The sequence below is a fragment of the Lissotriton vulgaris genome, unplaced genomic scaffold, assembly GCF_964263255.1.
Source record: "Lissotriton vulgaris unplaced genomic scaffold, aLisVul1.2 SCAFFOLD_5127, whole genome shotgun sequence".
NCBI lineage: Eukaryota > Metazoa > Chordata > Amphibia > Caudata > Salamandridae > Lissotriton > Lissotriton vulgaris.
The window spans coordinates 55,489-127,577 of NW_028254760.1; the positions used below are offsets into that span (position 1 = coordinate 55,489).

Consider the following 72,089-nt stretch of genomic DNA (forward strand, 5'->3'; position numbering starts at 1 on the left):
TTTAGTGGTACAGTTTGGAAACCTGATGGCCAGTTTTGTTGAGTTTTTCAGTGCGTGCTGGGAGAGACGGTTCCCTGTGATGGTGTTTGGATTTTGGTGATGGTCGTTTTCAACTTAAGGAAGTTGTAAAACTCCAAGTGGTTTTAGTTGGTATTGTGATTATAAGTTAGAGAAAGAGAGGGGAAGGGGGAGTTGGTTCCCAGTTGTTCTGGAAAGCAGATTCCCTTGTTATGTTATGTTAATAACTTTTATTCGGCGCACAGCTGCCCCAGCGAAGGGGCGTCCTGGCGCCTGATCAGGTACCACAACATAACAGGTCAAAGCTGAAAAGAAGAGTAATCAATTAACAGAGGCGAACAGGTGGGTTTTAATGGCGCGTCTGAAAAGAGTTAGGCTATTTAGGGCACGAATGTGTACAGGAAGGGAATTCCATAGATCAACCGAAAAGAGCGTCCTCCCATCCTACTCAGTCTGAACCTAGGCTTAATCGCCAGATGGTGAGATTCAGACCTGAGGGACCGCGTGGGGACATACGGAGAAATAAGGCCAGCGAGGGCAGGGGGGGAGGAAAGCTTCAAGATCTTAAATGTCAGACAGAGAGCCTTAAATTTGATTCTCTGTCTGACCGGAAGCCAATGAAGGGAGGTCAGGACAGTGGAGACAGAACATCATCTCGGAAGGCCCACAATGGCCCGTGCAGCAGCATTCTGCACCCTCTGAAGCCTAGTAGCCTCAGCCTGATTAACTCCAAGCAGCAGAGCACTCCCGTAGTCCAGCCGAGAAAGGATAGAGGCCTGAACCACCAGTTGCCGCGTGGGAGGGTCGAAGAATTTGAGGACAGGTCTCAGTCCTCGCAGAATACCAAAGCAGGTAGCTGCTGTCTTCTTTGTATGACTGGTGAAAGAGAGGTTGGAGTCCAGCCAGACCCCCAGATTTTTAACTTCGGCCGCTGGAATGGGGGACACCCCCAATTCGGGAGGCCACCACTGGTCTCCCCACAGTTCCGCCTGCTTCCCTAAAATCAGGACCTCGGTTTTCTTAGCATTAAGCTGTAGGCAGTTGCTACGCATCCAATTAGCCACAGCTATGAGTCCTGCACGGAATCTGGGCGCATTCACCTCGGGGTCCCCACTGAGTGTCACCGCCAGCTGCGTGTCGTCGGCGTACGATGTCATGGTAAGGCCACATTGCCTGACGACAGCGGCCAGCGGTTTCACATACAGGTTGAACAGTGTGGGGCTTAAGGCAGAGCCCTGCGGAACTCCCAGACCCAGAGAGTGGAAAGAGGACTGGCCAGGTGGAATGGCTACTTTAAAAAACCGGTCCGAGAGGAAAGAGCGGAACCACTGAAGAGCCTTCCCAACAATACCTACTTCCTCCAAGCGCCGCATCAAAATGTCATGAGACACCGTGTCGAACGCGGCGCTCAGGTCTAACAATAGGAGCGCCGCAGTCTGCCCCACATCCAGCACTGACCGCAAATGCTCGGTCATAAAGAGCAAAGCAGTTTCAGTGCTGTGTTGTGAGCGAAACACATTTTGACTCTCGTCAAGAATATTATTACGAGAGAGATGGGCAGACAGGATGGAGTTCACGTGTGCCTCAGTGACCTTAGCGGTCCAAGGCAGGAGGGAGATGGGCCGGTAATTCTCCGGGAGCAAGGGGTCTAGGTTGGGTTTCTTCAAAATAGGGCTGACCACAGCTTGCTTCCAGGAGGAAGGAACCACGCCCTCACTGAGGGAGAGATTAATCAGATCCAAGATGGGCTCACGACAGAGGGGCGGGAGAAGAGTAAAAAACTCCGGCTTCATCGGGTCTAAGGGAGAGCCAGATTTAATTTTGAGGCTCAGAGTGTCAAATACCTCGTTAGACATGGCCGGCAAGGAGGACAGAGTTTCAGAAACCGAGACCTTCACAACACTAGGAGCATCCCCGGGAACAGATGGTATAAATCCTCGGTAGATTGCCTGCACCTTCTCCACGAAAAAGGATGCCAAACTTTCACAGTGCGAGTCCGTGCAGATTTCTAGCGAGGTAGCCCGTTTCCCCATCAGGTCTTTGAGTACCTTGAAGATTAATTTGGAAGGGTTAGGGCTGTTGGAAAACTCAGCTGCGTAATAAGCAGCCCGGGTTTGACAGATAGCTCTGTGGTAGATCTTAAGCTGGGCAAAGTACAGCGATTTTAACGTGGGATCAAAGGATTTCCTCCAGGCCCTCTCAGCTTGCCGGCAGGTTCTCTTAAGCTCGGCAAGAGTCTCATTGTACCAAGGGCTGCGGGTTTTGGCGTGACATTTAGACCAGTGCAGGGGTATAAGAGAGTCGAGGGCAGTAAGGACCCAGTTGCAAAACTGTTCGTATCCCTGTTCCACATTCTGCGGTTTGCCTAGGGGCTGTGCCTCCAATATCCTGACAAACTCCTCCAGCTTGAGTTTACGCCAATTGTGCTTTAGGATCTGTTTATTAGGCCTGGGCGGAGTTCGCGGAGTGGGGCTTCGCGGAGCTACGCGAAGTGGGCGAGAAACTACGCCCACCTCCGCACTCCGCGTAGCCCCACTCCGCAAAACCACTGGCCGGCAGCCCCGCAACCCGCCTCCCTCCCGCCCTCCCTAAATACTTTACAATAAAAGAACGCAATAATTTTAAAAGCACTTACCTTGCCGCCGCTGGCCGCCGCGTTCCCCGGGGCTCGTTCTCTTCCGTCTTCCGTATTTTGCAGTAATGCGCATGCGCGGGCGGCCGCGCATGCGCATTTTCTCGTGAAAATGCGCATGCGCGGCCGTCCGCGCATGCGCATTACTGCAAAATACGGAAGGCGGAAGAGAACGAGCCCCGGGGAACGCGGCGGCCAGCGGCGGCAAGGTAAGTGCTTTTAAAATTATTGCGTTCTTTTATTGTAAAGTATTTAGGGAGGGCGGGAGGGAGGCGGGTGGCGGCCAGCTACGCTCCGTCTGCGGAGCGTGCGTAGTGCCGCCTGGCTCCGCCAGCTCCGCAAAATGCGGAGTAGGCGGAACTACGCACACTCCGCAGACGGAGCGTAGCTGGCCGCCCACGGCTACTGTTTATCCACAGGTTTAAGTTGTGGGTTACCTAAGGGACATGACACTTTAACCAACATATGGTCCGTCCAACCCACCGCCATCGGGTCAGATGTTCTAGCCCGGACTAGGGTGGTGAAGAAGGGGTCAAGTATATGTCCTCCTATATGGGTGGGGGAGGTGACTAGTTGGTTAAGTTGCATCGCTTCAAGGTCCGCTAGCAAGGAGCTGATGGGTAGAGATGACGTCTGATCAAGATGTATGTTTAAGTCACCTACTATGTTAAAGTTAGCACAACTAGGAACCAGCAAGCTAACCACATCTACAAGGGCGGCCTTGAAGGCGGTGTCGTTCCCAGGTGGACGATAGATAAGCATGCCACTAAAGGTAAATTGATGACTAACCTTTACCTTAAAAGAGGCGCTTTCACACATTGGAAGATCCTGAGCCTTCCACTCAGCCGGGAAGCAAGATTTAGTCGCCATGGCTATACCACCTCCCCTAGTTGCACGGTTCAAAGTAAACACCGTATAGGTAGAAGGGAAAGCCAGGTTTATGATGGCAGTGTCAGCGTCCTGTAACCAAGTTTCGGTAAGAAAAATGATATCAGGAGAGTCCGTATCTATCATGTCCCGGAGTGACTGATAGTGCTTGACCAGAGATCTAACATTCAAGCTCCATATATTAAGTGTTCGCTCAGTACAATCTATATGAATGCCGCGGGCAGTACCTTCAGCAGGGCGCACCCCAATGGGTGAGGCCAGAGAGAAACAACCACAAGCACAGTCATAAGGTCCCGAAAGAGGAGGTAAAGGGACATGGTTGCACACCGGAAGACTGTCTCTTATAGAAAAGATATCAGCACGATCGTACCTGAGCGTCACGATGTTACACATGATGGTAAAGTGGCTGGAGGCCAGAGTCCATCGTCCGCACCCGCTACCTCGACGCGGACGAGCGCAGACGGGCAGGACTCTGGCACGACTCCGGCTAAGCGACGGCGTCCCACTGCGCGTTCCCGCTGCGCGGGAGAGGACGACTTTAAATAGGCGTCTCCCAAAACAACTCGAGCGTCGGGACACTCCAAGATGGCGCCCGCGCAAGAACACACTCACCCCAAACAAAGATGGCGCCCACAGGTATCCAGCCCCGGGACCCGGACCCACCGAATGGCGGTGAGTTTTCCACAAATTAAGTGCGAGTGAGGGGACAGAAGCCCAGCAGAGCGGTAAGTAAAATCAGGGGATAAATAAAATAAATTAACCAAGATAAGCTAAAGGTAGATTTAAAATATCAAAGCCAGCTGGCAGCGCGACCTGCGCTAGTGCAGCAGTGATCAGAACGAGTAACAGTGCAAGTCCGCCTTAAATAGGCGTCTCCCAAAACAACTCGAGCGTCGGGACGCTCCAAGATGGCGCCCGCGCAAGAACACACTCATCCCAAACAAAGATGGCGCCCACAGGTATCCAGCCCCGGGACCCGGACCCGCCGAATGGCGGTGAGTTTTCCACAAATTAAGTGCGAGTGAGGGGACAGAAGCCCAGCAGAGCGGTGAGTAAAATCAGGGGATAAATAAAATAAAGTAACCAAGGTCCAGGGCTCCCAGTGTAGTTAATGTTGTGTAGTTTATGACCATTGTAAGTGATGTCAGGGTTCCACCTGGAGTGGTAATTTCCAGTAGGAAGTGAGCAGGGCTAGTGGGTTGAAGCCGTCTCAGATAGCGCTGTTTTTTTTGTGTTAGTCAAACTTGTACTATCTTATGTGTAACTCCACTTTAAAATTTGTTTGTTCAAGTGAATATATATATTCACATTTTGTGTTGTGCCTCTAGTGACTTGTTAGTTTTAAAAACAGATCTACAGTGACAGTAATTTTGTGTTCAGATTCTTCTTATAACTTCTCCATCTCAGTAAATAAAAGTGTATGCTTTAAGGTCAAAACATCCAGTAGTGCCCAAGCTCGTGGTTTTCAAGAGAGTCTATATGGTCTTTGTGTTTGTGAGTGTGTGGGAAAGCTGCATGAGTGAGTGTGACTGACACTGGAGGCACTGAGAGTGAAAGGTGCTGCAGAGCTTTTAGAGGTAAGAATAGACAGATGTGGCGAAATGGAGGAGTGGACACTAGAAGCCATAGTATGTGAGACTTCCTTCAAGAAGACACAGAAGTCTACACATATACGAACTTCATCAATATATTGGTTTAGTGCTTGCAAAATCCCCATCTGAAATATGTATTTTAGGGAGAGGCCACTCTTGACAAACATATTCAATCCAAGTGGCATCACCTACTGAAATTTGATGCTGGTATTTCAGAGCTTTGAGTTGTTTGAAGGTAGACAACTCCTGAAGTCTCTTGCTTGAGTGGGTGACCATCGCCCACTAAAGGATGCCACAACTGACCAGTACACTGATTTTAGTGTCCTGTGCATCTGCGTGTGCGAGGTGGAGATGGATGCTGGGAGAGTTGTCTCTGACAGGTCAAGGTAGGGACTTCTTTGTGACCTTGGGTCAAGGTTTGCAATGCACACCCTTGAGAGTGCATTGTGTTGAGTGTGTCACATGGACAATGTGGTCAGTTTTGTAGAGATGCTCAAGTGGCGCAGCATGGAGAGGGAAGGGGTGAGTAGGGTTGGACCATGGGAGGGAGGAGACTGATGCATGGGAGTGGAGAGGTTATCAGACAGAGGAGGGGTCCCAGAGTGAGTGTAGAGGGAGAGAGAAGAGGGGGCAGATCTTAGGGAAGCTAAGGGTAGTGTTACAGTGAATTTTCTTAGGGGGGTGCTGGACTTTGGAGTAGTATAACTTACTATTCGAACTCCAATCCCTGCAACAGTAGGGAAAGCGTTGGACTTTAAAGTCCAGTGACGCTGTAATGACTGGCGTTGTAAATGGAATGCGTGGTTCAGACCACGTTGCAAAGGCAAAGCGTTGTTCGGTGGCTGTGGTATTTGCTGTTTCCCCTGCTCGCCCTACAGTGGAGTCTATTTTGGATAAGATTTAAGCAATGAAGGTTTGGAGCTGCTGGTTCAGACTGAAAAGGACTTTTGTTGGATTTCAAGGTGTTGCCACCACTGTCCTGCGGCTAATTAATGACAGTAGTGGGAGGGTGTTGGCCTGTGTAACAGTTTGATGGAAAGTCCCTAAGGCCCTGCCTCCATCTTAGTTCATGGAGATCACCATCTTCCCTAACCTAGACAATGAAAGCAGCCATATTCCCGGATTTGTGCAGAATGAATGTTATGTCTGCCTTTAGACGCAGATGTCTCCAAACCGTTTCTTTCTTGGAACTGTGACATCGTCAAGTTGTTTAATTAATAACATTAATACACTATCTAGTGCGACATTCGTCTGGGTCAAATGTCTACCCTTCACCGTGTCAAGGTTACCTAAGAACACATGCAGACGTCGAACAAAAATAATGAGGTCTGAATTGACGGCCTTTTGCCAGATATGTTGGTAAGGAAACGTCTGGGACGCATACTTTGATGCACACTATATATGCCACACATTCCTAAACTTACGTCAGAAATTCCATTCTCCGATAATATTTAGGATATAAGGACTGCCACTTGTCAGGAGAGGTCCTTCGTCCAAATTATCACCCGTGAATCTGCCAGAGACGGTGTCACCTGCTGCCAGCGCCCTTCAACTGCACTGAAGCTGATCGAGCCAAGCCCCGGAGGAAGACCGCCTGACTGATCCAGAGTGGATGGTTGCCCTTCGTGGGGAACACTGTCTTCAGGCCCCTGTGATAAGAACAGCCTTCGCTGTCAACAAGGTAAGCAGTGCGTCCCTTCTCACTAAGAAACTCTACATTACCCGTTGCTCTGCCTTTCATGCTTTCTTAGTGTAGCGCATAGAAGTAGACAATAGGGTGTTAGGTTCTAGATAATATTTTAAATGATATTTTAATAATGCTAGAACGGTTCATGTTATTCTCATTAGTTAGAGCATGTCTTGTTGCTGGTTTTATAATATTCTGTGTAGTTGTTTTAGATGTGCTGGAAACAGATAGTTCCTGCAGTAATAAATACTTTTAATTTGAAAGTGTTCATCTTTCCTAGTACTGCGTGTGGGATTTGGTGTATAATTAAATCAGGTTGTTGCTGTTTCCCCAATGCCCCTGGTCCCTTTATGGGTTTGTTAGTAAACCAGAAGCCATACATCTATGTCAATTACACGTCGAATAGTGTCGTGAGGGGCTACAATAACTTGTCTTTCACTTTCATCGCTGGTGCATTGAACTAAGTTCACCTGTGACACCTGTGGGGGGCAAAGATCGTAAGTGCCTGCTCTAGGGTGGTGCAACCGGTGCTGCTGCACCAGGCACCGAGCTCAGAGTGCTGCGTTATGAAACATCATATGGGGTTAAAACCACCTCCTGCAAAGTTCCAAGTGTGGGCAGCAATTTTCAGGCAATAATAAAAATATCAAGATAACTCTGGAGATTAATGTAACTGCGGGAGGGATATGAGGTTTGTCTTGTGGGAGTTTTGATTCATCAGAAAGTGCAACAGATGGTTAACCTGCCTGCTGCAGAGCACATGTAACATGTAGATCACATACATGCGTTATCTCTAGGTAGCTCAGGGGGTTACTGTTGTGTCACAGAGGTCCTGTGTTTACTTACAGTTTAGACATTACAATCATTCTAATATAGCACAGTGAGCTATGAACCAACATCACACAACTGTAAGCTAACTACAAGACATAGGTTTTGAACCTTATGTTTTCACCAGTATTTTGTAATTCTAAAGTTGCTAAAAAGGTTTTCTTGGGGGTAGAAATAAAAAAAAATGTGTATAGGGGACAGCAAACTCTGTGTTACGCTTTATTTTGTGCTTCTCCCGACCAAGCACTCTTAAAATATATTGCCTCCGAGCATGGCTGATTTGGGACTCGTATGCCCTGTAGTTCTCATTGTCTTATGTAATATTTCCTTTACCTTGATTTACACACTTGTATAATTCTTTGTATCTGTATAACATGTGTGTGATGTAAAGTGCTCTGACACCCTACAGTGGTAAGCCCAGCACTTTAAAAGAAACGGAACACATGTGGGCAGAGGTGGGTGAGCCGCTGTAACCTTGAGCCAGGCTCGAGCCAGATCTTTGGCCCTGGCTGAGCCCGAGGGCCTCTGAAACCTCGAGCCAGGCTCGAGCCAGATGTTTGGCCCTGGCTGAGCCCGAGGGCCTCTGAAACCTCGAGCCTACAACGAGCCGAGGGTTTGCAAGAGGCGAGGGGGCACGAGGCTACAGCTGTATCTCGGGGACCCGGGCTGGACTCCTGGCTTCGGCTTAGTCTCCCGAGAATTCCACAACACCTCCACGGGCCAAAAATATCAAACGTGTAACAGCGCCTGTCTGTGGTGCAGCACTCGCCCTTTTACAAGGTTTGCGCTTTGTGAAGGTGCCTAAAATAACATGTGGATTCTGCCGCCTGGCGAGTCTAATCCGTCACGAATTAAGGACAAAGCATTGACCAGTGAGGCCAGAAAGTGAGACCTGTCTTGTGGCTGAATTGCACCATGAAAGAGGAGAAATCTGGTATCCATCCCAGCTTCAGCGCGTGAGCAAATTGTGTGATCCTAGACAAACACTTTATTTCACCTTTTTTTGTTCAATTCACATATGAGCGCACCTTCAAAATACGTGAGATCATGATGGGCGCTGTAAACCCCCCCCCCCCCCCCCCCCGCCCTTGTGTTTGAGTCTGTGAGGGTAACTAGGCGCTAAGTGGTTCGATTGAATATAATATACTCCCTCTATAATAGAATCCAGACAACCCCCCCCTCCCCAGTGCGAAGAGAGAAGGGCTGTCTCTTCACACTGCTGCCCTCTTAAACTCTTACTGCAACTCCTATCACCCCCCTCGACAAAGTAAATACACTCCCACGCAGGGCTTTAAGTGGGATGAAAAAACTGGGGGGTCTCTCAAAGGGGCGTGGCCAGTGTAATTAGGGGCGTGTCTTTAAATCACATACGCAAAAAATCTGTGCTTAGCATAGTGTGCCGCCCGACTTGTAATTTGCGGTTTCCGTCATTGCATCCAGATATTTGATACAAGTAACATCATACCTACAACAAGTAAGTAATATTGGCCTTGTCAATGGTTATTACTTGCAGAAGATAAATAAGCTGCAACTATAACTTGTATATAATATTGACAAAGCTTCCAATTAAATCCTTGGTGACCCTACCACAATGTTGCTGCTCCTGAGTTTAAGAAAGAGAAGGGAAATCCAGAAAGAAAATGACTCTTAAAGAATCTCCCTTCCCCCACAACGCTCCCCTGGCATGACGTCATGCTGTAACTTCTCTACTACTGAGAAGTGAGCAGTGTGAGCAGCGCACACCCATGTGCCTGGTGCTGTCTCGAAACGGGTCTCTATCAGGCTTTGTTTTGCACCCTGGCACTTTTATTCCGGACTGCAGTGACAGCAAACAGCGGTCATTGCAGTCCAGGAAAAAAACACGGGCTGCCTCTGTCAGGGCTCAAAACAGAGCCCGATAGAGACCCGTTTCGAGGCCCCCAGAAAAAAACTGCCGGTGCTCAGACCCCTTGAGACCCGGCCCACTTAAAGCCCTGCTCCCACGTCACAGGAACAGCGAGCACATTCAGAGCGGCAGAACTGTTCACCCTGCCTGTCCTGGGCACTGCCAGGCTGACACCGGTGGGCAGAGCATGGAAGGTACCCAGGGGGCTTATTCATGAGCCCTTGCGCCACTTTTGCCCGCCCGTGCGTCACTTTTTGTGACGCACCAGCAGGGTAAAAAGTGCGCCATGTGGTGTCATATTTACAAAGTGACGCATCTAGGTAGACAAGTCACTTTTCATAAATGAGGGCCCAGAGTACAGCTCTCCATAAAACGAACCCCACCCCCTGCATCGAGAAGCGAGGTGCATTTCTACCTCCGTTTCTATACTTGATGTATCTGGCATGCCACTACACTCACCGTTTGACTGTAAAAATGCTGCTTTGATGTTGAGAGTAAAAGGACACACATTTTATCCACGGCCACAGTCACTGACAATCCCCTTGAGTGCTAATCATTACAGTACTATATATAGGTAAGACTCCCGGTTTTATGCTATTTATTTTTCAAACATTTCAGTCTGTATTTATCTGTATTTGTTTTTTAGCCATCTTATCAGTATGTATCTCTATTTATTTTGTGTTTTGTGAAACAATTCAGTTGTAAAATTGTATATTACATTTTTTTTTTAAAGTGATAAACGGAGCAATCATATTTGATGCCTGTCATTTTTTTTTTTAGAATATTAAGAACTCACATTTAACATAACAATACACCCACAGGTAAATATTAGAATTATTCTACAAATATATCTTCACATATTACTGTACTTAATGAAATGTCATTGTGACGCGGGGGACCCCGACGAGGGCCCCCCTGGTATGCCTAGTAATGTGTCTGCCTTTTCTTCCCAGAATACAGAAGCCTGGAATACCCCCGACGTAGTACGGAGACGGCCTGGAGCTGTACACCTGCGGGACTACTCCTTTAAGGGGGCGGAGTCGGACTGGCGCCACACCCTTCCTGACGACGTAAAGCCCGTTCCGGAGTCCAGCCAGGTGTGCGAGTCACCCGGAGGTGGAGTTGGAGGTTGGTGGAGCGAGTGGAGAGACAGCGGAGCAGAGTGGACGGAGGAGGAAGAAGACGAGCGGAGGACGGAGGAAGATCGGAGGTCGGAGGACGAGGAGGACGGAGAGAGTCGGACGGAGGTGGAGGCGAATCAACAAGGGGATCACCGGCACGGCGGGGACAGCGGAGAAAGATCAGGAAGGTGGAGCCGGACGGAATCGGAGACGAGGCCGTGCTACAGGACGATCCGAACAGGGAAGGAGGCGGCGGGACCTGACAGCGACCCTGAGGTGGATTACCGCGGGAAGCCAGGGGGCTCTGCGGGACGCGCATCGCCCAGCCACACTAACACGGAAGTGTGGCTCACCCAGGTACGGTCCGATAACACAGCGTGGGGAGGTAGTAGACGAGGGAAGCCCGCCTAAAAAGAAAGCACCCCTGCACACCCTTGTTGGTTTCACAAGGGTTCACGTCCCACATACTAGGTTGGAGGTTGCACGTGTGATTCCCCTCACTCCCTTCCCTGAGAGTCGTTCATCCCAGCACCTGTACTGAGACGGACATTTGTTTCTTTCCTTTTTCTCTGGGGTACCTGCGACAAGCGACCAGCGAGACGGCGGGGAAAAGGCCTACGACACCCAGGAGACCTTGGGACAGGAGAGCAACAGGAGGACGAACCAGGACTTAGGAGGCGGACCCACCCCTACCATTCTATAGAGTGCCTGTTCGCAAACGTCGTTTGTACAAAGCAATAAAACCTGCATTACCCAGAGAGCCCGTGTGTGCGAATCTTTTCGACAACCCCGCAGTACAGACACAACCCCGGTCCCCAGTCTCACAAGTGGTGGAGAATGCGGGCAGTACAACTGTGAGCAACATCGAGGACACAACGATGGACGCGATCCTGCAAGCCCTCGTGAAGGGCCAAGAACAACTGGCATGGGCAGTGGAGCAACAACTAGCCGCAGCCCAGTTGGACCGGGATACCTTCCGAAGTTCCGTGGTACAGCAACTGGAAGGAATGCGGGTCACGGGAGACCCCGGCACCGTCACCGTCCGTGAGACCAGGGCTCCTCCTACACCCGCGGGCATTTCCTTGCAAAAATATGTCCCGGGAGAGGACCCAGACGCTTTCCTAACTAATTTTGAAAGGGTGGCCCTTGCTTGTGGGTGGACTGTGGACAAGTGGCCATTTTTCCTGGCACCATTGTTGACTGGAGAGGCACAGGCAGCCTATCAGGTAGCGAACAACAATGGTACCACCCCCTATGCCCAAATCAAGACTGTGATTCTAGATCACCTCGGCTTAGATTCTGAGGCCTATAGGGTTCGGTTCCGCAAGGAGAGGGGACAAGCTGGAGACAACCCCAAAACCTTGTTCTTTAGACTAAAAACCGCAGCGGACAAGTGGCTCACACCAACCACGAGCACCAAAGACCAAATCATGGACAAAATATACCTCGAACAGTATTTGGAAGCACTTCCCTATGGGACACAGCGATGGCTACGCCAACATTCTAATTTGAACACGGCTCAGGCCATGGAGATGGCCACCACCTACGCCCGGGCACAGCCTCGACTTCACAGTGCGGAACCGGAAAAACCAAGCAAGGGACCAACAAGGCCCGAGCGACGAGTGAGGGCACAACCGGGACCCCTCCCTCCTCTACCCCGACCATCGGCTGGCGATCACCCCCAATATCGGGGCCCACAGTGTTTCGATTGTGGCCAGTGGGGACACATAGCACGGATGTGCCCCCAGAAAAGAACGCACGAAGAGCCAATGGACGTTAATTACCTTCCAAAGGCAGTGTTGTATTCGGCTGAACTAGGAGGCTCCTTCCATGTGAGTGTTACTGTTAATGGGGTGAGGGTCAGGGCCCTCCTTGACTCTGGCTGTAAGCAATCTGTCATCCAAGCGGTTTATGTGACACCCAAACAGTTAGTACCGGAGAACAGTGTGTATATTAAGTGTGTACACGGGGACGTAAAAGAGTACCCAGTGGCTACCATTCCCCTAGGTCTAGAGGGCACGGAAAATATGGTAGTGAAAGTTGGGGTAATGGATACCCTACCCGAACCTTTGATCTTGGGCACAGATAATCCGAACTTCCTGAACCTCTTCAAACGCCATGTGTGCCGAGACAGTGAACAAGGAGACACAGTAAACAACCTGTTATCCACAGGCCCATGGGAAGGAGATAGGTCCTTCCGATTTGCCCAGTCCAATGACGAGACGCTCATCAATGCTTGGGAACAGGCACATGTGGGTTTAAACAATCCTAATCCCTCCTACCCCAGTTTTGTGATAAAGGATGATCTTTTATATAGACTAGCCTCTAAGGATGAGCCGATGCAACTGCTGGTACCAGCCTGTTTTCGCGACCAAATAATGTACTATGCCCATACCCACCTACTGGCGGGACACATTGGGAGCGAGAAAACGACCCAGAACGTCCTCCGGAACTTCTACTGGCCTGGTATCTATAGCGACATAAAAAAACATTGTCAAACCTGTGACCTTTGTCAGCGGAAGAATGCCCAACGTCCAGCGGCGGTACCCTTACAACCTCTGCCAGTCATCGGGACCCCTTTCGAGAGAGTCGGGATGGACCTGATAGGCCCCTTAACCACCACGAAAAAAGGATTTAGATACGCTCTCGTTATTGTGGACTACGCCACTAGATTTCCTGAGGCGTTTCCTTTAAAAGCACCCACCTCCAGGAACATTGCCGATAAATTCCTAGAGTTATTTTCTCGAGTGGGGTTCCCTAAGGAGATCCTCACGGACCAGGGGACCCCATTCATGTCCAAGGTTATGGAGGAGGTTTGCCAAATGTTGGGTTTACACCAGATTAAGACATCCGTGTACCACCCTCAAACGGATGGGTTAGTTGAACGTTACAACAGGACACTAAAAACGGTCCTGAAGAAAATGGTGGAGGTAAACCACTCCGACTGGGACTCCTTGTTGCCCTTAGCTCTGTATGTGATAAGAGGCCAGCGTCAAAGTAGCCTTGGGTGTTCATCTTTCGAGATGCTCTATGGGAGACAACCCAGGAGCCTGCTCGATATGACAAAGGATATGTGGGAAACGGAACAAGGCGGAGAAACCAGAACTCTTCTAGAATACAGCTCGAATTTGAGGAACAAATTAGGAAAGATCAGGGAACTCGCTTTTACGCACTTGGAGGACAGCCAGAAACATCAACTGACCCATTATAATAGAGGAAAAAAATGGAGGTCCCTAAAAATCGGGGACTGGGCCCTGGTCTTACTGCCTTCACTGGCCAAAAAGTTCAGCAATGAGTGGCAGGGCCCCTACAAGGTCATCGAGACGATAGGCAAAACGACCTATCGACTCCGTCTCACCCCCAGAAAGACCCAGATTTTTCATATAAATCTGTTGAAAAAATGGCTTGGAACGCCTCCGGTGGCAGCAAATTTGGTACTGAATCCCATAAAAACCCCTTCCCCCACGATAAATGACTTGGTTATCAGTGAGGAGTTGTTTGAAGAAGAGCAGGAAGGGCTCCGGCAGGTTCTGAGGAGATACGCACCCATCTTCTCCGACCTTCCAGGTAAAACCACCTTGGCTGAGCACAGGATTGAGACGCCTCCGGGTACCGTGGTCAAGCAACGACCGTATAGGATTCCAGAGGCTAAACGGGATGCCATTGCGAAAGAGGTGGCAGAAATGCTCAGGTTAGGGGTGATACGGCCTTCCCGGAGTGAGTGGTCGTCCCCTATAGTTATGGTACCTAAACCCGATGGCAGCAGCCGTTTTTGTATGGACTTCCGGGCATTAAACGAAGTATCCGCTTGTGATTCCTACCCCATACCCCGGATCGATGAACTCATCGAGAAACTCGGGGAGGCCAAATATATCAGTACCCTGGACCTGACGAAGGGTTATTGGCAGGTGCCCCTGCGCGAGGAAGACAGGAGAAAAACAGCCTTTGCCACCTCGGAGGGGCTGTTCGAATTTACGGTGCTGCCCTTCGGTCTACACGGGGCTCCCGCCACGTTCCAGAGGCTCATGAATACGGTATTGCGGGGGCATCATCAATATTGCTCCGCGTATCTTGATGACATCATCATTTTCAGTCCCTCCTGGGAGGCTCACTTGCAACATCTGGATACCGTGTTCGGTTTGCTAGCATCTGCGGGTCTCCATGTCAACTCCAAGAAATCCCGAATCGGGTACCATAAAGTCAAATATCTGGGGTACCTTCTGGGTCATGGCCTCATTGAACCCCAGGTGGAAAAAGTGCGGGCTATCGCAGAGACCCCGTTTCCGAAAACTCTAAAGGACATGCGTGCCTTTTTGGGTTTAGTCGGGTACTACCGACGTTTTATTCCCTCCTTTTCTGAGGTTGCGACACCACTGACCGATACTCTCAAGAAGTCGAAGACCCGCCCGGACTTCCACAACCCGACGCCGGCCATGTGGACGGCCTTTCAGACTCTTAAAAAAGCCATCACCACCAGGCCGGTTCTTACGTCGCCCGATTTCAACAAGCCCTTCGTGTTGCATACTGATGCTTCGGACTTTGGTATCGGGGCGGTGTTGTCCCAGGACACAGGGGAGGGGGGCCTCCGACCCGTTCTGTACATCAGCAGGAAGCTCTTTCCTAGAGAGGTTAGGTACCCGACTATTGAGAAGGAGTGCCTGGCCATCAGGTGGGCGGTGGACAAGCTACGCTACTACCTTGAAGGGCGGTCCTTCCTGCTTTACACGGACCATGCCCCTCTCATATGGATGGCAAGGAACATTTCGAACAACCCTCGCGTCATGCGATGGTTCCTAGCCTTGCAGCCTTTTCGGTTTCAGGTCAGGCACCAGAAGGGTGCCGAGAATGTTCATGCTGACTTCCTTTCTCGGTATCCTCTCCCCGATCGGGAGATTCCTAGGGGGGGGATGTGTGACGCGGGGGACCCCGACGAGGGCCCCCCTGGTATGCCTAGTAATGTGTCTGCCTTTTCTTCCCAGAATACAGAAGCCTGGAATACCCCCGACGTAGTACGGAGACGGCCTGGAGCTGTACACCTGCGGGACTACTCCTTTAAGGGGGCGGAGTCGGACTGGCGCCACACCCTTCCTGACGACGTAAAGCCCGTTCCGGAGTCCAGCCAGGTGTGCGAGTCACCCGGAGGTGGAGTTGGAGGTTGGTGGAGCGAGTGGAGAGACAGCGGAGCAGAGTGGACGGAGGAGGAAGAAGACGAGCGGAGGACGGAGGAAGATCGGAGGTCGGAGGACGAGGAGGACGGAGAGAGTCGGACGGAGGTGGAGGCGAATCAACAAGGGGATCACCGGCACGGCGGGGACAGCGGAGAAAGATCAGGAAGGTGGAGCCGGACGGAATCGGAGACGAGGCCGTGCTACAGGACGATCCGAACAGGGAAGGAGGCGGCGGGACCTGACAGCGACCCTGAGGTGGATTACCGCGGGAAGCCAGGGGGCTCTGCGGGACGCGCATCGCCCAGCCACACTAACACGGAAGTGTGGCTCACCCAGGTACGGTCCGATAACACAGCGTGGGGAGGTAGTAGACGAGGGAAGCCCGCCTAAAAAGAAAGCACCCCTGCACACCCTTGTTGGTTTCACAAGGGTTCACGTCCCACATACTAGGTTGGAGGTTGCACGTGTGATTCCCCTCACTCCCTTCCCTGAGAGTCGTTCATCCCAGCACCTGTACTGAGACGGACATTTGTTTCTTTCCTTTTTCTCTGGGGTACCTGCGACAAGCGACCAGCGAGACGGCGGGGAAAAGGCCTACGACACCCAGGAGACCTTGGGACAGGAGAGCAACAGGAGGACGAACCAGGACGGAGGAGGCGGACCCACCCCTACCATTCTATAGAGTGCCTGTTCGCAAACGTCGTTTGTACAAAGCAATAAAACCTGCATTACCCAGAGAGCCCGTGTGTGCGAATCTTTTCGACAACCCCGCAGTACAGACACAACCCCGGTCCCCAGTCTCACAGTCATCCTATTTTTTTTTAACTACCCATGCTGCCTATCTGCTCAACAGTTGGATTCATAAAGACAGCACGGAGAGTCACTTAAAAGAAGCCCAATTTCCTGTGTTTTTCTGCTTTTAAAAACAAATGCAGACAGAAAACACCTTGTTTTCTGCCTGTATTTATCTGTAAAATCAGTAAAAATTGTAAACTGTGAGCCTTGTACAGAAGCAGTGCTGAACCTTTCTGCAGCCCTAAATCAGCTCGTCCACGTGGCTCTGTCACCCTCCACCCTGCTCTGGCAAACCGCCCCCAGCCTGCTTCTCCCCAGGGTGGGCTAACTTCTCTGGACCTGCTAGGGTGACCAACTGGCATTGGTGCAAATTCAGGATGGTGAGTGTAAACATTCAGGACGAAGGGTCGAAATTCAGGACACAAATTCAGGACAAAAGGTCAAAATTCAGGACAAAACTTCAGGACAATTGGATACGTTTTACAGACACATCAGAGGGCGTGCAATAGTATAGAAGTAAGCCCAGCCATATCTAAACATATTCAACAATTTGCAAACCTATCCATCATGTATCCTTCCATCTATCATTTCACTCATCCATCCCCTCATCCATCCATTCACTCATCCATCCATTATCCATTCATCCACCCTATCCATCTGTACACTCATCCATCCACTCTTCTACCCATTCATCCATTCACTCATCCATCCATTATCCATTCATCCACCCTATCCATCTGTACACTCATCCATCCACTCTTCTACCCACCCATCCATTCACTCATCCATCCAGCCATTTACCCGTTCACCTATCCAGCCATCCTTTCACTTACTCATCCATCCACCCAGTCACTCATCCTTCCACCCTTCCACTCTATCAGTCATCCATTCACCCTCCCTTTCTCTCTTAATCGATCCTTTCACTTAGCAATCCTTCCTTTCATCCATCCACCCACCCATCCATCTACTAATCCACTCATGAATCCATCCATTGACCCTATCACTCATCCATCCTTTCTCTCATCCATTTATCCTTTCACTCCTTCACTCATCTATTCATCCTTTTGTCCATCTACCCTCCCTTTCACTCACTCATCCATCCTTACATACACCCTTTCACTCATTCGTCCATCCATTCACCCTTGCATTTATCAATTCATCAATCCATCCATCATTTCACTTAGCCATCCACCCACTCACTCACTCATCATCCACCTTTTTACTCATCTATCCTTTCATTCATCCATCCACCCTTTTACCCATCCATCTACCCTTCCACCCATACATCCAGCCATTTACCTTTTCTCTCTTCCATCCTTCCACTCACTCATCAAACCATCCATCCTTTCTCATTATTCATCTATTCAATCTTTCATTCATCCATTCACCCTTTCACTAATTCATCCAGCCATCCACTTATTCACTCGCCCACCTTTTCATATTAATTCTGAGCTGAGCCTTTTTGACAAGAGGCCCATCAAGAACTTCACCCTCGCTGCATGAGCCATTCCAGCACTGGGCCAGGGTCAGACTAATTTGCATATAGCCAAGTTCTGAGCTGGGATGGTGCAGTGAGCTAAAAAACGGTGATGGATCAAGCCCTGAACTTTGGACTGGGTAAGAGTGGTCTGCTTAATTCAGACACTCTGTTCATCACCACCCCCTTTTCTGAATCATTTTTGTCCACCATAAGCGTGGAAGGGTATACTCAGATGTGAGTCCCTAGCTCATTGCACCATTAGGATTCAAGCAAGCCGGGCCGAAGACGGCTGAAATGCCAGAAACCGGTCCCCGGTAGCTTGTTTCCTTCCCAGTATAAGAATTGGCTTGGTAGTTTGGTCTGCCCTGTTCCCATGATGCACTGGGCCAGGGTCAGACTAATTTGCATATAGCCAAGTTCTGAGCTAGGATGGTGCAGTGAGCTAAAAAACGGTGATGATCAAGCCCTGATCTTTGGACTGGGTAAGAGTGGTCTGCTTAATTCAGACACTCTGTTCATCACCACCCCCTTTTCTGAATCATTTTTGTCCACCATAAGCGTGGAAGGGTATACTCAGATGTGAGTCCCTAGCTCATTGCACCATCAGGATTCAAGCAAGCCGGGCCGAAGACGGCTGAAATGCCAGAAACCGGTCCCCGGTAGCTTGTTTCCTTCCCAGTATAAGAATTGGCTTGGTAGTTTGGTCTGCCCTGTTCCCATGATGCACTGGGCCAGGGTCAGACTAATTTGCATATAGCCAAGTTCTGAGCTGGGATGGTGCAGTGAGCTAAAAAACGGTGATGGATCAAGCCCTGATCTTTGGACTGGGTAAGAGTGGTCTGCTTAATTCAGACACTCTGTTCATCACCACCCCCTTTTCTGAATCATTTTTGTCCACCATAAGCGTGGAAGGGTATACTCAGATGTGAGTCCCTAGCTCATTGCACCATCAGGATTCAAGCAAGCCGGGCCGAAGACGGCTGAAATGCCAGAAACCGGTCCCCGGTAGCTTGTTTCCTTCCCAGTATAAGAATTGGCTTGGTAGTTTGGTCTGCCCTGTTCCCATGATGCACTGGGCCAGGGTCAGACTAATTTGCATATAGCCAAGTTCTGAGCTGGGATGGTGCAGTGAGCTACAAAACGGTGATGGATCAAGCCCTGATCTTTGGACTGGGTAAGAGTGGTCTGCTTAATTCAGACACTCTGTTCATCACCACCCCCTTTTCTGAATCATTTTTGTCCACCATAAGCGTGGAAGGGTATACTCAGATGTGAGTCCCTAGCTCATTGCACCATCAGGATTCAAGCAAGCCGGGCCGAAGACGGCTGAAATGCCAGAAACCGGTCCCCGGTAGCTTGTTTCCTTCCCAGTATAAGAATTGGCTTGGTAGTTTGGTCTGCCCTGTTCCCATGATGCACTGGGCCAGGGTCAGACTAATTTGCATATAGCCAAGTTCTGAGCTGGGATGGTGCAGTGAGCTAAAAAACGGTGATGGATCAAGCCCTGATCTTTGGACTGGGTAAGAGTAGTCTGCTTAATTCAGACACTCTGTTCATCACCACCCCCTTTTCTGAATCATTTTTGTCCACCATAAGCGTGGAAGGGTATACTCAGATGTGAGTCCCTAGCTCATTGCACCATCAGGATTCAAGCAAGCCGGGCCGAAGACGGCTGAAATGCCAGAAACCGGTCCCCGGTAGCTTGTTTCCTTCCCAGTATAAGAATTGGCTTGGTAGTTTGGTCTGCCCTGTTCGCATGATGCTCTGGGCCAGGGTCAGACTAATTTGCATATAGCCAAGTTCTGAGCTGGGATGGTGCAGTGAGCTAAAAAACGGTGATGGATCAAGCCCTGATCTTTGGACTGGGTAATAGTGGTCTGCTTAATTCAGACACTCTGTTCATCACCACCCCCTTTTCTGAATCATTTTTGTCCACCATAAGCGTGGAAGGGTATACTCAGCTGTGAGTCCCTAGCTCATTGCACCATCAGGATTCAAGCAAGCCGGGCCGAAGACGGCTGAAATGCCAGAAACCGGTCCCCGGTAGCTTGTTTCCTTCCCAGTATAAGAATTGGCTTGGTAGTTTGGTCTGCCCTGTTCCCATGATGCACTGGGCCAGGGTCAGACTAATTTGCATATAGCCAAGTTCTGAGCTGGGATGGTGCAGTGAGCTAAAAAACGGTGATGGATCAAGCCCTGAACTTTGGACTGGGTAAGAGTGGTCTGCTTAATTCAGACACTCTGTTCATCACCACCCCCTTTTCTGAATCATTTTTGTCCACCATAAGCGTGGAAGGGTATACTCAGATGTGAGTCCCTAGCTCATTGCACCATTAGGATTCAAGCAAGCCGGGCCGAAGACGGCTGAAATGCCAGAAACCGGTCCCCGGTAGCTTGTTTCCTTCCCAGTATAAGAATTGGCTTGGTAGTTTGGTCTGCCCTGTTCCCATGATGCACTGGGCCAGGGTCAGACTAATTTGCATATAGCCAAGTTCTGAGCTAGGATGGTGCAGTGAGCTAAAAAACGGTGATGATCAAGCCCTGATCTTTGGACTGGGTAAGAGTGGTCTGCTTAATTCAGACACTCTGTTCATCACCACCCCCTTTTCTGAATCATTTTTGTCCACCATAAGCGTGGAAGGGTATACTCAGATGTGAGTCCCTAGCTCATTGCACCATCAGGATTCAAGCAAGCCGGGCCGAAGACGGCTGAAATGCCAGAAACCGGTCCCCGGTAGCTTGTTTCCTTCCCAGTATAAGAATTGGCTTGGTAGTTTGGTCTGCCCTGTTCCCATGATGCACTGGGCCAGGGTCAGACTAATTTGCATATAGCCAAGTTCTGAGCTGGGATGGTGCAGTGAGCTACAAAACGGTGATGGATCAAGCCCTGATCTTTGGACTGGGTAAGAGTGGTCTGCTTAATTCAGACACTCTGTTCATCACCACCCCCTTTTCTGAATAATTTTTGTCCACCATAAGCGTGGAAGGGTATACTCAGATGTGAGTCCCTAGCTCATTGCACCATCAGGATTCAAGCAAGCCGGGCCGAAGACGGCTGAAATGCCAGAAACCGGTCCCCGGTAGCTTGTTTCCTTCCCAGTATAAGAATTGGCTTGGTAGTTTGGTCTGCCCTGTTCCCATGATGCACTGGGCCAGGGTCAGACTAATTTGCATATAGCCAAGTTCTGAGCTGGGATGGTGCAGTGAGCTAAAAAACGGTGATGGATCAAGCCCTGATCTTTGGACTGGGTAAGAGTAGTCTGCTTAATTCAGACACTCTGTTCATCACCACCCCCTTTTCTGAATCATTTTTGTCCACCATAAGCGTGGAAGGGTATACTCAGATGTGAGTCCCTAGCTCATTGCACCATCAGGATTCAAGCAAGCCGGGCCGAAGACGGCTGAAATGCCAGAAACCGGTCCCCGGTAGCTTGTTTCCTTCCCAGTATAAGAATTGGCTTGGTAGTTTGGTCTGCCCTGTTCGCATGATGCTCTGGGCCAGGGTCAGACTAATTTGCATATAGCCAAGTTCTGAGCTGGGATGGTGCAGTGAGCTAAAAAACGGTGATGGATCAAGCCCTGATCTTTGGACTGGGTAATAGTGGTCTGCTTAATTCAGACACTCTGTTCATCACCACCCCCTTTTCTGAATCATTTTTGTCCACCATAAGCGTGGAAGGGTATACTCAGCTGTGAGTCCCTAGCTCATTGCACCATCAGGATTCAAGCAAGCCGGGCCGAAGACGGCTGAAATGCCAGAAACCGGTCCCCGGTAGCTTGTTTCCTTCCCAGTATAAGAATTGGCTTGGTAGTTTGGTCTGCCCTGTTCCCATGATGCACTGGGCCAGGGTCAGACTAATTTGCATATAGCCAAGTTCTGAGCTGGGATGGTGCAGTGAGCTAAAAAACGGTGATGGATCAAGCCCTGATCTTTGGACTGGGTAAGAGTGGTCTGCTTAATTCAGACACTCTGTTCATCACCACCCCCTTTTCTGAATCATTTTTGTCCACCATAAGCGTGGAAGGGTATACTCAGATGTGAGTCCCTAGCTCATTGCACCATCAGGATTCAAGCAAGCCGGGCCGAAGACGGCTGAAATGCCAGAAACCGGTCCCCGGTAGCTTGTTTCCTTCCCAGTATAAGAATTGGCTTGGTAGTTTGGTCTGCCCTGTTCCCATGATGCACTGGGCCAGGGTCAGACTAATTTGCATATAGCCAAGTTCTGAGCTGGGATGGTGCAGTGAGCTAAAAAACGGTGATGGATCAAGCCCTGATCTTTGGACTGGGTAAGAGTGGTCTGCTTAATTCAGACACTCTGTTCATCACCACCCCCTTTTCTGAATCATTTTTGTCCACCATAAGCGTGGAAGGGTATACCCAGATGTGAGTCCCTAGCTCATTGCACCATCAGGATTCAAGCAAGCCGGGCCGAAGACGGCTGAAATGCCAGAAACCGGTCCCCGGTAACTTGTTTCCTTCCCAGTATAAGAATTGGCTTGGTAGTTTGGTCTGCCCTGTTCCCATGATGCACTGGGCCAGGGTCAGACTAATTTGCATATAGCCAAGTTCTGAGCTGGGATGGTGCAGTGAGCTAAAAAACGGTGATGGATCAAGCCCTGATCTTTGGACTGGGTAAGAGTGGTCTGCTTAATTCAGACACTCTGTTCATCACCACCCCCTTTTCTGAATCATTCCAGGACTGGGGCAGAAGCCACCCAGGGCAGAGACAGGATCCACCACAGGAGGGGGACAGGAGCCATCACAGGCGGAGGGCAGGTGGGGGGACAGGAGCCATCACTGGGGCGGGGCAGGAGCCATCACAGGAGGGGGAACAGGATCCACCAGGGTGGGCGCAGGGGTGGGTATGCAGTATTCTAGTATCATCTTGGTCTCTTCCAGGGTGGGGTAGGGCTCCTCACTGCCTCCTGGTCAAGACGAGAAATCAGGCTCTTTCCAAAATGTTAGTTTTGCCATCCCCCACTGTGATGTACAGTACTTACAGGAGATGCTCCAAGAGAACTGATTTAACTGATTGCCCTCCATACTTTGTTAATCTGTGTGGGTGCGATTGTGCCATTTCTTTATTTTATTATATTAAGACTGCATGTTTGAAGAACCGAGGTTTGTTTACAATTTAGTGACAGTATTTAAGCTCTGTGAAGAGAACCAGTGCGGCGCCGTCGTGTAATCAGGGCCGGTTCTAGGATGTTTGGGGCCGTGGCAGAAATGGAATGTGTGAAGCCCTCCTAAATCACAGCGACATGGAGCATTCAGGGCTGTTTGCATCTGAATAGATGCCCCTGCTGCTGAAGCCACAGCCCCACCCTCTGTCACCTTCAAGCACCTTTAACAGCTCATCAAGGGCTGGAGGTGTGAGGGCTGCCATCCCGCTGTGTCTCTCCAATGCTGGGGGCATCTGAGGAGGTTTGGTGCAGCCTCGGAGTGAAGAAGGGAGAAGGGTGGAAGATGTGCCCGGTTAAAATTACGGACAAATGGCGTCCGTTAAAGAATCCTTCACGGACAACGGACAGATGGCCGAAATTACGGACTGTCCGTGAAATTTACGGACGGTTGGTCACCCTAGGACCTGCTGGTGTTTGTCCTCATCGCGCCCTACTAACCTCTCGGGCAGTCAGTCTTCCTGCTCCATGGTTCATGGCGTATTTTCTTTCTCTCTACACCTAAATGCAGACTAAATTACCTAAAGACTAACCAGAACTACACTCCAACCATTCTTAACCTGAGGAGTTAGAGGCCTCAGACAAACAGATGTCACTGTTGTCATAGAATATTATTTTTCAATCCCTGGACCCCTCTTCCTCACTCTCAGTACCTGATCACGTGGTTGGATGGGGAGCATTTCTGCACGCAGATGAAGACAGAATTACTGTTCCTTTAGCCACTGCTTCCGTGAAGCGTGTGTGTGTGTGGGAAGCTTGCACTCCTGCTTTTTTAGTACCTTACCTATAAGGGGGGAGCTTACACCACGGCTGTTCTGCTTCAGTGTGTGTGAGAGAAGCTTGCGCTTCAGCTTGTGTGGTGCCTGATCCTCAAGAGGGAAGCTTACACCACGGCTGCATCAGTTCAGTGTGTGTGAGGGAAGCTTGTGGAGCAGCATAACTTTGGCTCCGCCCTTTTAAGTTTTGATCATGTCGGAAACTTGCACTGAGGCTAGTGTGGTACCTGATCCGTTAGGGGGGGAGCTTACACCATGGCTGCACCGCTTCAGTGTGTGAGAGAGAAACTTGCACTACTGCTAGTGTGGTACCTGATCTGTAAGGGGGACGCTTACACAACGTCTGCACCACTTCTGTGTGTGTGTGTGTGTGCAATGGAAGCTTACACTGCTGCTTGTGAAGTACTTGATCTGTAAGTGGGGGAAGCCTATGTGTATGCAGGGGAGTCTTATATATATATAAAGTTGCACCCCTTCAACGTATGTGAGGGAAGAGTGCACTACTGCTAGTGAGGTACTTGATCTATAAGTGTGGGAAGCCTACACCATGGCCGCACCGCTACAGTGTGTGTGTGTGAGGGAAGCTTGCACTGCTGCTTTACGGATACCTGGTCTGTAAGGGGGAAGCTTACGCCAAGGCTGCACTGCTTCAGTGTGTGTGAGGGAAGTGTGATCTGATGCTTGTGTGGTACCTGATCTGTAAGGGGAGCTCCTAAACCACAGTTGCACTGCTTCAGTGTGTGTGAGCGAAGCTTGCACTGCTGCTTGTGTGGTCCCTGATCTGTAAGGGGGAAGATTACTCCACAGCTTCTCTGCTTCCGTGTATGTGAAGGAAGTTTTTGCTGCTGCTTCCGTGGTACCTGATCTGTAAAGGGGCTCTTAAACTACAGGTGCAGGTCTTCAGTGTGTGTGTGTGTGAGGGAAGCGTGCAGTGGTGCTTGTGAGGTACTTGATCTGTAAGAGGGAAGCTTACACCACGGCTGCACCACTTCAGTGTATGGATGAGGGAAGCTTGCACTGCTTCTTATGTGGAACCTAATATGTAAGGGGGAAGTTTAAACCATGGTTGCATTGCTTCTGTGTGTGTGTGAGGGAAGCTTGCACTGCTGTTTGAGTGTTATTTAATTTGTAAGGGGGAAGATTAGACCAAGGCTGCACCACTTCAGTGTGTGTGAGGGACGTGTGGTCTGCTGCTTGTGTGGTGCCTGATCTGTAAGGGGGAAGCTTACACCACGGCTGCACCGCTTTAGTGTGCGGGTGAGGGAAGCTTGCACTGCTGCTACTGTGGTACCTGGTCTGTAAAGGGGCTCTTAAACTACAGCTGCAATGCTTCATTGTGTGTGAGGGAAGCATGCACCGGTGCTAGTGTGGTACCTGATCTATTAGGGGGAAGCGTGTGGTTTAAGCTCAAAATATCCCGCTGTGCCCAAGCTCGTGGTTTTCAAGAGAGTAAATGTGGTCTTTGTGTTTGTGAGTGTGTGGGAGAGCTGCATGAGTGAGTGTGACTGACACTGGAGGCACTGAGAGTGAAAGGTGCTGCAGAGCTTTTAGAGGTAAGAATAGACAGATGTGGCGGAATGGAGGAGTGGACACTAGAAACCAAAATATTTGAGACTTTCATAAAGAAGACACAGAAGCCTACACATATAAGAAACTTCATCAATATATTGGCTTGCAAAATCCCCATCTGAAATATGTATTTTCTCGTAGGTAGAGGCCACTATTGACAAACATATTCAATCCAAGTGACATCACCTACTGAAATATATTTGATGCCGGTATTTCAGAGCTTTAAGTTGTTTAAAGATCGGCAACTCCTGAAGTCTCTTGCTTGAGTGGGTGGCCATCGCCGGCTGAAGGATGCCACAACTGACCAGTACACTGATTTTAGTGTCCTGTGCATCTGAGTGTGCGAGGTGGAGATGGATGCTGGGTGAGTTGTCTCTGACAGGTCAAGGTAGGGAATTCTTTGTGACCTTGAGTCAAGGTTTGTAATGCACACCCTTGAGAGTGCATTGTGTTGAGTGTGTCACATGGACAACATGGTCAGGCTTTTCCAGATGTTAACCCGTTATTTGCTGCTGTCGGACAACGGCTGTCGCGAGCACTACCTTGGTAGTGCTGCACACGTCCGTTGCCTGACGCGGCCCCGCCCGTGCAATAGAATGCCCGCAGCCTGGTGGATTTTGCGCCGCGCTAAACGAGTTAAATTGGCGCAGCAGCAGGGGAAGGGAAGGGGTGAGTAGGGGTGGACCAAAGGAGTGAGGACACTAATGCTTGGGAGTGGAGAAGTCATCCGACAAAGGATGGGTCCCAGAGTGAGTGTAGAGGGAGAGAGAAGAGGGGTAGATCTTAGGGAAGCTAAGGGTAGTGGTGGGAGGATGTGATGGAGGGTTAGAAGGCGATGGGTTCATCCCTGTGGAAATTTTGGGTAAGGGGGGTGTCCCTATGATTGGGACGGGCTATGGGGCAGGTCATGTCTCCGTCCACATTAAAGCGCACCTGATATCTAGCAATCACTTTCCTTCTAAATCCAGCATGTGGGCACAATACAGTACTACACGGAGCCCCAAGACTAAGGTCTGCTTGACGGTTGTATCACACTACGACGCATTCCTTTCCCATGTGTTCCTTAATAACGCGGGTGGAACAACAAATGTGTCTCAACCACGCATTCCATTCACAACACAAGTGTTACAATGACTTACCTTAGGGGGGTGTTGGATTTTGGAGTAGTATAACTCACTATTCTAACTCCAATCCCTGCAAAAGTAGGGAAAGCGTTGGACTTTAAAGTCCAGTGGTGGTTTACCTAATGCATGACGTTGTAATGACTGGCGTTGTAAATGGAATGCGTGGTTCAGACACATTCGTTGTTCTGCCCACGTTGCAAAGGCAACTCGTTGTTCGGCGGCTATGGTATTTGCTGTTTCCCCTGCTCGACTTATAGTGGAGTATATTTTGGTATATTTCTTCACCAAACATTCATACATACATGCACGCACACAAACACATTCATTCACAACACACTTCACTAAACATTCATACATACATGCACGCACACAAACACATTAATTCACAACACTCTACACCAAACATTCATACATACATGCATGCACTCACTTTCATTCACAACACTCTTCACCAAACACTCATACATACATGCACGCACACAAACACATTAATTCACAACACTCTACACCAAACATTCATACATACATGCACGCACGAAACTGTTTCAAACTAAAACAGACACTACCCACAGCCAGCTCTGCCTCGAAGGTTCCAGAAGGCTTGGGACTGCTGCCTTCCACAGTGGCTGACGAGGGAAGGCAGCAGTCCCATTGTCATCACAGAGTGGGATGGGGTCAGTGAGACTGCTGACCCCACCCCACTCTGTGATGAGGTGTCACTGATTGACACATAACCCTGGGCGCTTCAGGGCTTATAACTGTAGCGCCCAGCTGCGAGGCAATCAGTGACGCCACCCACTGCTAAGCTGAGGCCGTCACGCCCACAGGAGCTGCGACTTTCTCAGCCCGGCAAAGTTCCATTGAGACAGCCAGGAGCCTGCGCTAAATGTGCACATCTGGTTGCTTGAACTGAAAGTGAACAGTGTCTGTCAGACTGACCTTTGTGCAGCCTGACAGACACTGTTCATGAGGGGCAAAAGGTGGAGGGGCGTGGCCCCTCAGCCCCAATGGACCGGCCGCTCTGCCATCTTTCCTAACTGAGACAATGAAAGCAGCCATATTCCCTGATTTGTGCAGAATCATTGTTATGCCTGCCTTTAGACGCAGATGTCTCCAAACCTTATCTTTCTTGGAACTGTGACATTGTCAAGTTCTTCAATTAATAACATTAATAAAGTATCTAATGAACATTCGTCTGGGTCAAATGTCTACCCTGCACCATGTCAAGGTTACCTAAGAACACATGCAGACATCAAACAAAAATAATGAGGTCTGAATTGAGGTTCTTTTGCCAGATATGTTGGTAAGGAAACGTCTGGGACGCAGACTTTGCTGCAAATTATTAATGCACATAACTTACGTCAGAAATTCCAATCTCTGATAAGATTTAAGGACTGCCACTTGTCCGGAGAGGTCCTTTGCCAGATTATCACCCATGATTCTGCCAGAGATGGTCTCACCTGATGCCGGTGCACTTCACATTTTGCAGATGACACATCTCGACTGAAGACTGAAGCTGATAGAGCCAAGCCCCGGAGGAAGACCGCCTGACTGATCCAGAGTGGATGTTTGCCCTTCGTGGGGACCACTGTCTTCAGCCCCCTCTGATACGAACAGCCTTCGCTGTCAACAAGGTAAGCAGTGCGTCCCTTCTCCCTAAGCAACTCTAGATTACACGTTGCTCTGACTTTAATGCTTTCATACTGTAGCGCATAGAAGTAGGCATTAGGGTGTTAGGTTATAGATAATATTTTAAATGATATTTTAATAATGCTACAAATGTCATGTTATTCTCATTAGTTAGAGCGTGTCTCGTTGCTGGTTTTATAATATTCTGTGTAGTTGTTTTAGATGTGCTAGGAAACAGATACTTCCTGCAGTAATAAATACTTTTAATTTAAAAGCATTCATCTTTCCTAGTACTGCGTGTGGGATACGGGGTATAATTAAATCAGGTTGTTGCTGTTTCCACAATGCCCCTGGTCCCTTTCTGGGTTTGTTAGTAACCCAGAAGCCATACATCTATGTCAATTACACATCGAATTATGTCTTGAAGGGCTACAATAACTTGTCTTTCACTTTCATCGCTGGTGCATTGAACTAAGTTCACCTGTGACACCTGTGGGGGGCAAAGATCATAAGTGCCTGCTCTAGGGTGGTGCAAACGGTGCTGCTGCACCAGGCACCGAGCTCAGAGTGCTGCATTATGAAACATCATATGGGGTTAAAACCACCTCCTGCAAAGTTCCAAGTGTGGGCAGCAATTTTCAGGCAATAATAAAAATATCAAGATAACTCTGGAGATTAATGTAACTGCTGGAGGGATATGAGGTTTGTCTTGTGGGAGTTTTGATTCATCAGAAAGTGCAACAGATGGTTAACCTGCCTGCTGCAGAGCACATGTAACATGTAGATCACATACATGCGTTATCTCTAGGTAGCTCAGGGGGTTACTGTTGTGTCACAGAGGTCCTGTGTTTACTTACAGTTTAGACATTACAATCATTCTAATATAGCACAGTGAGCTATGAACCAACATCACAAAACTGTAAGCTAACTACAAGACATAGGTTTTGAACCTTATGTTTTCACCAGTATTTCATAATTCTAAAGTAGCTAAAAAGGGTTTCTCGGGGGTAGAAATACGCTTTATTTTGTGCTTCACCAGACCAAGCACTCTTAAAATATATTGCCTACGAGCATGGCTGACTTGGGACTCGTATGTCCTGTAGTTCTCATTGTCTTATGTAACATTTCCTTTACCTTGATTTACACACTTGTATAATTCTTTGTATCTGTATAAAATGTGTGTGATGTAAAGTGCTCTGACACCCTACAGTGGTAAGCCCAGCACTTTAAAAGAAACGGAACACATGTGGAAGAGGGGAGGGGCGGGAGGGGGGGGGTGCTGCTGCAAAGCAATACTAGGCAGCGACCTCCTGCACCACCAGCAGGGGGCGCGGGATTGTCCCTAGATTCTCCAACCTTTTCTGTAGTGAGAGCTACTTCTGCTCAAGGAAAGTCGTACATTTTATAACTGTAAATTAGTGACTACACTATGATCACCCAAACAGGATTATCAGTAATTACCACCCAAGTATTCCAGGTGCTGTATTACATAATGTGCCCCGGGGAACTTTGGTTTTATAGAAGGGGGAGCAGACGCTTGTGCGCCCCCTTTTATAATACCGATATCGCTGTTGCACTTAAAGAGCCAGTGCTATCAACAGAGCGTGTTCCCTCATTTGCATATGGGCATGTCCTATGCAAATGAGGGAATTCCTTTGACTCTGCGCCAGCGCCATATTACAGACACGGGTGCAGAGACAACGAAGCCTTCAGAAGGTGCACTGAGAGTGCGCCATTTAAAAGTGGGAGTACTGTCAAGGCGCCCCCTGAGAGAAGCCCTCGGCAGGGAGTCACGGGGCTCCCATGGACCCCCCCAGACATCCCCTTGCAGGGGGGTGCAGTCGAACAGACACTGACTGCACCCGCCTACAAGGGGATCTCTCTTCCCCTTTGAAAGTGCAGGCAGATGCTCTGCGTTTTCACATGAATGCACTGTCCCCAGGGCAGCGCATTCACCATAACGGGGGCATTGGCATTGTTTGCGCCAGGTGCACCTTTTCAAAGGTGCGGCGGGCGCAAACAATGCAAATACGTAATACGCCACCCTGGTGCGGTTACTAGCAGAAATCCCAGGAAAATGTTTATCAATATAAAATGCCTCCATCTGACTTATGAAGTAACATTCAAATCTTGACATGCCCTACCGCATAAAGTATATAAGTACAGCAGTAGGTCTCTCCAGCTCAGCTTGAATTATCATTCATCAGTTTCTGAAATTGATTTTTTTTTGTATCAAATACCACTTTACACTGTGGGCAAACAAACTCAGTTTCCCAGAAGAAAACCGGTTTTTGAAAACAAAAACTGCCTTTAAATTAAATATCAGTTTTCAGATGTTAGGAAATGCACAGTTCCAAAACATCCACTTATCATTTTCACCAAGTACTCCCATGTACCAATGCCTCATAAGGACAGACTTCTTTGAATACCCAGGTATTACAGTCTTATGCCCTGGATGCCCACCACAGCACCACGGATGCTTGTTTTATAACAATAATGCCACACTATTATACTAGGACCCCAAGTTGTGCCAAGGCTGGAACCCATAAGGCTCAGGGCAGAAACATATATCAGACATGACCATTGCTATGCCAGGAATAGGTAAATGTACGCCAGTCATGTTAGAGATAACACCCTTATGATGGGGTCTAGCAAACACATTTGGCGGTCCTGGACACCTGGCGTAGCTTTCAGGAACCAATAGTGTTTCTTATGGATGCACATAAATGCTGTTGAGTCTCTTAATTTTCTCTGGTCTGGGTCATGCCCTGTTCTCCTCAGGTCTTGAGCTGATCATGCACCCAACTGACACGTTTTCACTCTGGCTCCTGCAGTCCCACACTTTGGTGGGTCAGCACTGATTACTGCTCAGGCTACTGCTGCCATACCTATTTTATGGTCCACTGTTCACACACATGTTGTGACTGATAAAGCAGGGATACAAGATGGTCAATCTCCTTGTGGCTTAGTTATATTGAGATTGGATACCCACTGTCAAGTGGCCCTATTGGCCGATACTGTGTGTGTTTAGTATGAGTTACTGACATAGGTTTGGCTGGCTGTCACTCTAAGGGTCTTGAGATTAGCAGTGCTGCCTTCTTTAATAGGCGCCTATTCTCTGAATTTCATCCTGGGCTTGACTTCACCTCTGAGAGCTACTTTGAAGGCACTGGCGAGCTACCAGTAGCTCCCTAGCTACTCGTTGGAGACCCCTGCCCTAGAACCATCTACTATGGGCAAGGACGAAGACCCAAACGGCCTTGAACCGGCTCAGTTTAGAGGCAGCGATGCTGGGCTGGGTAAACGTCACAAGTAGCAAACGCATCTGGGCAGAGGTGGGTGAGCCCTGTAACCTTGAGCCAGGCTCGAGCCAGATGTTTGGCCCTGGCTGAGCCCGAGGGCCTCTGAAACCTCGAGCCTACAACGAGCCGAGGGTTTGCAGGAGGCGAGGTGGCCAGGAGGCTACTGCTGTATCTCGGGGACCCGGGCTGGACTCCTGGCTTCGGCTTAGTATCACGAGAATTCCACAACACCTCCACGGGCCAAAAATATCAAACGTGTAACAGCGCCTGTCTGTTGTGCAGCACTCGCCCTTTTACAAGGTTTGTGCTTTGTGAAGGTGCCGACAATAACATGTGGATTCTGCCTCCTGGCGAGTCTAATCCGTCAAGAATTAAGGACAAAGCATTGACCAGTGAGGCCAGAAAGTGAGACCCGTCTTGTGGCTGAATTGCACCATGAAAGAGGAGAAATCTGGTATCCATCCCAGCTTCAGCGCGTGAGCAAATTGTGTGATCCTAGACAAACACTTTATTTCACCAAGCCTCCTTTTTTGTTCAATTCACATATGAGCGCATCTTCAAAATACGTGAGAGCATGATGGGCGCTGTACAAACCCCCCCCCCCCTTGTGTTTGAGTTAATAGCCTCAATTAATAGAATTTCTAAAGCGCTGCTAATCACCCGTGAGAGTAACTAGGCGCTAAGTGGTTCAGTTGAATATAATATACTCCCTCTATAATAGAATCCAGGCAACCCCCGCCTCCCCAGTGCAGAGAGAGAAGGGCTGTCTCTTCACACTGCTGCCTTCTTAAACTGTTTGCTGCAACTCCTATCACCTCCCTCGACAAAGTAAATACACTCCCACGTCACAGGAACAGTGAGCACATTCAGAGCGGCAGAACTGTTCTCCCTGCCTGTCCTGGGCACTGCCAGACTGGCACCGGTGGGGCACAGCATGGAAGTTACCCAGGGTACTTATTTATGAGCCCTTGCGCCACTTTTGCCCGCCTGTGCGTCACTTTTTGTGACGCACCAGCAGGGTAAAAAGTGCGCCATGTTGCGTCATATTTACAAAGTGACGCATCTAGGTAGACGAGTCACTTTTCATAAATGAGGGCCCCAGAGTGCAGCTCTCCATAAAACGACCCCACCCCCTGCATCGAGAAGCGAGGTGCATTTCTACCTCTCCGTTTCTCCAGTGGATGCATCTGGCTCGCCCTATGCTCACTATTTGACTGTAAAAATGCTGTTCTGATAATGAGTGTAAAAAGACACACATTTTATCCACGGCCACAGTCACTGACAATCCCCTTAAGGGCTAATTATTATAGTACTATATGTAGGCAAGACTCCCGGTTTTATGCTATTTATTTTTCAAACATTTCAGTCTATATTTATCTGTATTTGTTTTTTAGCCATCTTATCAGTATGTATCTCTATTTATTTTGTGTTTTGTGAATCAATTCAGTTGTATAATTGTATATTTCAACATTTTGTTAACTGATAAACGAGCACTCACACTTTGATACCTGTTGTGTTTTTTTAGCAAATAAAGAACTCAAATATAACATAACAATACACCCACAGATAAATATTAGAATTTGTTGACATATTACTGTATTTAATAAAATATCATGCTATTTTTTTTAACTACCCATGCTGCCTATCTGCTCAGCTGTTAGATTCATAAAGACAGCACGGAGAGCCACTCAAAAGAAGCCCAATTTCCTGTGTTTTTCTGCTTCTTAAAAAAAATGCAGACAGAAAACACCTTGTTTTCTGTTTGTATCTGTAAAAATTGAAAACTGTGAGCCTTCTACAGAGGCAGTGCTGAACCTTTCTCCAGCCCTAAATCAGCTCGTCCACGTGGCTCTGTCACCCTCCACCCGGCTCTGTCACCCTCCACCCGGCTCTGTCACCCTCCACCCTGCTCTGGCAAACCGCCCCCACCCCAGCCTGCTCCTCCCCAGGGGGCGGTCGGTCCCTTGCTAACTTCTCTGGACCTGCTGGTCTTTGTCCTCATCGCACCCTGCTAACCTATGGGGCAGTCAGTCTTCCCGCTTCGTGGTTCAACGCGGTCATTTCTTTCTCTCTGCCCCTAAATTCAGACTAAATTACCTAAACACTAACTAGAACTACACACCAACCATGCTTAACCTGAGGAGTTAGAGGCCTCAGACAAACAGATGTTACTGTTGTCATAAAATGTTCTTTTTTTCACCTTCTACAATCCCTGTACCCCTCTTCCTCACTCTCAGTACCTGATCACGTGGTTGGATGGGGAGCATTTCTGCATGCAGATGAAGACAGAATTACTGTTCCTTTAGCCACTGCTTCCAAGAAGAGTGTGTGTGGGTGGGTGTCTCTGTGTGTGTGTGTGTGTATAGCTTGCACTGGTGCTTTTACAGTACCTTACCTATAAGGGGGGAGCTTACACCACGGCTGCACCACTTCAGTGTGTGTGAGAGAAGCTTGCACTGCTGCTAGTGTGGTACCTGATCTGTAAGGAGGAAGCTTACACCACGGCTGCTCTGCTTCAGTGTGTGTCTCAGGGAAGCTTGCACTGCTGCTTGTGTGGTACCTGATCTGTAAGGGGGAAGCTTACACCATGGCTGCACCGCTTCAGTGTGTGTGAGGGAAGCTTGCACTGCTGCTTGTGTGGTACCTGATCTGTAAGGGGGAAGCTTACACCATGGCTGCACCGCTTCAGTGTGTGTGAGGGAAGCTTGCGCTGCTGCTTGTGTGGTCCCTGATCTGTAAGGGGGAAGATTACACCATGGCTGCACCGCTTCAGTGTGTGTGAGGGAAGCTTGCGCTGCTGCTTGTGTGATACCTGATCTGTAAGGGGGAAGCTTACACCATGGCTGCACCGCTTCAGTGTGTGTGAGGGAAGCTTGCGCTGCTGCTTGTGTGATACCTGATCTGTAAGGGGGAAGCTTACACCATGGCTGCACCGCTTCACTGTGTGTGAGGGAAGCTTGCACTGCTGCTTCTGTGGTACCTGATCTGTAAGGGGGAAGCTTACACCATGGCTGCACCGCTTCAGTGTGTGTGAGGGAAGCTTGCGCTGCTGCTTGTGTGGTACCTGATCTGTTAGGGTGAAGCTTATACCACGGCTGCTCTGCTTCAGTGTGTGTGTGTGAGAAGCTTGCACTGTGGCTAGTGTGGTACCTGATATGTGAGGGGGAAGCTCACACCACGGCTGCACTGCTTCAATGTGTGTGTGTGTGTGACGGAAGCTTACACTGCTGCCTGTGTTGTACCTTATGTGTATGCAGGGGGCACTTATACCACAGTTGCACCCCTTCAGGGTGTGTGTGTGGGATGCTTGCACTGCTGCTTGTGTGATACTTGATGTGTAAGGGGGAAGCAGCTGCACCCCTTCAACATGTGCAGCTAGTGTGGTACTTGATCTGTAAGTGGGGTAAGCCTACGATATGGCTGCACCGCTTAAGTGTGTGTATGAGGGAAGCTTGCACTGCTGCTTGTGTGGTTCCTGATCTGTAAGGGGGAAGCAGCTGCATCCCTTCAACATGTGCTGCTAGTGAGGTACTTGATCTGTAAGTGGGGGAAGCCTACGACATGGCCGCACTGCTACAGTGTGTGTGTGTGTGTGTGTGTGAGGGAAGCTTGCACTGCTGCTTGTGTGCTACCTGATCTGTAAGGGGGACGCTTACACCACGGCTGCACCGCTTCAGTGTGTGGATGAGGGAAGCTTGCACTGCTGCTAGTGAGGTATCTGATCTGTAAAGGGGCTCTTAGACCAGGGCTGCACCGCTTCAGTGTGTGTGTGTGTGAGGGAAGCGTGCACCGGTGCTAGTGTGGTACCTGATCTATAAGGGGGAAGCGTGTGCTTTAAGCTCAAAATATCCCGCTGTGCCCAAGCTCGTGGTTTTCGAGAGAGTAAATGTGGTCTTTGTGTTTGTGAGTGTGCCTGAAAGCTGCATGAGTGAGTGGGACTGACACTGGAGGCACTGAGAGTGAAAGGTGCTGCAGAGCTTTTAGAGGTAAGAATAGACAGATGTGGCGAAATGGAGGAGTGGACACTAGAAGCCATAGTATGTGAGACTTCCTTCAAGAAGACACCGAAGTCTACACATATACGAACTTCATCAATATATTGGTTTAGTGCTTGCAAAATACCCATCTGAAATATGTATTTTCTCGTAGATAGAGGCCACTCTTGACAAACATATTCAATCCAAGTGGCATCACCTACTGAAATATATTTGATGCTGGCATTTCAGAGCTTTAAGTTCTTTGAAAGTCGGCAACTCCTGCAGTCTCTTGCTTGAGTGGGTGGCCATCGCCCAATAAAGGATGGGTGGTCATCGCCCACTAAAGGATGCTACAACTGACCAGTGTACTGATTTTAGTGTCCTGTGCATCTGCGTGTGCGAGGTGGAGATGGATGCTGGGTGAGTTGTCTCTGACAGGTCAAGGTAGGGAATTCTTTGTGACCTTGGGTCTAGGTTTGCAATGCAGACCCTTGAGAGTGCATTGTGTTGAGTGTGTCACATGGACAATGTGGTCAGTTTTGTAGAGATGCTCAAGTGGCGCAGCATGGAGAGGGAAGGGGTGAGTAGGGTTGGACCATGGGAGGGAGGAGACTGATGCATGGGAGAAGAGAGGTTATCAGACAGAGGAGGGGTCCCAGAGTGAGTGTAGAGGGAGAGAGAAGAGGGGGTAGATCTTAGGGATGAGAAGGGTAGTGGCGGGAGGATGTGATGGAGGGTTAGAAGTTGATGGGTACATCCCTGTGGAAATGTTGGGTAAGGGGGGTGTCCCTATGATTGGGACGGGCTATGATGCAGGTCATGTCTCCGTCCACATTAACTATCACAGCGGAGGGGAGAGGGTCAATAACTAAGTTCCACCACCCCAAACCCCCTAGTAAAGTATACATTCACCATGGGAGGTGGGGAACAACAAATACTCAGACGCATAGACAGGGATTAAGGAAAAAATAAAATTACTTGAAAATACTGCCCTCACTCACACACAATGTGTGTGACATGATTCATCATCGGGTCTGCTTACAATACGCCCCCGCCTAGCCACGCAGGAGGGCGGAGCATAGGGAGGGGGAAACAGAAAAACACTACTACTCAAAACAAAAACAAAAACAAACAACATATAAGTGACATACAGTGATCACAAATAAGTGTTGTCCGTCCGGACTGGGTGGATGATAGACTTAAAGTGCAGTTAGATGGCGCTCATCAAAACTGGCTCATGGGTACCCATAAGTACTTTATTCAAGGGTCCCAAGGTCAGGGTTATAATTAGTGTGAAAGATGTGTAAGTGTTTCGGCAGACAGTCAAAATCCAAAAAACACAAATCCTTATACTGCGGTGGTCAACATGTTTCGACCATTATTCATTGCCCTAAAATTTATGGGTCACGCCGGTCTTCGTCAGGACAGTCTAACTGTCCCAGTCCTTATATCCCTCTTACCTTAATCTGGCAATAGATAGAGGACACCACGTGGAGGATATTTCCACACTCGTGGATTGTTTTTACGAGTCTATTGTTTCTTAAGGCTCGAAATGGCGTCGGCGGGTGGAGCTCCAAAGAACACAACTGTTCTGAAGGACTGCTCCAGCACCAGTCGTGCCTGCAAGCCAGAGACGCCGCGAAGGACAACACTTATTTGTGATCACTGTATGTCACTTATATGTTGTTTTGTTTTTGTTTTTGTTTTGAGTAGTAGTGTTTTTCTGTTTCCCCTCGTTATGCTCCGCCCCCTGCGTGGCTACGCGGGGCGTTTTGTAAGCAGACCCGATGATGAAGCATGTCACACACATTGTGTGTGAGTGAGGGCAGTATTTTCAAGTAATTTTATTTTTCCTTAAGCCCTGTCTATGCGTCTGAGTGCTTGTTGTTCCCCACCTCCCATGGTGTATGTCTCCGTCCACATTAAAGCACACCTGATATCTAGCTATCACTTTCCTTCTAAATACAGCATGTGGGCACAATACAGTACTACACGGAGCCCCAAGACTAGGGTCTGCTTGATGGTTGTATCACACTACTACGCATTCCTTTCCCTTGTGTTCCTTAATAACGCGGGCGGAACAACAAATATGTCTGAATCACGCATTCCATTCACAACACAAGTGTTACAGTGACTTACCTTAGGGGGTGCTGGACTTTGGAGTAGTATAACTTACTATTCGAACTCCAATCCCTGCAACAGTAGGGAAAGCGCCGGACTTTAAAGTCCAGCAGTGGTTTACCTAATGCATGACGTTGTAATGACTGGCGTTGTAAATGGAATGCGTGGTTCAGACACATTCGTTGTTCTGCCCACGTTGCAAAGTCAACGTGTTGTTCTGCGCCTGTGGCATTTGCTGTTTCCCCTGCTCGACCTACAGTGGAGTCTATTTTGGATAAGACTTAAGCTTTGAAGGTTTGGAGCTGCTGGTTCAGACTGAAAAGGACTTTTGTTGGATTTCTAGGTGTTGCCACCACTGTTCTGTGGCTAATTAATGACAGCAGTGAGAGAGTGTTGGTCTGTGTAACAGTTTGATGTAAAGTCCCTAAGGTCTGACTTTATCTTAGTTCATGGAGATGTCCATCTTCCAGTTGTGGCCGGTATGTTTTGGAGGGAGGGGGGCAGACGGGACACACTCTAACGCACATGCACACCTACATATAACACTTAAATCAATGAATTCACAGACACGCATGCACACACACAAACACATTCATTCACAACTCACTTCACTAAACATTCATACATACATGCACGCACACAAACACATTCATTCACAACACTCTTCACCAAACACTCATACATACATACACACACACAAACATTCATTCACAACACTCTTCACCAAACATTCATACATACACGCACACAAACACATTCGTCACAACACTCTTCACCAAACATTCACACATACATACACACACACAAACATTCATTCACAACACTCTTCACCAAACATTCATACATACATGCACGCACACAAACACATTCATTCACAACACTCTTCACCAAACATTCATACATACATACACACACACAAACATTCATTCACAACACTCTTCACCAAACATTCATACATACATTCACGCGCACAAACATATTCATTCACAACACTCTTCACCAAACATTCCTACATACATGCACGCACACAAACACATTAATTCACAACACACTTCGCTAAACATTCATACATACATGCACGCACACAAACACATTCATTCACAACACTCTTCACCAAACATTCATACATACATGCATGCACACAAACACATTCATTCACAACACTCTTCACCAAACATTCATACATACATACACACACACAAACATTCATTCACAGCACTCTTCACCAAACATTCATACATACCTACACACACACAAACAGTCATTCACAACACTCTTCACCAAACATTCATAGATACATGCACGCACACAAACAAATTCATTCACAACACTCTTCACCAAACATTCATACATACATGCATGCACACAAACACATTCATTCACAACACTCTTCACCAAACATTCATACATACAGACACACAAACATTCATTCACAATACTCTTCACCAAACATTCATACATACATGCACACACTCAAATACATTCATTCACAACACACTTCACTAAACATTCATACATACATGCACGCACATAAACACATTCATTCACAACACTCTTCACCAAACATTCATACATACATACACACACAAACATTCATTCACAACACTCTTCACCAAACATTCATACATACATGCACGCACACAAACACATTCATTCACAACACTCTTCACCAAACATTCATACATACATACACACACACAAACATTCATTCACAACACTCTTCACCAAACATTTATACATACATACACACACAGAAACATTCATTCACAACAATCTTCACCAAACATTCATACATACATGCACGCACACAAACACATTCATTCACAACACTCTTCACCAAACATTCATACGTACATGTACGCACACAAACACATTCATTCACAACACTCTTCACCAAACATTCATACATTCATACACACACACAAACATTCATACATACATGCACGCACACAAACACATTCATTCACAACACTCTCCACCAAACATTCATACATACATACACACACACAAACATTCATTCACAACACTCTCCACCAAACATTCATACATACACACACACATTCATTCACAACACTCCTCACCAAACATTCATACATACACACACACAAACATTCATTCACAACACTCTTCACCAAACACTCATACATACATGCACGCACTCACTTTCATTCACAACACTCTTCACCAAACACTCATACATACATGCACGCACACAAACACATTAATTCACAACACTCTACACCAAACATTCATACATACATGCACGCACGAAACTGTTTCAAACTAAAACAGACACTACCCACAGCCAGCTCTGCCTCGAAGGTTCCAGAAGGCTTGGGACTGTTGCCTTCCACAGTGGCTGACGAGGGAAGGCAGCAGTCCCATTGCCATCACAGAGTGGGATGGGGTCAGTGAGACTGCTGACCCCACCCCACTCTGTGATGAGGTGTCACTGATTGACACATAACCCTGGGCGCTTCAGGGCTTATAACTGTAGCGCCCAGCTGCGAGGCAATCAGTGACGCCACCCACTGCCAAGCTGAGGCCGTCACGGCCACAGGAGCTGCGACTTTCTCAGCCCAGCAAAGTTCTGCTAAGACAGCCAGGAGCCTGCGCTAAATGTGCACATCTGGCTCCTGACTCTCTAAACTGAAAGTGAAGTGTGTCTGTCAGACTGACCTTTGTGCAGCCTGACAGACACTGTTCATGAGGGGCAAAAGGTGGAGGGGCGTGGCCCCTCAGCCCCAATGGACCGGCCGCTCCTGCCACCTTCCCTAACTGAGACAAAGAAGGCAGCCATATTCCCTGATTTGTGCAGAATCATTGTTATGTCTGCCTTTAGACGCAGATGTCTCCAAACCTTATCTTTCTTGGAACTGTGACATCGTCAAGTTGTTCAATTAATAACAATAAACTATCTAATGAACATTCGTCTGGGTCAAATGTCTACCCTGCACCATGTCAAGGTTACCTAAGAACACATGCAGACGTCGAACAAAAATAATGAGGTCTGAATTGAGGTTCTTTTGCCAGATATGTTGGTAAGGAAACGTCTGGGACGCAGACTTTGATGCAAATTATTAATGCACATAACTTTCGTCAGAAATTCCAATCTCTGATAAGATTTAAGGACTGCCACTTGTCCGGAGAGGTCCTTTGCCAGATTATCACCCATGCTTCTGCCAGAGACGGTCTCACCTGATGCCGGTGCACTTCACATTTTGCAGATGACACATCTCGACTGAAGACTGAAGCTGATAGAGCCAAGCCCCGGAAGAAGACCGACTGACTGATCCAGAGTGGATGTTTGCCCTTCGTGGGGACCACTGTCTTCAGCCCCCTCTGATACGAACAGCCTTCGCTGTCAACAAGGTAAGCAGTGCGTCCCTTCTCCCCAAGAAACTCTAGATTACGCGTTGCTTTGCCTTTCATGCTTTCATAGTGTAGCGCATAGAAGTAGACAATAGGGTGTTTGGTTCTAGATAATATTTTAAATGATATTTTAATAATGCTAGAAATGTTCATGTTATTCTCATTAGTTAGAACGTGTCTTGTTGCTGGTTTTATAATATTCTGTGTAGTTATTTTAGATGTGCTAGGAAAAAGATAGTTCCTGCAGTAATAAATACTTTTAATTTAAAAGTGTTCATCTTTCCTAGTACTGCGTGTGGGATACGGTGTATAATTAAATCAGGTTGTTGCTGTTTCCACAATGCCCCTGGTCCCTTTATGCGATTGTTAGTAAACCAGAAGCCATACATCTATGTCAATTACACATCGAATTGTGTCTTGAAGGGCTACAATAACTTGTCTTTCACTTTCATCGCTGGTGCATTGAACTAAGTTCACCTGTGACACCCGTGGGTGGCAAAGATCATAAGTGCCTGCTCTAGGGTGGTGCAACCAGTGCTGCTGCACCAGGCACCGAGCTCAGAGTGCTGCATTATGAAACATCATATGGGGTTAAAACCACCTCCTGCAAAGTTCCAAGTGTAGGCAGCAATTTTCAGGCAATAATAAAAATATCAAGATATCTCTGGAGATTAATGTAACTGCTGGAGAGATATGAGGTTTGTCTTGTGGGAGTTTTGATTCATCAAAAAGTGCAACAGATGGTTGACCTGCCTGCTGCAGAGCACGTGTAACAAGCAGATCACATAATTGCATAATCTGCAGGTAGCTCAGGGGATTGCTGTTTGTGTCACAGAGGTCCTCTGTTTAATTACAGTTTATATGTTACAATCATTCTAATATAGCACAGTGAGCTATGAACCGACATCACAAAACTGTAAGCTAACTACAAAACATAGCTTTTGAACCTTATGTTTTCACCAGTACTTTGTAATTCTAAAATTGCTAAAAAGGGTTTGTTTGGGTAGAAATAAATTACTTTTTGTATAGTCAATGCCAAACATTTTATTTTGTGCTTCTCCAGACCAAGCAGTCTTAAAATATACTGCCTACCAGTATGGATGACACGGGACTCGTATGCCCTGTAGTTCTCATTGTCTTATGTAACATTTCCTTTACCTTGATTTACACACTTGTATAATTCTTTGTATCTGTATAACATGTGTGTGATGTAAAGTTCTCTGACACCCTGCAGTGGTAAGCCTAGCGCCTTAAAAGACACTGAATACATGTGAGAGAGGGGCATGGGGAGATGAAGGGCACCCTTGGAGGGCAGTAGTGAAGGATGGGTGCCATCAGCCCTAAATCTGTCCGCAGTTGCCAACAGGTAGCCGAGGATCACACGTCTCAGTCAACCCGGGCGGGCAGGCTTGGAGCCAGGAAGGGGTCCGCACCTCTCGATATCTGTGCAGCCTGGCATGGGGGTGCTCCCTTCACTCTGTGTGCACGCGCTGGTGGTCCCTAACACAGACTCCTCACTCTGACTCCAGTCTGTGGTGCAGCACTCGCCCTTTATTTATTTTATTTATTTACAGACTTGTACCGCGCTGGGAATCGACTCCCTGAGGAGTATCTCCGCGCCTTTGGCAGCATCTGAGAACAAAAAGGCCCTGTCTAATATTATCAATTGCCCAACCAGAACTAGTAATTAAACAGGAAAGTTTTTAGTTTTTTCCTAAAGGGAAAATGTTCCTTACAAACTCTGATATCGTAAGGGAGTTCATTCCAGAGCTTCGGGCCTGCTACTGACAAAGCCCTTCCCCCTTGTCTTGTCTTCCAGAACCTAGGGACACATAACAATTCTCGATCTCCAGATCTCAGAGATCTTGAGGGGATGTAAGGAATGAATTTTTGGTTAGGTAATCAGGACCTTTCCCAGTGAGGCACTTATGGATGATGCAGCACGTTTTAAACATCACCCTCTGTTTCACTGTGAGCCAGTGAAGCTTATTTAGTAGTGGTTTTGAGGGAGTACGGGCCGGGGCATTGAGGACGAGGCGTGCAGCCGTGTTCTGCACAACTTGTAGTCTAGCAATGACCCCCTTATTGGCGGCTAACAGCAAACCATTACAGTAATCCAGTCTGCTCAGCACAAGCGACTGAACTAGTGTTTTCCTGGTGGTATCAGGTAACAAGGTTTGCGCTTTGTGAAGGTGCCGACAATAACATGTGGATTCTGCCGCCTGGCGAGTCTAATCAGTCAAGAATTAAGGACAAAGCATTGACCAGTGAGGCCATTAAGGGAGACCCGTCTTGTGGCTGAATTGCACCATGAAAGAGGAGAAATCTGGTATCCATCCCAGCTTCAGCGCGTGAGCAAATTGTGTGATCCCAGACAAACACTTTATCTCACCAAGCCTCCTTTTTGGTCAATTCACATATGAGCGCACCTTCAAAATACGTGAGAGCATGATGTGCGCTGTAAACCCCCCCCCCCCCGCCCTTGTGTTTGAGCCTGTGAGGGTGACTAGGCGCTAAGTGGTTCAGTTGAATATAATATAACTCCCTCTCTAATAGAATCCAGGCAACCCCCGCCTCCCCAGTGCAGAGAGAGAAGGGCTGTCTCTTCACACTGCTGCCTTCTTAAACTGTTTGCTGCACCTTCTATCACCTCTCTCGACAAAGTAAATACACTCCCACGTCACAGGAACAGTGAGCACATTCAGAGCGGCAGAACTGTTCTCCCTGCCTGTCCTGGGGACTGCCAGGCTGGCACCGGTGGGTACAGCATGGAAAGTACCCAGGGGGCTTATTCATGAGCCCTTGTGCCACTTTAGCCCGCCCGTGCGTCACTTTTAGTGCCGCACCAGCAGGGTAAAAAGTGCGCCATGTTGCGTCATATTTACAATGTGACGCATCTAGGTAAATGCGTCACTTTTCATAAATGAGGCCCCAGAGTACAGCTCTCCATAAAACGAACCCCACCCCCTGCATCGAGAATTGAGATGCATTTCTACCTCTCCGTTTCTAAACTTTATGTATCTGGCACGCCCTATGCTCACTATTTGATTGTAAAAATGCTGTTCAGATAATGAGTGTAAAAAGACACACATTTTATCCACGGCCACAGTCACTGACAATCCCCTTAAGGGCTAATTATTATAGTACTATATATAGGCAAGACTCCCGGTTTTATGCTAATTATTTTTCAAACATTTCAGTCTGTATTTATCTGTATTTGTTTTTTAGCCATCTTTTCAGTATGTATCTCTATTTATTTTGTGTTTTGTGAATCAATTCAGTTGTAAAATTGTATATATCAACATTTATTTAACTGATAAACGAGCACTTATACTTTGATACCTGTTGTGTTTTTTTTAGCACATAAAGAACTAAAATATAACATAACAATACACCCACAGATAAATATTAGAATTTGTTGACATATTACTGTATTTAATAAAATATCATGCTATTTCTTTAAACTACCCATGCTGCCTATCTGCTCAGCTGTTAGATTCATAAAGACAGCACGGAGAGCCACTCAAAAGAAGCCCAATTTCCTGTGTTTTTCTGCTTCTTAAAACAAATGCAGACAGAAAACACCTTGTTTTCTGTCTGTATGTATCTGTAAAAATCAGTAAAAATTGAAAACTGTGAGCCTTGTACAGAGGCAGTGCTGAACCTTTCTCCAGCCCTAAATCAGCTCGTCCACGTGGCTCTGTCACCCTCCACCCGGCTCTGTCACCCTCCACCCGGCTCTGTCACCCTCCACCCTGCTCTGGCAAACCGCCCCCACCCCAGCCTGCTCCTCCCCAGGGGGCGGTCGGTCCCTTGCTAACTGCTCTGGACCTGCTGGTCTTTGTCCTCATCGCACCCTGCTAACCTATGGGGCAGTCAGTCTTCCCGCTTCGTGGTTCAACGCGGTCATTTCTTTCTCTCTGCCCCTAAATTCAGACTAAATTACCTAAACACTAACCAGAACTACACACCAACCATGCTTAACCTGAGGAGTTCGAGGCCTCAGACAAGCAGATGTTACTGTTGTCATAGAATATTCTTTTTCAATCCCTGCACCCCTCTTCCTCACTCTCAGTACCTGATCACGTGGTTGGATGGGGAACATTTCTGCACGCAGATGAAGACAGAATTACTGTTCCTTTAGCCACTTCTTACGTGAATCGTGTGTGTGTGTGTGTGGGTGTGTGTGGGAAGCTTGCACTCCTGCTTTTGTAGTACCTTACCTATAAGGGGGGAGCTTACACCACGGCTGCACCGCTTCAGTGTGTGTGAGAGAAGCTTGCTCTGCTGATTGCGTGGTTCCTGATCTGTAAGGGGGAAGCAGCTGCATCCTTTCAACATGTGCTGCTAGTGAGGTACTTCATATGTAAGTGGGGGAAGCCTACGACATGGCCGCACCGCTACAGTGTGTGTGTGTGTGTGAGAGAAGCTTGCGCTGCTGCTAGTGTGGTACCTGATCTGTTAGGGTGAAGCTTATACCACGGCTACTCTGCTTCAGTGTGTGGGTGAGGGAAGCTTGCACTGTGGCTATCGTGGTACCTGATCTGTAAGGGGGAAGCTTACACCATGGCTGCACCGCTTCAGTGTGGGTGAGGGAAGCTTGCACTGCTGCTTGTGTGGTACCTGATCTGTAAGGGGGAAGCTTACACCATGGGTGCATTGCTTCAGTGTGTGTGAAGGAAGCTTGCACTGCTGCTAGTGTGGTACCTGATCTGTTAGGGTGAAGCTTATACCATGGCTGCACCGCTTCAGTATGAGGGTGAGGGAAGCTTGCACTGCTGCTTGTGTGGTACCTGATCTGTAAGGGGGAAGCTTACACCACGGCTGCTCTGCTTCAGTGTGTGTCTCAGGGAAGCTTGCACTGCTGCTTGTGTGGTACCTGATCTGTAAGGGGGAAGCTTACACCATGGCTGCACCGCTTCAGTGTGTGTGAGGGAAGCTTGCACTGCTGCTAGTGTGGTACCTGATCTGTTAGGGTGAAGCTTATACCATGGCTGCACCGCTTCAGTATGAGGGTGAGGGAAGCTTGCACTGCTGCTTGTGTGGTACCTGATCTGTAAGGGGGAAGCTTACACCATGGCTGCACCGCTTCAGTGTGTGTGAGGGAAGCTTGCACTGCTGCTTGTGTGGTACCTGATCTGTAAGGGGGAAGCTTACACCATGGCTGCACCGCTTCAGTGTGTGTGAGGGAAGCTTGCACTGCTGCTAGTGTGGTACCTGATCTGTTAGGGTGAAGCTTATACCATGGCTGCACCGCTTCAGTATGAGGGTGAGGGAAGCTTGCACTGCTGCTTGTGTGGTACCTGATCTGTAAGGGGGAAGCTTACACCATGGCTGCACCGCTTCAGTGTGTGTCTCAGGGAAGCTTGCACTGCTGCTTGTGTGGTACCTGATCTGTTAGGGTGAAGCTTATACCATGGCTGCACCGCTTCAGTATGAGGGTGAGGGAAGCTTGCACTGCTGCTTGTGTGGTACCTGATCTGTAAGGGGGAAGCTTACACCATGGCTGCACCGCTTCAGTGTGTGTGAGGGAAGCTTGCACTGCTGCTAGTGTGGTACCTGATCTGTTAGGGTGAAGCTTATACCATGGCTGCACCGCTTCAGTATGAGGGTGAGGGAAGCTTGCACTGCTGCTTGTGTGGTACCTGATCTGTAAGGGGGAAGCTTACACCATGGCTGCACCACTGCGCCGCTTCAGTGTGTGTGAGGGAAGCTTGCGGTGCTGCTTGTGTGGTACCTGATCTGTAAGGGGGAAGCTTACACCATGGCTGCACCGCTTCAGTGTGTGTGAGGGAAGCTTGCACTGCTGCTTGTGTGGTACCTGATCTGTAAGGGGGAAGCTTACACCACGGCTGCTCTGCTTCAGTGTGTGTCTCAGGGAAGCTTGCACTGCTGCTAGTAAGGTACTTGATCTGTAAGTGGGTGAAGCTTACACAACATCTGCAACACTTCAGTGTGTGGGTGAGGGAAGTTTGCACTGCTGCTAGTGTGGTGAGGGACTCTTGCCCTGCTGCTAGTGTGATACCTGATCTGTAAGGGGGAAACTTACACCACAGTTGCACCCCTTCAGGGTGTGTGTGGGGGATGCTTGCACTGCTGCTTGTGTGATACTTGATCTGTAAGGGGGGGGGAAGCCTACGACATGGCCGCACTGCTACAGTGTGTGTGTGTGAGAGAAGCTTGCACTGCTGCTTCAGTGTGTGGGTGTGGGAAGCTTGTAGCTTGTGTGGAACCTGATCTGTAAGGGGGACGCTAACACCACGGCTGCACCGCTTCAGTGTGTGGGTGATGGATGTCACTTATATGTTGTTTGTTTTTGTTTTTGTTTTGAGTAGTAGTGTTTTTCTGTTTCCCCTCGTTATGCTCCGCCCCCTGCGTGGCTACGTGGGGGCGTATTGTAAGCAGACCCGATGATGAACATGTCACACACATTGTGTGTGAGTGAGGGCAGTATTTTCAAGTAATTTTATTTTTCCTTAAGCCCTGTCTATGCGTCTGAGTGTTTGTTGTTCCCCACATCCCATGGTGTATGTCTCCGTCCACGTTAAAGCGCACCTGATATCTAGCAATCACTTTCCTTCTACATCCAGCATGTGGGCACAATACAGTACTACACGGAGCCCCAAGACTACGGTCTGCTTGACGGTTGTATCACACTACTACGCATTGCTTTCCCTTGTGTTCCTTAATAACGTGGGGGGAACTACGAATATGTCTGACCCACGTATTCCATTCACAACACAAGTGTTACAGTGACTTTCCTTAGGGGGTGCTGGACTTTGGAGTAATATAACTTACTATTCAAACTCCAATCCCTGCAACAGTAGGGAATGCGTTGGACTTTAAAGTCCAGCAGTGGTTTACCTAATGCATGACGTTGTAATGACTGGCGTTGTAAATGGAATGCGTGGTTCAGACACATTCGTTGTTCTGCCCACGTTGCAAAGTAAACGCGCTGTTCTGCGCCTGTGGTATTTGCTGTTTCCCCTGCTCAACCTACAGTGGAGTCTATTTTGGATAAGACTTAAGCAATGAAGGTTTGGAGCTGCTGGTTCAGACTGAAAAGGACTTTTGTTGGATTTCAAGGTGTTGCCACCACTGTTCTGTGGCTAATTACTGACAGTAGTGGGAGGGTGTTGGTCTGTGTAACAGTTTAATGTAAAGTCCCTAAGGTCTGACTTTATCTTAGTTCATGGAGATGGCCATCTTCCAGTTGTGGCCGGTATGTTTTGGAGGGAGGGGGGCAGACGGGACACACTCTCACGCACATGCACACCTACATATAACACTTAAACCAATGAATTCACAGACATGAATGCACACATACAAACACATTCATTCACAACACTCTTCACCAAACATTCATACATACATGCAACCACACACACATTCATTCACAACACCCATCACCAAACATTCATAGATACATGCACGCACACAAACACACTCATTCACAACACTCTTCACCAAACATTCATACATACATACATACACACACACATTTATTCACAACACTCTTCACCAAACATTCATACATGCATGCACGCACACAAACACATTCATTCACAACACTCTTCACCAAACATTCATACATACATACATACACACACACATTTATTCACAACACTCTTCACCAAACATTCATACATACATGCACGCACACCAACACATTCATTCAAAACACACTTCACTAAACATTCATACATACATGCACACGGACAAACACATTCATTCACAACACTCTTCACCAAACATTCAAACATACATACACACACACAAACATTCATTCACAACACTCTTCACCAAACATTCATACATACATGCACACACACAAACACATTCATTCACAACACTCTTCACCAAACATTCATACATACATGCACCCACACAAACACATTCATTCACAACACTCTTCACCAAACATTCATACATATATACACGCACACAAACATTCATTCACAACACTCTTCACCAAACATTCATACATACATGCACACACACAAACACATTCATTCACAACACTCTTCACCAAACATTCATACATACATACACACACACAAACATTCATTCACAACACTCTTCACCAAACATTCATACATACATGCACGCACACCAACACATTCATTCAAAACACACTTCACTAAACATTCATACATACATGCACACGGACAAACACATTCATTCACAACACTCTTCACCAAACATTCATACATACATACACACACACAAACATTCATTCACAACACTCTTCACCAAACATTCATACATACATGCACACACACAAACACATTCATTCACAACACTCTTCACCAAACATTCATACATACATGCACCCACACAAACACATTCATTCACAACACTCTTCACCAAACATTCATACATATATACACACACACAAACATTCATTCACAACACTCTTCACCAAACATTCATACATACATGCACACACACAAACACATTCATTCACAACACTCTTCACCAAACATTCATACATACATACACACACACAGACATTCATTCACAACACTCTTCACCAAACATTCATACATACATGCACACACACAAACACATTCATTCACAACACTCTTCACCAAACATTCATACATACATGCACGCACACAAACACATTCATTCACAACACTCTTCACCAAACATTCATACATACATACACACACACAAACATTCATTCACAACACTCTTCACCAAACATTCATACATACATGCACACACACAAACACATTCATTCACAACACTCTTCACCAAACATTCATACATACATACACACACATAAACATTCATTCACAACACTCTTCACCAAACACTCATACATACATGCACGCACTCACTTTCATTCACAACACTCTTCACCAAACACTCATACATACATGCACGCACACAAACACATTAATTCACAACACTCTACACCAAACATTCATACATACATGCACGCACGAAACTGTTTCAAACTAAAACAGACACTACCCGCAGCAGCCAGCTCTGCCTCGAAGGTTCCAGAAGGCTTGGGACTGTTGCCTTCCACATTGGCTGACGAGGGAAGGCAGCAGTCCCATTGTCATCACAGAGTGGGATGGGGTCAGTGAGACTGCTGACCCCACCCCACTCTGTGATGAGGTGTCACTGATTGACACATAACCCTGGGCGCTTCAGGGCTTATAACTGTAGCGCCCAGCTGCGAGGCAATCAGTGACGCCACCCACTGCCAAGCTGAGGCCGTCACGGCCACAGGAGCTGCGACTTTCTCAGCCCAGCAAAGTTCTGCTAAGACAGCCAGGAGCCTGCGCTAAATGTGCACATCTGGCTCCTGACTCTCTAAACTGAAAGTGAAGTGTGTCTGTCAGACTGACCTTTGTGCAGCCTGACAGACACTGTTCATGAGGGGCAAAAGGTGGAGGGGCGTGGCCCCTCAGCCCCAATGGACCGGCCGCTCCTGCCACCTTCCCTAACTGAGACAAAGAAGGCAGCCATATTCCCTGATTTGTGCAGAATCATTGTTATGTCTGCCTTTAGACGCAGATGTCTCCAAACCTTATCTTTCTTGGAACTGTGACATCGTCAAGTTGTTCAATTAATAACAATAAACTATCTAATGAACATTCGTCTGGGTCAAATGTCTACCCTTCACCGCGTCAAGGTTACCTAAGAACACATGCAGACGTCGAACAAAAATAATGAGGTCTGAATTGAGGTTCTTTTGCCAGATATGTTGGTAAGGAAACGTCTGGGACGCAGACTTTGATGCAAATTATTAATGCACATAACTTTCGTCAGAAATTCCAATCTCTGATAAGATTTAAGGACTGCCACTTGTCCGGAGAGGTCCTTTGCCAGATTATCACCCATGCTTCTGCCAGAGACGGTCTCACCTGATGCCGGTGCACTTCACATTTTGCAGATGACACATCTCGACTGAAGACTGAAGCTGATAGAGCCAAGCCCCGGAAGAAGACCGACTGACTGATACAGGAGTGGATGTTTGCCCTTCGTGGGGACCACTGTCTTCAGCCCCCTCTGATACGAACAGCCTTCGCTGTCAACAAGGTAAGCAGTGCGTCCCTTCTCCCCAAGAAACTCTAGATTACGCGTTGCTTTGCCTTTCATGCTTTCATAGTGTAGCGCATAGAAGTAGACAATAGGGTGTTTGGTTCTAGATAATATTTTAAATGATATTTTAATAATGCTAGAAATGTTCATGTTATTCTCATTAGTTAGAACGTGTCTTGTTGCTGGTTTTATAATATTCTGTGTAGTTATTTTAGATGTGCTAGGAAAAAGATAGTTCCTGCAGTAATAAATACTTTTAATTTAAAAGTGTTCATCTTTCCTAGTACTGCGTGTGGGATACGGTGTATAATTAAATCAGGTTGTTGCTGTTTCCACAATGCCCCTGGTCCCTTTATGCGATTGTTAGTAAACCAGAAGCCATACATCTATGTCAATTACACATCGAATTGTGTCTTGAAGGGCTACAATAACTTGTCTTTCACTTTCATCGCTGGTGCATTGAACTAAGTTCACCTGTGACACCTGTGGGGGGCAAAGATCGTAAGTGTTCTAGGGTGGTGCAACCGGTTCCGCTGCACCAGGCTCGGAATGTTGCATTATGAAACATCTTATGAGGTTAAAAGCACCTCCTGCAAAGTTCCAAGTGTGGGCAGCAATTTTTAGCCAATAATAAAAATATCAAGATAACTCTGAAGATTAATGTAACTGCTGGAGAGATATGAGGTTTGTCTAGTGGGAGTTTGGTGGTTAAACTACCTGCTGCAAAAGCCCGTGTAGCATGCAGATCACATACATGCGTTATCTCTAGATAGCTCAGGGGGTTAATGTTTTTTGTCACAGAGATCTTCTTCTTACTTACAGTTCATATGTTGCAATCATTCTAATATAGCTCAGTGAGCTATGAACTGGCATCACAGACCTGTATGCAAACTGCAAGACATAGGTTTTGAACCTTAGGTTATTCCCCAGTATTTCGTAACTCTAAGGTTTCTAAAAGGGGTTTGTTTGATTAGAAATAAATTACTTTTTGTATAGCCAACGCCAAACTCTGTGTTACACTTTATTTTGTGCTTCTGCAGACCAAGCACGCTTAAAATATACTGCCTACCAGTATGAATGACATGAGGCTCATATGCCCTGTAGTACTCATTGTCTTATGTAACATTTCCTATACCTTAATTTACAAACTTGTATGATTCATTGTATCTGTATAACATGCAGGCCCGGACTGGCCGTTGCAGGCACCGGGCAATCCCCCGGTGCGCCGCAAGGGTGGGGGCCGGTTTTGGGCCCCTGGGGGCCGTTTTTGTTACAGGGCCGTTTATGCAGCATAGCTGCAAAATCGGCCCTGTAACAAAATCGGCCAAAATCCAGCCCCAGCAAAGAGCTCGGTCGCACCCCCTCCCCCGGGGGCCGGCCGAACACTTTTCCGGGGCCGGTTTTGGTTCCCAATCGGCCCTGATAACATGTGTGTAATGTAAAGTGCTCTGACACCATTCAGTTGTAAGACTAGCACCTTAAAAGACACTGAACACATGTGAGAGAGGGGTATGGGGAGATGAAGGGCGCCCTTGGAGGGCAGTAGTGAAAAATGCGTAGAGAAGCTCATTGGGGGGCACCTCAAAGATGGCCACCAGCCCTAAATCTGCCCTCAGTAGCCAACAGATAGGCGAGGATCACACATCTCAGTGCACCCAGGTGGGTAGGCTTGGAGCCAGAAGGGGTCCGCACCTCTCGATATCTGTGCATTCTGAGAAGGGGGTGCACCCTTCACTCTGTGTGCACGCCCTGGTGGTCCACAACACAGACTGTCATTCACCTCACTCTGACTCCAGTTACACCCCCCAAGGGAGCGGGTCTCACCCTTCGAGAGCCGGGAGGTAGGGTCCCGAGGGGACGAGGGGAAGATGTGCTGATGACTGCTTAAAGGTGTCAGGGACCTGGGTGCTCAGGGGTAACTATCACTTTTGGCACTCAGCAGCAGTCTGCTTGGAGTGGGGGGGGGGGTGTGCTGCTTCAAAGCAATACTAGGAAGCGACCTTCTGCACCACCAGCAGAGGGCGCGGGATTGCCCCTAGAACCATCTACTGTGGGCGAGGACTCAAACGACCTTGCACTGGCTCAGTTTATCTCAAGTTTCTTCATCTCGTTCGGAAGCTCAGAACCCCCCTCCCCCACATTTAAATAGATCTGGCTTCTTCTCCAACATTACAGTTGTAAAAACCTGGAAACGAAACAGCCAATTGGTAATGGACTCTTCCACTCTTGGTCTCCTATCTCTGAAGGAACCTTCCTTGCCTTCCTTCTCTCTAAATTCAACCTCCCTCCTCTTTGGTCTGATCAGCGAGAAAATATCCACATATTCTCCCTTCCAAATCTTTTCCTTTGTGTCCAGAGAGACATGTGTTGCCAGTTTCCCAGGTTTAGATAACAGTGTATCATGACCTCTTACTACCTTAGGCCCACTATCCGAGTCCTTGTTCAAGGTCCCCACCGCCTTACCTGGTGCGGTCACTGATGCCTCTGATGGGGCGGGGGCCGTCCGTGGCTTCCGTGGACGGAGGAGGAAGCACAACGAGGCTGGGGGTTGATTGGACCCTCAAATACCCTTTTGTCCAGAGTTGGCTCATGGGGCATTGTTCCCTACCTTCCTAAGCATACTACATCAGTATTTCAGCATTAGCAAGGGAATTGTATAAATATTAAATATATATCTATACACATTGATAAATAATATTACCATCACACCACTTTGCACATACACCCTTTATTGTGGCAAAACATTAGTGAGTGACAGGGGGATCTGACCCCGGTCCTGACGAAGGGGCATGGCGCCCCGAAACATGTTGACCCGCACAGGAAAGTAAGCCCATTAACGCGCTTACCCTTTCCGATACCACTTTTTTTTTACAATACCAGCCAGTGTTTATTAAATAGTTTTTTCTATCACTAGGCCAGGTATTTTTTAACATCACTTTTATATCACCCCTGACCCCACTGACACTCACTCCAATTCACTCACATAGCACCCACAATTAAAAGGTGCTCCAGCGTAGTCGCTTGTCGCAGCACTGCCCCGTCCGGCAACCGGGCGGGAAGACCCCGATGATGAAGCATGACACCAAGGGCCCTTTTGGTGTGTGAGGGGTATTATAACACATTTTGTGTATTCCAACAACAACAAGTTATACACTGACCTTTTCTGAGGTGGACCTTTTTGATTAACAGTACTTTTGCAAGAGGAGGACGTGCCCACCTCGGTGCCACCCAGCACCTCCTCTTCCTTCTCTCTTTTTGATTTCCTTATTCTACTTAACACCAGATCTATGGTGAAACATAAATTTTACTTGGAATGTCTTATTCAAGTCGAGGATCCAGATATTGTTTTCTTAACTGAAACATGGGCAAATGAAAATTGTGATCCGGACTGGCACTTAGCGATACCGAATTGATATGTAGTTGCCAATATTGATAGAACAGGGGCAAAGGGTGGAGGAATTGCAATAATTTATCGATCTCAATATAGAAACGTTTTCAGGCCTACTAATTTATAGACCCCCTGGCCCTAGGTCCCCTTTTTCTACCTCCCTTCAGACATATTTGAAGTCCTGTCTAGACTGAATTTTTTACCATATTGCAGAGGTCTTCAATCTGTGGGGCGCGACCCCCAGGGGGGTCGTGGAGTCCTGGGAAGGGGGTCGCAGATTGTCAGTTTGCCTTAGATGGCGTGGGGCTGATTGAGGGTGCTCACGGCGGAGGCCTAATTCACACCGAGGGGTGAAAAACAACAAAGCCTCATTACCAAGTAAAAGGTCTTTTAAAGACGTGTGAAGTACTGGGGTGCGGCTTTGTGTGTGTCCCTGAAGGTGTTTAAGCCCGGCTCACATACACGAGGAGGGGAAGGGATGGGGGGCAGGGGAGGGTGGCTGGGGGAGGAGGCTGTAGCCCTTTGAGTTCAATGGGCGTTGCGCGCCTGTAGCTGTGGGTCCTGCCTGTAAAGCACAAAGCACGAACCCTCCTACCTGGCGCCTGTGCAGGAGAAATGTGCCTTAGTCTGTCACTTCAGGTGAGATGCTGTTACAGCCTGTCCGCCCCCAGCGGGGAGGCACAGAGATGCCCTCCCATGAGAGAGGAAGAAGACGCAGAGAGATACTGACCCCCCCCCCCCTCCGCTCCCCCCCCCCCACATGAGTGGCACAGAAAAGGTGGGTGGATGAATGAATGAAAGAGTGGATGGAAGAAGGATAGATGTATGGATGGATAAAAGGTTGCATGGATCATGATGGATGGATGTGTGAAAAGGTGGGTGGATGAATGATGGGTAAATGGATGGATGAAAGGATGGATGGATGAAGGATGAATGTATGGATGTAAGGATGAAAGGGTGGTTGGATGAAGGATGGATATGTGAAAAAGTGGGTGGATGAATGATGACAGGATGGATGAAAGGGTGGATGGATGAAGGGTGGATGATGGATGGATGGAAGTATGAAACGGTAGATGGGTGAAGGATGGATGTATGGATGGATAAAAGGTTGCATGGATGAATGATGGATGGATGGATGTGTCGAAAAAGTGGGTGAATGAATGATGGGTGAATGTATGGATGAAAGGGTGGATAGATGAAGGATGGATGTATGGATGGAAGGAAGGATGGATGAAATGGTAGGTGGATGGATGTATGGATGGATAAAAGGTTGTATGGATGGATAAAAGGTTGCATGGATGAATGATGGATGGATGTGTGAAAAGGGTGTGGATGAATTATGGATGAATGATGGGTGAATCGATGGATGAAAGTGTGGATAGATGAAGGATGTATGTATGGTGGAAGGAAGGATGAAATGGTAGATGGATGAAGGATGGATGTATGGATGGATAAAAGGATGCATTGATCATGATGGATAGATGGATGTGTGAAAATGTGGGTGGATGAATGGTGAATGGATGGATGGATGAAAGAGTAGGTGGATGAAGGATGTATGTATGGATGAAAGGGTGGGTGAAGGATGGATGGATAGATATGTGAAAAGGTGGGTGTATGAATGATGAGTGGATGGATGGATGGATAAAAGGTTGCATGGATCATGATGGATGGATGTGTGAAAACGTGGGTGGATGAATGATGGGTGAATGGATGGATGAAAGGATGGATGGATGAAGAATGAATGTATGGATGTAAGGATGAAAGGGTGGTTGGATGAAGGATGGATGGATGGATATGTGAAAAGGTGGGTGAATGATGAGGATGGATGGATGAATGATGGGTGAATGGATGGATGAAAGTGTGGATAGATGAAGGATGTATGTATGGATGGAAGGATGAAATGGTAGATGGATGAATGGATGGATGTATGGATGGATAAAAGGATGCATTGATCATGATGGATAGATGGATGTGTGAAAATGTGGGTGGATGAATGGATGGATGGATGAAAGAGTAGGTGGATGAAGGATGGATGTATGGATGAAAGGGTGGGTAAAGGATGGATGGATGGATATGTGAAAAGGTGGGTGTATGAATGATGAGTGGATGGATGAAAGGGTGGATGGATGAATGGATAAAAGGTTGCATGGATCATGATGGATGGATGTGTGAAAACGTGGGTGGATGAATGATGGGTGAATGGATGGATGAAAGGATGGATGGATGAAGAATGAATGTATGGATGTAAGGATGAAAGGGTGGTTGGATGAAGGATGGATGGATGGATATGTGAAAAGGTGGGTGGTTGAATGATGAGAGGATGGATGGATGGATGAAAGGGTGGATGGATGGATGAAAGTGTGGATAGGTGAAGGATGTATGTATGGATGGAAGGATGAAATGGGAGATGGATGAATGGATGGATGTATGGATGGATAAAAGGATGCATTGATCATGATGGATAGATAGATGTGTGAAAATGTGGGTGGATGAATGGATGGATGGATGAAAGAGTAGGTGGATAAAGGATGGATGTATGGATGAAAGGGTGGGTGAAGGATGGATGGATGGATATGTGAAAAGGTGGGTGTATGAATGATGAGTGGATGGATGGATGGATGGATGGATGGATGAAAGGGTGGATGGATGAATGGATAAAAGGTTGCATGGATCATGATGGATGGATGTGTGAAAACGTGGGTGGATGAATGATGGGTGAATGGATGGATGAAAGGATGGATGGATGAAGAATGAATGTATGGATGTAAGGATGAAAGGGTGGTTGGATGAAGGATGGATGGATGGATATGTGAAAAGGTGGGTGGGTGAATGATGAGAGGATGGATGGATGGATGAAAGGGTGGATGGATGTGTGGAAAAAGTGGGTTCATGGATGATGGGTGAAAAGATGGATGAAAGGGTGGATAGATGAAGGCTGTTTGTATGGATGGAAGGAAGGATGAAGGGTGGATGTATGGATGGATAAAAGGTTGCATGGATGAATGATGGAATGGTGTGTGAAAAGGTGGTTGGATGAATGATGGATGGATGGATGGGAGGATGGGTAAACAATGGATGTAAGGATGAAAGGGTGGATGGATGGATATATGAATGGAAGGATGAAAGGGTGGATGTATGGATGGATAAAAGGTTGCATGGATGAATGATGTGTGAAAAGGTGGATGGATGAATGATGGATGGAAGGGAGGATGGGTAAACAATGGATGTAAGGATTAAAGGGTGGCTGTATGAAGGATGGATGTATGAATGGAAGGATGAAAGGGTGGATGGATGAAGGATGGATGTGTGAAAGTGTGGGTGGATGAATGATGGATGAATGTGATGAGGTCTAACAGTCGCATTTATGTTTGTCGATAGTTGTTGATGATGAGGAGTACCAGTTTCTAGAAACTTTTGATGGAAGGGGGTCCTTTAGCCTAAAAAGGTTTTACAAGAGGGTCTCGGCATCAAAAAGTTTGAAGACCTCTGCCATATTGGGAGACTTTAACTTTTATTTGGAAGACAATAATAATCCTGACACTACCTGTCTACTGGATAAACTTGCTAGTTTTGAACTAAATCAAATCATTTGTGAACCTACGCATATAGCAGGACACACACTTGATGGCATCTGTACCAATAACCCTCGGATAGAGGTTAAAAAAGTTTGTCCTTTCCACTGGTCAGATAATTCGGCGGTGCATTTTACCGTTGCATCAGTAACGGCAGCCAATGGGCAGAGAATTAGACCTCTTACTGGCAAACACCGTGAGTGGAAGTCAGTAAAAAAAAAAAAGATCTTGTGCCTGCACCTACTGATAGGCCTGTGATTGCAACTGACGCAAATCATGCTGCTTTGGAATTTGATAACTGGCTAAATAGAGCCGCTAATATAGTAGCACCTGAAAGAATTCTACGACCACGACTGAAAAAGGCGACGTCCCCATGGTATTCTACTGATCTAAAACGAGCAAAAATCAAATGCAGACAAAAGGAGCTTGCCTGGAGATTCCAATATGACGTTGCACAAAAGAAAGTCTACTGTGCGGCACTTGAAGATTATAAGAACACAATTATGCAGGCTAAAGCGGCCTATTTTACTATCAAAATCCAAGAGGCCAGGAATTCACCAAAAGAATTGTTTCAAACAGTATCTGCATTACTCTAGTGCCCACGAGATGTAACTTTCATACCTGACCAAAAGTTGACAGATACATTAGCCAGTTTCTTTCAAAGTAAGGCGCAGTCTGTGTATAATAATCTTTCAAGAGCAGCAAAGGATACAGTAGGAAATGCTTTTGCGCAGTCTGATGTTGGGTCACGCTTTGCGGTTTATCGCAATTTTTATCACTGGTAGAAGAGAAAGTGGCAGATTTGCTGTTAAACATTAAATTGGGCTCTCCCATGGACCCTTGCCCGCCGCATGTAATACATCTGGCCCCTGAGGAGATAAGCTCTTTATTATCTCCTCTTTTAAATCAAGCTTTGACTTCAGGAGTTTATCCAACATTGTGGAAAAAAGCCTGTATCCGTCCCCTCCTAAAACAAGCATTGGAAATGCAATAGGTCTCGCAGCATTAGAGTTAGTGCTTTTAGAATTGTTTATGGGTTTTTTTTGTAAATCTTTAGCATTTTTGTTTCCTGTAGCCAATGCTAAAGAATTACAAATAAAAAAAGCCATAAACAATTCTAAAAGCTCTAACTCAAATGCTCCGAGACCTATTGCACTGTGTGAGGGTGAGGGGTTGAGGGTGAGTGAGGGTGAGGGTGGGTGAGGGTGAGTGAGGGTGAGTGAGGGGTTGAGGGTGAGTGAGGGGTTGAGGGTGAGTGAGAGTGAGGGTGAGTGAGGGTGAGTGAGGGTGAGTGAGAGTGAGGGTGAGTGAGGGGTTGAGGGTGAGGGGTTGAGGGTGAGTGAGTGAGGGTGAGGGGTTGAGGGTGAGGGGTTGAGGGTGAGGGGTTGAGGGTGAGGGGTTGAGGGTGAGTGAGTGAGGGTGAGGGGTTGAGGGTGAGGGGTTGAGGGTGAGGGGTTGAGGGTGAGGGGTTGAGGGTGAGTGAGTGAGGGTGAGGGGTTGAGGGTGATGTATGTTTGCCACCAAACTCCCCAGGCCACTAACGCTCGGACGTCCCATGCAGCTTAAATGGTGCGAAGTGAGTTTACAAGCGCACGAGGCCAAGGTATTATGGGGCTTATTTAGAAGCCTCTTGCGCTGCCGGTGGGTCTCTTGTAATGTGGGGAAAGGTGACGAACCGGCGGCGCAAGAGGCTTGCACATAAGCCCCCCATGTATGTAATACATTCATCCCAGAATGCGTGTGCTCAAACACCGGCAGAGCAAAAGCAGAACTGTAGAGGGAAGAGAGGGGAGGGGGGAGGAGAAATGCGACACGGTGGGAAGGGGAGGGGGCGGAGCGGGTTAAATTAAACAAACAAGACGGACGGAGGAGAGGGGAGGGGGGAGGAGAAATGCGACACGGCGGGAAGGGGAGGGGGCGGACGCCGGAGGGTGGTCCGTGGAGAATTTGGAGATTATTGAAAGCATGGCGGCGCCCCCAGATGTTCTTGTTCTGCGTACAGTGTTGTGGACGCGCAAATATCAGTAACTGCAAAAAATAATAGTTGCTACTTGCAAAATGCTTTAACACTATGCTCAAGAAAACATACTGTAGCACTAGTCAATAAATGTAAAGGTAAATAAGAGTTGTTCCCGCCATATTTCATCAAGGGTTCTGATGCTACCTACCTGGACACCGTGTTTCATACACCTTCAGTGAATTGACATCAGATGTTTAAGCCTGAAATAGGACTGTTCCTAGAGTCCACATCAAAAGAGAGTAACAAAATGACATCATCGCGCAGAGACGTGTGTAACCCCATTGATCCAATCCGAAGCAGTAACTAGACCTCTCACTGCTGGTGGTAGACTGTGACGGGATACTATATTGTATTGACCTTCTGGTAATTCAAGAATGATTATGAGCATGCACATTATTTTGTGAACAAGGTCTAGTTTGTGATTTCTAGTTAGACAGGAAAAAGGATGCATAAAAATCATTGGTGATCGTCTAATAACCAGTAAGCAACAAAATGGTTTTTGATTTGAAATTTTACGCACTTTTTGTGGTCTAAATATTTTTAATGGATTTTGTACATAGCAAAAATGACAGAACACAAGTATCAGTATTTACATTGCCCCTTAGAAGAGGCTAACATAGCTAGCTGTATCCTGTAAATAATAGTGGGCGTAGGCTGTCCAAATAATAGAATACTGGAGGGAGCAGGGAAAATTCAATATCTCTCGTAAGCAATTTTCCCTCAAGGTAGTCTGATGTAGTTTGGTTAAGAAGCTGAAGAGAATACAACAATACGCTGAACAGTGAGTGGGGAAGTAAACAGCCGGAAATACGTGAATTGCTCACGGCAGCAGCGGCGGTGTTGTTTTTGGCATATGCTGCGCTGCGGGAACGTGTCGGGCGTTATTTCTTGTGAGAATATAATGTACATGTGTCAGAAGCGGGAGCAGAGGGAGTGGGAAGATGGAGAGACGGAAGGGTGTGGGCAGAGAGAGCAGCGGTAAGAGCAGGAATGGGGGGGGGGGGGAGTAGGGAGCAGCTGAGAGGAGGAAAGGGAAAGGGGCCAGAGAGGCGCTGCCAGTGGAGCCAGCAGAGAAATTTAGAGATCGGGGAAAGGGAATTTACACAAAACCTGACCAGAAGGTGTGGATAAGTGAAGAAAGGGAGCAAGCACTGGGAAGTAAAACAGAAAGGGGTAGAGTTGTACCGAGAGTGGAAACAAAGGAAACGGGGATGAGAGACGGGTAGGGAGAGGCGGCGGGCAGGGGAGGGGGCGGAGCGGGTTAAATTAAACAAACGAGACGGAGGGAAGAGAGGGGAGGGGGGAGGAGAAATGCGACACGGCGGGAAGGGGAGGGGGCGGAGCGGGTTAAATTAAACAAACAAGACGGACGGAGGAGAGGGGAGGGGGGAGGAGAAATGCGACACGGCGGGAAGGGGAGGGGGCGGAGTGCGGCTGAGGGAACTGATGTGCACGCGCTTTTAAGCTCAATGCGCATGCGCATTGAGCTTAAAAGTCACGGGCACTGCAAGGAATCGCCACGATTCCTTGCAAGTTGGGGAAAGAGTGGATAAGTCCCAATACTCTCGCTTGCTCGATGCGCATGCGCATCGACAGGCGAGACCTAAAAAACAAGCTGGACCCGCATGATGAGAAAAACTCTGGCCCTATCTCTTGTTTACCTCTACCTGCCAAAGTCCTGGACAAGGCTATGGACTCAGAATTAACATCTTATTTGGAGATTAAGGATATTCTTGCTAATACACAACATGGCTTTTGTGCAAAACATTCTACGGAGACAGCATTGATTATGGCAGCAGAGGAAATACGTAAGGCTATGGATGAGGGAGGAAGGGCTGTACTAGTCCTGCTTGATTTAACAGCAGCCTTTTATACTGTGAGCCATGCGATATTAATACACAAAATACAGGACGTAGGTATAAGTGGTACAGCTCTTGCCCTCCTTACCTCTCTCCTTTTGTCTAGGAAACAAGTCATTTTTTGGGATGGATATCAATCGGAGGAATTTCTGCTCCCTGGTGGAGTTCCTCAGGGTTCTGCCCTTTCCCCTACACTATTCAATATTTATGTTGCCCCCTTGGCCAAATTAATAAAAGGCCATGGCTTTTCGCTGGTGTCATACGCTGATGACACTCAGCTTATAGTGTCTGTAATTGACCCGGTGGATGTTAGGGCAGCTGAATTCTCCAAGTGCACCTCTGCCCTGATGACTTGGATGAACTCTAACTTTTTAAAGTTAAATACTAATAAAACGGAAGTCTTAGAGTTTGGTCAGAAAGCTTCTATCTGGAATCAGCTTTGGTGGCCAACCACAGCCGGTGAATGTCCCGTGCCAGTGAACAAAGTTAGGAACCTTGGCTTCATGTTTGACAAAGATCCGACTTGGGCCGCTCATATTAATCAAGTGTCATCTGCCTGTTTTTTTATGTTAAAAGGCCTGAGAAAGATCCTTCCGTTCATTCCCTTCTCCCTCAGGAAAACTGTCATAATTGCTATGATTCTTGAGGATCGACTATGGTAACGCTCTATCTAGGAGCGGGTGCTGCCCAATTTAACAAACTATCTAATCGTCTGGTTTTCAGGAAGGAAATCAAAACATGGCTTTTCTCTCAGCGTTAAACTAGTCAGCATTATGCTCAGTTACTTCACTTAGCGCCAAGACGCCTCGGCAGTAGTGCGCTCTACAAATACCCTCAGTCAGTCAGGAAAGCCTGCACTGCTGCTTGAGTGGTTCCTGATCTGTAAGGGGGAAGCGCATACCACGGCTGCACTACTTCAGTGTGTGTGTGTGAGGGAAGGTTGCGCTTCAGCTTGCGCGGTGCCTGATATGTGAGGGGAGCTCCTAAACCATGGCTGCACCGCTTCAGTGTGTGTGAGGTAATCCTGCACTGCTGCTTGTGTGGTATCTGATCTGTAAGGGGGAAGATTTCAACACGGCTGCACCGCTTCAGTGTGTGTATGTGAGGGAAGCTTGCACTGCTGCTTGTGTGGTACCTGATCTATAAAGGGAAGATTACACCACGGCTGCACTGTATCAGTGTGTGTATGTGAGGGAACCTTGCACTGCTGCTTGTGGGGTCCCTGATCTGTAAGGGAGAAGATTACACCACGGGTGCTCTGCTTCAGTGTGTGTGAGGGAAGCTTACACAGATGCTTGTGGGGTCCCTGATCTGTAAGGGGGAAGCTTACACCATGGCTGCACCGCTTCAGTGTGTGTGAGGTAATCCTGCACTGCTGCTTGTGTGGTATCTGATCTGTAAGGGGGAAGATTTCAACACGGCTGCACCGCTTCAGTGTGTGTGAGGGAAGCTTGCACTGCTGCTTGTGTGGTACCTGATCTATAAAGGGAAGATTACACCATGGCTGCACTCCTTCAGTGTGTGTGTGGGAATCTTACACTGATCCTTGTGTGGTACCTGATCTGTAAGAGGGAAGCTTACACCACGGCTGCACTGTATCAGTGTGTGTATGTGAGGGAAGCTTACACAGATGCTTGTGGGGTCCCTGATCTGTAAGGGAGAAGATTACACCACGGGTGCACTGCTTCAGTGGTACCGGATCTGTGAAGGGGCTCTCAAACCACAGCTGCAACACTTCAGTGCGTGTGCGTGAGAGGGAAGCTTGCACTGCTGCTAGTGTGGTACCTGATCTGTAAGGGGTGCTCTTAGACTATGGCTGCACCGCTTCAGTGTGTGTGTGAGGGAAGGCGTACCGGATCTGTAAGGGGGTCTCTTACACCACAGCTGCACTGCTTCCGTGTGTGTGAGAGAAGTGTGCACTGCTGCTAGGTACCTGATCTGTAAGGGGGAAGCTTACACCACAACTGCAACACTTCAGTGTGTGAGAGAAGCTTGCACTGCTGCTTGTGTGGTGCCTGATCCGCAAGAGGGAAGCTTACACCACACCTCCCTCACACACACACTTCAGTGTATGTGTGAGGGAGGTTTGTGGAGCAGCATAACTTTGGCGCCGCCCTTTTATGTTTTGATCATGTGTGTTGTGTGTTTGTGTGTGAGGGAAGCTTGCCCAGCTGCTTGTGTGGTACCTGATCTGTAAAGTGGAAGATTACACCTCAGCTGCATTGCTTGTGTATGTGTGAGAGAGGCAGTGCTTACTTTGTGCCTGAGGTTTCCAGGGCTCAGCACAGGCACTTACATTTTCACACTGGCACTTATGACAGTCCACCACATGGTGGTGCTGTTTGAGTAATTTAGAAATGAGCAGAACAACAGCTGTTCATGAATTCAATAAACATTGAAAATGACTAATACCTGCCTCCCAAGCCACTCTTATAGCTTTGGAATTGTCTAAATTGTTGCACCTGTAGCAGTGTGATTGTTAGTAGTTGTTTAGTATTGACATTGGCAGCGATGGCAGGGGTAATGGGTGTTGCAATCTGTAGAGGCTTCCTGACGAGGGCCCTGGCACTTACAAATTAAACACTGTAGAGAGGAAAGGTTGCACTGCCGGCAGTGTGGTACTTGATCTATAATGGGGAAGATTACACCACAGCTGCACCACTTCAGTGTGTGTGTATGTGTGAGGGAAGCTTGCACTGATGCTTGTGTGGTAACTGATCTGTAAGCGGCGGAAGCTCACACCAGACCACGGCTGCACGCACTGTAAATTGCTGTGTGTGTGAAGCCAGGTTCACTTTTTTTCTTGTCTTTTCTTTCAACATGAAACCCAAAAAGATCTTGTTTACAGATTCTCTTTTCAATAAAATTTTATTTGTATTTAGGAGATGAAAGGAAGCAGCAGAGATAAGCGTGGACCGCCCATGGAATCAGCCTCATGCACACACACTCCTCAAAATGGAAGCAAGCCGGTCGAAGAAATCCGTACACGTGGAGTCCTATCGGGAGAAAACATCCCTGTGAAGAGAATAGGGGGGGTGTTCATCGTCAAGCGCCTGGAAACCCATGCTAGCTCACTAACTGCAGCGGACGAGGTGCGTGAAGAAAAGTGTGGCCCACCTCTGCAATCAGCCTCCCGTACACACTCTCCTCAAAACAGAAGCAAGCCGGTCAAAGAAAGCCATACACGTGGAGTCCTATCTGGTGAAAACATCCCTGTGAAGAGAATAGGGGGGGTGTCCATCGTCAAGCGCCTGGAAACCCATCCTAGCTCACTAACTGCAGCGGACGAGGTGCGTGAAGAAAAGTGTGGCCCACCTCTGCAATCAGCCTCCCGTACACACTCTCCTCAAAACAGAAGCAAGCCGGTCAAAGAAAGCCATACACGTGGAGTCCTATCTGGTGAAAACATCCCTGTGAAGAGAATAGGGGGGGTGTCCATCGTCAAGCGCCTGGAAACCCATCCTAGCTCACTAACTGCAGCGGACGAGGTGCGTGAAGAAAAGTGTGGCCCACCTCTGCAATCAGCCTCCCGTACACACTCTCCTCAAAACAGAAGCAAGCCGGTCAAAGAAAGCCATACACGTGGAGTCCTATCTGGTGAAAACATCCCTGTGAAGAGAATAGGGGGGGGTGTCCATCGTCAAGCGCCTGGAAACCCATCCTAGCTCACTAACTGCAGCGGACGAGGTGCGTGAAGAAAAGTGTGGCCCACCTCTGCAATCAGCCTCCCGTACACACTCTCCTCAAAACAGAAGCAAGCCGGTCAAAGAAAGCCGTACACGTGGAGTCCTACCTGGTGAAAACATCCCTGTGAAGAGAATAGGGGGGGTGTCCATCGTCAAGCGCCTGGAAACCCATCCTAGCTCACTAACTGCAGCGGACGAGGTGCGTGAAGAAAAGTGTGGCCCACCTCTGCAATCAGCCTCCCGTACACACTCTCCTCAAAACAGAAGCAAGCCGGTCAAAGAAAGCCGTACACGTGGAGTCCTACCTGGTGAAAACATCCCTGTGAAGAAAGTGGGGGGGTGTTCATTGTCAAGCGCCTAGAAACCCATCCTAGCTCACTAACTGCAGCGGACGAGGTGCGTGAAGAAAAGCACCAGCCTCCCATACACACACTCCTCAAAACAGAAGCAAGCCGGTGCTGGTCGAAGAAAGCCGTACACATGTAGTCATTTGTGCAATAAACCACACTCCAGACCATGTAAGCATAAAAGTCCATTTATTAGGACAAAGTTGCACATATTAAATCAACTCAATACTGCTAAACTTAATTCAAATCAACATTTCAACAACAACCATTACTATCACAGCCTCCCAGCGCCATTCGCAACTCACAATCTCATCCTCACCCTTCTCCATTTCTCACTCTGACCTTGTCCATATACTCCCAAACTCTCCTTCAACCATCCTCCAATCGTCCAATCATCCCTCCTTGAAGCTCCTTCCATTGCTCATTGCATCCCACACCCGGCCATCAGTCACCTGTGCACTCTCCCCCCTGAGGGTGGATCGATCTGCCAGTTTGTGACTCACCACCTCTCCAAAGTACCGCAAACCAGGCTACCCCCGTAGGGCGGTTGCCTGCCGCCACCACCCCCATGACTGTGTACCTTTCGCCCATTAGTCAGGCCTCCAGCATCAAATGGATTAATTCCATAGCATGTTTACTGTGTCCCGCATCGCCATCATATAGTATGCGATCCCCTTCCATGAAAGGAGTACTCCATCATCCCTGAACAGGCATGCCTCCTCCTCTTTCAGGCTCATGCGACCAATCACCTTAATATCCTCTGACTAGAAGAAACTCTCATTGCCCTGACAAATTTGCGTTGGGCCTTATCAGTTGCCGCGTGCTTAATTGCCCCCATCCATACTCTACGCGGTACCAGTTCAGCACACGCTACACATGTGCCCGAGAATTTGCTTTGTGTGGCTGCCAAGTCCCTCTGCATATCATGCATCAATGAAAGTCCAGATAGGCATACCAGGTCATTTTTCCCCAAGATATATTAACAGCATATCCGGACAGCCTTGCTGAGGCACCAACTTTGTCATCCAGGGAAGCTTGGCTCCCCATCGCATTCCCCTTTTCCCCAAGTAACCTCGTGGTGGCTGTGCCTCAATCCCAGGTTACGTCCGTACACCTACTGGCCCGCGTACTTCGCTGCCCTGTGCACAACTATCCAGGTAACCTTCTTGTTCCTAATGGGGGTAGGGTCGCACACTACTCACACACCGGCGGTGTCGCCCCTAAGCACTCTGGTCAATGTAGTAACGTGTTCGCGATGCATCATCTTTCGATCTTCTGCTATCTTCGCTGTCTTCGCCATCCCTGGACACGTGTTTCGGGGTTTCACCCCTCGTCAGCAAGGATAGGCAGTGTTCTGGGGTTGCCGATGGCTGCCAATATCTTCCAGGTATAGTACCACACAGGCGCGTAGGTGCGGGATCCCAGGCTCGTCAGCCCGCTGCTCAAGGGAGCTTTAAAGTTACAAATGGGGGTGGGGTCGCACACTACTCACACACCGGCGGTGTCGCCCCTAAGGACTCTGGTCAATGTAGTAACGTGTTCGCGATGCATCATCTTTCGATCTTCTGCTATCTTCGCTGTCTTCGCCATCCCTGGACACGTGTTTCGGGGTTTCACCCCTCGTCAGCAGGGAAAGGCAGTGTTCTGGGGTTGATGGCTGCCAATATCTGCCAGGTATAGTACCACACAGGCGCGTAGGTGCGGGATCCCAGGCTCGTCAGCCCGCTGCTCAAGGGAGCCTTAAAGTTACAAATGGGGGTGGGGTCGCACACTACTCACACACCGGCGGTGTCGCCCCTAAGGACTCTGGTCAATGTAGTAACGTGTTCGCGATGCATCATCTTTCGATCTTCTGCTATCTTCGCTGTCTTCGCCATCCCTGGACACGTGTTTCGGGGTTTCACCCCTCGTCAGCAGGGATAGGCAGTGTTCTGGGGCTGCCGATGGCCACCACCACCCCCTGTGACTGTGTACCTTTCACCCATTAGTCAGGCCTCCAGCACCAAATGGATTAATTCCATAGCATGCTTACTGTGTCCCGCATCGCCATCATATAGTATGCGATCCCCTTCCATGAAAGGAGTACCCCATCATCCATGAACAGGCATGCCTCCTCCTCTTTCAGGCCCATGTGACCAATCACCTTAATATCCTCTGACTAGAAGAAACTCTCATTGCCCTGACAAATTTGCGTTGGGCCTTATCAATTGCCGCGTGCTTAATTGCCCCCATCCATACTCTATGCGGTACCAGTTCAGCACACGCTACACATGTGCCCGAGAAATTGCTTTGTGTGGCTGCCAAGTCCCTCTGCATATCATGCATCAACGAAAGTCCGGATAGGCATACCAGGTCATTTTTCCCCAAGATATATTAACAGCATATCCGGACAGTCTTGCCGAGGCACCAACTTTGTCATCCAGGGAAGCATGGCTCCCCATCGCATTCCCCCTTTTCCCCAAGTAACCTCGTGGTGGCTGTGCCTCAATCCCAGGTTACGTCCGTACACCTGCTGGTCCGCGTACTTCGCTGCCCTGTGCACAACTATCCAGGTAATCTTCTTGTTCCTAATGGGGGTGGGGTCGCACACTACTCACACACCGGCGGTGCCGCCCCTAAGGACTCTGGTCAATGTAGTAACGTGTTCGCGATGCATCATCTTTCGATCTTCTGCTATCTTCGCTGTCTTCGCCATCCCTGGACACGTGTTTCGGGGTTTCACCCCTCGTCAGCAGGGATAGGCAGTGTTCTGGGGTTGCCGATGGCTGCCAATATCTGCCAGGTATAGTACCACACAGGTGCGTAGGTGCGGGATCCCAGGCTCGTCAGCCCGCTGCTCAAGGGAGCTTTAAAGTTACAAATGGGGGTGGGGTCGCACACTACTCACACATCGGCGGTGTCGCACCTAAGGACTCTGGTCAATGTAGTAACGTGTTCGCGATGCATCATCATTCGATCTTCTGCTATCTTCGCCATCCCTGGACACGTGTTTCGGGGTTTCACCCCTCGTCAGCAGGGATAGGCAGTGTTCTGGGGTTGCCGATGGCCACCACCACCCCCTATGACTGTGTACCTTTCGCTCATTAGTCAGGCCTCCAGCGCCAAATGGATTAATTCCATAGCATGCTTACTGTGTCCTGCATCGCCATCATATAGTATGCGATCCCCTTCCATGAAAGGAGTACCCCATCATCCCTGAACAGGCATGCCTCCTCCTCTTTCAGGCCCATGTGACCAATCACCTTAATATCCTCTGACTAGAAGAAACTCTAATTGCCCTGACAAATTTGCGTTGGGCCTTATCAATTGCCGCATGCTTAATTGCCCCCATCCATACTCTATGCGGTACCAGTTCAGCACACGCTACACATGTGCCCGAGAAATTGCTTTGTGTGGCTGCCAAGTCCCTCTGCATATCATGCATCAACGAAAGTCCAGATAGGCATACCAGGTCATTTTTCCCCAAGATATATTAACAGCATATCCGGACAGTCTTGCCGAGGCACCAACTTTGTCATCCAGGGAAGCATGGCTCCCCATCGCATTCCCCCTTTTCCCCAAGTAACCTTGTGGTGGCTGTGCCTCAATCCCAGGTTACGTCCTTACACCTGCTGGTCCACGTACTTCGCTGCCCAGTGCACAACTATCCAGGTAACCTTCTTGTTCCTGGTCCTCTAACGCATCCTGCGGTAGAAATGAAACTATTAGCTCAGGTTCCGCTTTCCTTGCAATACCCCCCTACCCTCAAGTCAACAACCCTTATCATTTTATTTGCGCACATAGCGCTCGCAGCACGCAGCAACGCGACCTCCACCTCCCAATCTGACAGACCCCAAATGCGCTGCCACAGTTGCTGCCCCATTCTAAAAGAATGCATACCAAAACTAGCTGGGCTCTGACCCAGCTTCCCCAGAGCCATTTTTAAGACCGCCAGCAACTGATAAGTTGTCACCCTGCTACCTGTGGCATGACAGTAAAACCCTGGCTGCACACCTCCCCAACAGTGCGATGAAATGGTGCCAAGTTTGGACCAGGCAACCATCGCTACAACCGTTCTCTTCCAACCATATCCAATGGCCTTTCCCCAGACTGATCCGTCTTGGATCGCCTCAACTATATCCCCAGCCGCCCGTAATCCACTGGCACTTCCTCATACTGGAGCCCAGGCTGGCACGCTGTCCCTACCAACTCCGAGACCCGAAATTCCCCGAAAACCATCCACACCACACACAATTTAAACAATGCGACCGCGAACTGGTCATAACAGCACAATGGTAACACACCCAACAACTCCTGTAGCAACTCAAATGTAACTGCTTCTTGTGGAGCCGCCTTCCCACCCCTCGCTCCTTACCCCAACCCTTCAACATCTTGCCCAATATCTCATCCTTGACAGGGTCAAAACCCAAGTATAGTTTGTCATAGAATGATATACCGACCAGTTTGCCCGCTATGGTCATGTGTGACAAGCCTTTGTCGATGTATCCAAGCATAAAACGCAAAGCGCCCTGTGCAGCAACTCGCCAGTCTAGACGCAGCACCTCAAAAGACATGCCCAAGACATCCCCAAACTCACTCGATGACAGCTGGTAACTCTTCCTACTTGGAAGAAGGAGTAGCCAGGAATTTTCAGGACTGTATGCTGGCGGTCGGAAATTGGATGGCGGCCAACTGCCTTAAACTGAATTCAGCCAAAACTGAAGTCATACTGTTTGGCTCAAATGTTAATTTCTGGAGTCCAAACTGGTGGCCAGAGCGGATGGGCAATGCCCCCACCCCCGTGTCCAAAGTTAAAAACCTGGGGGTGTTGATCGACAACCAACTCACTTTTAGATCTCAAGTCAACGTGTTATCTTCTTCCATTGCCCTCCTGCTTAAATCCATTCGCAAGATTTTACCATTTATCCCTAGTACCGGCAGAAAGACAGTGGTTACTACCCTGGTCTTGGCGCGCCTGGACTATTGTAACAGCCTTTTTCTGAATGCCCAACAGGGCATATTAAACGGACTACAGGTCCTGCAGAATGCTGCCGCCCGACTTATCTTAGGCATCCCAAAATACGCCCCCATGACCCAGGAGCTAGCTAAACTTCACTGGCGAAAGCGGATTCTGTTTAAGGCACTGTGCCTGGTATTCAAGGCTTTGCGGGGACTAGGGCCCTCATTCTTCAGGCAGTACTTTTATTGGTATTGCCTGGCCAGACATCTTAGATCAACTGATGCAGGGTTGATTGCAGTGCCTCGCATTAGGAGGGCACGTTGGGGAGGCAGAAGTTTTGTGCTGGGTGCAGCTAAGGCCGGGACTGCCCTGCCCCTCCCTCTTATAAAGATGACTGACCTTATGGCCTTTAGAAAGGCCTTGAAGACGTGGCTCTTCACTAACTAATTTTCCCCTTTTTGACTTTCCTTAAGGAGTATTACTTAGCGCCAGGACACCTACGGGTAACAGAGCGCTGTATGTCAAAAATAAATAAATAAATTAATTAATTCCTGGTCGATTCAGCCAGAAATTTTTCAACCAAACCAATCACTCTCATTCCCCCCATGCCCAGATGTCCTCCGGCAGCTCTGTCTTGCAGTTTCCCACTCCTGGCACCAGGCTCTGGAACCAATGCCTCTTCGAACAAGATAATGCATCAGCTATATAATTGCTGGCTCCTGGCTCATGTCTGGCCATTGAGACGCAGACACACAAGCATAAACCATTGCAACAGTCACAGCACCCTCAGGTCTCTCGCTCTCTGCCTGTTCACTAGCTCCACCACCATCTTGTCTACATGGAACGACACCGACCTGTTCTTCAGCTCACCTCCCCATACCACCAGTGCCACCGGAAGTGGGAAAAACTCCAGGAAGGAAATGTTCTGCCCTTGTTTCATCCAGTGCTCCGGCCACATTTCTGCGCACCATCGTCCATCCTTGAACTGCCCGTAACCCTTAGCCCCTGCTGCATCAGAGAAATCTGAACTTGCCAGACTGTGTTTTCTTCCACAAATTCCAAGGGTACCCC

At 48.2% G+C, this 72,089-nt stretch overlaps 1 long non-coding RNA gene across 1 annotated transcript; it reads left to right on the forward strand.

The window, feature by feature from the left end:
• Positions 1-28,253: 28,253 nt before the first annotated feature.
• Positions 28,254-51,198, forward strand: LOC147659420 (uncharacterized). Its single transcript, XR_015307266.1, has 3 exons — positions 28,254-28,378; positions 41,001-41,145; positions 51,059-51,198. It is a non-coding gene; the product is annotated as an uncharacterized LOC147659420 (long non-coding RNA).
• Positions 51,199-72,089: the final 20,891 nt, after the last annotated feature.